At 39.0% G+C, this 60,948-nt stretch overlaps 1 protein-coding gene across 1 annotated transcript; it reads right to left on the bottom strand.

The window, feature by feature from the left end:
* Positions 1-403: 403 nt before the first annotated feature.
* Positions 404-46,374, bottom strand: RAD50 (RAD50 double strand break repair protein). Its single transcript, XM_063292333.1, has 26 exons — positions 46,287-46,374; positions 43,502-43,673; positions 42,260-42,343; positions 39,201-39,352; positions 38,380-38,565; positions 38,029-38,233; positions 37,476-37,604; positions 36,551-36,716; positions 34,252-34,445; positions 31,525-31,731; positions 29,949-30,131; positions 29,485-29,642; positions 26,928-27,103; positions 23,358-23,595; positions 22,441-22,630; positions 21,083-21,209; positions 19,240-19,433; positions 18,955-19,065; positions 17,582-17,674; positions 17,352-17,465; positions 16,212-16,339; positions 14,345-14,569; positions 5,612-5,697; positions 4,849-4,991; positions 1,986-2,119; positions 404-995 (listed from the first exon to the last, which is right to left on the bottom strand). Exons 2-26 carry the CDS (start codon positions 43,628-43,630, stop codon positions 809-811), a joined length of 3,939 nt encoding a protein of 1,312 aa, XP_063148403.1. The 5' UTR covers positions 43,631-43,673; positions 46,287-46,374; the 3' UTR covers positions 404-808.
* Between the last annotated feature and the right edge of the window lie 14,574 nt (positions 46,375-60,948).

Below are 60,948 nucleotides of genomic sequence, written 5' to 3'. Positions count from 1 at the left end.
CTCCTCACAGCCCCCAAAGATTGCCTGTCCCTGCAGTGCAGACTGATACACGTTGAGCTTGTTTGTATTATTTTCAATCCTAAAGGATGTGGAATTGTGGCAACTTCCCTTATCTTCTGAATGGCTACTAGAGGCCTTATTCTGATGAACTTTTTCCTCTAAAACTATGTATTATTAAGTCTTAATGGTCAGCACCTGATCATTCGAGCATTCACGCAATCACAGTCAGGAGGCTGGGATTCCTTTAACTGTTTTAATGAAGCATAATGAATGGTACAGAAGGCAAGCTGCGAATAAAGATTTCCCGTTCAAACCTAACTTAAAAACTACATTCCCTTAGTTAGTCCCCTTTCCCATGAAACCATGTCACCCCCCCCCCCATCTAGATGGTATTCCTGGCATATCTCAACCCTGTGTCCTTGATGTCCTCCATAGCCATAATAAACCACTTCACACTCCAACTTCATACCCCCTCCCACCTGGAGACACAGATTCCATTCCTTGGAGAAGGAAATAATGGTAGATGCTCCGATAAGGGTTTTTGTAAAACCTTTGATCGGGGGGATCTGAAACCAGTAGATTTCCATGCAATTTTATTTTTAATTACCTTCCTCTCCCCCATGTCCCCAACATTTTAATACTGCAACTGTTTGGTACTTCTCAACATATGTCTAGCTACACACAAACATGAACGCATACTTATTCTTTTATTTATTTATTGGGAGGGGGGCTCCTTCAGCAGATTATTTTTTTTATCCAAAGAGTCTTTATTCAGAAGAATCTTACAATATACAGTAATTTAGAAGTACTAATGAACATATGATCCCAAAGTTGTGACACTGCATTTCACAATCTCAGAACACTGGTCAAGGTTCTTCCTAATTCTATAGAATTTCTCCACATATTCAGATCGACTCAACAGTTCCACAAAATCTTCATCATGTGTTATCACAAGTAGTTGAAAGTTACGTTGCTGAGATCTACTTTTGATTATCCTTTAAAGGAAAAACAAATGCTGTATTATGTAAAATAAAAGCTGATATAATCCAGAATGCACATTCAATCAATTCTTCTATTCCATTTTATAATTCGGTGAGAGAGAAGCACTGAGAAAACTGCACCTCAGATTGTTGTGAGGCCATCAGCAGACCAAGGAAAACAGAGAATGTTACTTGGAACAGGTCAGTATCTGGATTGTCCAATTAGAAGTAAGAATGCAGAACAGGACCCATCCAGTTCTGAGGAACAGTATTTACCAAGCACCTTTTAAATGTGCTTCCTGTTAGATAGCTAAAATATTCCTATTTATTAAACGCTTTCTTCGTTCCCTTTTATTCCTTTAGCCTTAAAATTATTTCTACTGCTGTTATATTACTAATTTTTAGGACTGAATTCCAATTCTAAATATTGGAACCTGCTGTTTTAAAGAAACACGTGTTTTAAATTCTACATCATGTTGATGCCTTTGGATCAATACTTTCTACTAAGTAAGCAGTGAGTTGCATGCAACCCATGAGAACTCCGTTTGCTGGGAAGGGGCTTACTCCCATATCATATAAGCCAAGAGTAATTTTCCCCACCTACCACTCCAAGTATGATCATCACCAGAAGCAGTGGAACATTTGCCTTAGCCTCAGCAGTTGTTCACTCACATGCGCCTAACATGGAAGGGATTGTGAAACGTAGCTGGACATAGACGTACTTCTGCTTTTTGCACTGGGGTGGAGGATACCATCATAGCCTCCATTTTGGAACAGAAAAAGTGGCAGATAAATACAGAAAAGATTTGCCTGAAATTTCGAATGCTGCTAGCATTTTGCATGCAGAGAAGTACCTGAATTACTGGCTGCTTACTATGCCTGGAAAGTTTCCACAGGCTTAAACTTATGCCTGAAGAAGCGTAAGACCGTTTATTATGTGTATAATTTTAAGTTCCACATAAGTAAATTCTCTTAGACTTCATAGTAAAATCTGTAGATACTTACTCCACCAAGGCATGTGCAAGAGATTCAATATTTTCTCGGTCAAGATTGGTGGTAGGCTCATCCAATGCAAGAATACCGCAATTGAGACAAAAGGATTCAGCTAGAGCAAGACGAATAATGAGGGAGGCAAGAACCTAAAATTAAATAAATATCACCATTTGAGAAATGGACCAGAATGCAAATGTATGTAAAACCAATGCAATCGCAACACGGTGAGTAATACTCCCCTAATAAGTGAGAAATATGATGCTAAGGGTGCCGTTAAAGATCCCTAGATTTCTTATCATCCAATGGAACGTTGCTAAGAAAAAAAAGAACTGGCATATTTGTAGCCCACATTAATTTGGTACAAGTCATAGCCATGGTTAAGCTTTTTACCTCATAAAGGAAACCTTGATTAACCTTGTCTTTCCGTGGCTGAAAATATCCCTGATAACATGTGTGCCTTTAAAGCAGAGTAGTACTGAGACAACATCTAGTTCAGTGTTTCTCAACCTTGGCCACTTTCAGATGTGTGGACTTCAACTCCCAGAATTCCCCAGCCAGCCTTGCGGAGTCCACACATCTGAAGTCCGCACATCTGAAAGTGGCCAAGATTGAGAAACACTGATCTAGCTTATCTTGCCTGATCACCCTTTAGTTTTTCCATAGGCTGATCACCCCAATCTCTTGGGAGGACAATTTGGATCCACTAGAACATGTGTAATGAATGCCTTTCCCAATAAAGTGCTCAGACTCAAAAACAAAGTTTAAGTTCTGATTTTATTAAGGATAGAGTGCAAACACAAAGAAAGCTGAGAATGAGAAAAGCGCGCCTAAAATCAAACTAAATAGCCCCGTTACAGAGTCCCACCCCCCCTTCAATTGTCTCAAATTCACATTCCCAGGTGCTCCTAACAAGTTCTGCTGATCAACGGGCAAAAAGACCTTGACACAAAAAGATAACCCAAACGCATTCCTGCTTAGCGCAGAGAGATAGAGCGCTCGGTGCAAGGTTTCTCAGCAGCTCCCTCCCAGCTAGGAACGCGCGTCAGCACTCTGGCATGTGAACCGTTACGATGTATCAGGCACATCGAAACAATGAACATGACAATTCGCTACATCGAAAAAATGACATAGTCTGGGTATGCACATATATTTTTAATACATGAAAAGGCCCTTTAGAGAAGACTACCCCCTGAGGTAATCTCACATTAATCACCAGCATTCCCTTTGCTAGCACCTTATGTTTTTAAATGTAAAATATTAAAAGGTCTATAAACTTGAATCAGCTGAGTAGTTTTCTCCTCTGAAGAACAGAAAAAGGGAATGGGGCATTTTGTAATTATTATCCTTACAGCTTTCTTAGTAGATTCTCTTCTGTTTCAAGTATTATTATGAAAATGTTCATATATTTCTGGAGGCTGATTATCAGGTGTGAAAATTTAAATGTGAGCTACATGTTCTACTTCAAATGGTTAAACTTGAGAAATCTGAGTAATATATTTGATTACAGATCAAAGACAATCCAGCAAACATGACTCCTTAGTATGGTTACTTTCTGAATTAAAGACTCAAAGTATAAGAAAAGTTTATAACAAATATAAACCTATTATAAAGTTTTTATTATAATAAGTAACATCTAACTACAGTGGGTATATTATGTCTTATTTTCTGAATCAAAAAGTAATTGAAAACAGCTAGACAAAATGCATCCAGAATAGCAGCATCAAGTGCTTGCTGAATTTTAAACAAACCATAATAAATCTACAACCATATGCCATGAGATACACATATAACATCTTTTTTCACCAGTAAAAAACTGAGTTCTTCTCATCTAACAACCTCCCCTGCTCTTTTCTCAACCCAGCTGGTGCGGTTGACAAGATTTCACTGTACTTTGTAATTGAAAAAATAATTGGTGACAGTCACTGAGCTGTTAATGAGGGCCTGCTCCCTCCTCCAGTAAACACTTCCTCCCCCCAAATTAAACTACAAAATATCTTTGCTTAAGCGCAGCTGACAGACTCCATATATTTTTAGATGTGCAGGGTAGGAATTACAAAGTAACATTTAAAGAGAGATTGATGGGAAAGGGTTTCCTCCCGCAGGGGTAGCTAACCTGTAGCCCACCCAACTCCATTTTTATGAAACTTTGCATCTCTGCATGATTTTTCACTTTTTAAACCTTAAATAAGCCCTATTTAGAAGCATTAAGCCTCACCTATTTTTGGTTAAAAAAAACAAAAAATGCCCAACTCTTACAAGGATTGCTACAAGATGAAGAAGAGTTTCACCAAAAAAATTTCTGCAGCATAAACCACCACTACTGGTAATATTAAGATGGAGATACTAATAATAAGCACTGCATGCAATTGCTTTCCTTCAAAGCAATTTTCAGTCCTGGAAAAAAATGTGAATTGATTCTTCGTTCTTTTTAATTCCACACTGCTTCACTAACTATAGTGCCACTATTTCTGAGTTCACTTTTTCAACAAATACTCTAGACCAGCCTTTCTCAACCTTCTGACCCTGGAGGAACCCTTGAAATATTTTCCAGGCCTCGGGGAACCCTGCACATTCAGGCTCAAATATAGGCCAAAAGTTACAAAAATTAGTATATTCATTTCATGTGTAGGCCTGTATATATGTATTAACATTGTTCTTAAACTAAAAATAAAGAATGAAAATTTACCTCTTTAATGTGAAGTTGCCTGAATTTGAAATAATTCTTTAAATAAACCATGATCTCCCAGGGAACCTCTAGTGTCCTCTCGCAGAACCCTGGGGTTCCATGGAGCCCTGGTTGAGAAACCCTGCTCTAGACCCAGTATCTAGCATAAATGTTTACACATCAATGAATTGGCACCAAAACAATACATACCTTTTGGCCAGCGCTGCATCTGCCCCTCATATCCAGAGCAGTGTCTCCTTTTATCATTACTACTCTATAATTGTAGCTCCTTCTTTTGTCAGAAGCAGAGATATTCTCATCAGCATCAGACCGAATTTCTATATATTCAATATCTATAGGGGGGGAAATGCAATTTCATACTTTCCTTACCGTAAAGCATTCTAAACATTATCTACAGACTAAACTTCACCCTTTTCCCAAATAGGCATAAGTCATTTGCCCATAATATAGTCACATTAGCTTAGAGTTTTGTCAAAACAAGGTCTTTCTGCAGATGTTGTGTTTTTGTGTGCTTATTTTACATTTTTATTTTGCATCTGTTAGCCAAGGAGATGGATTTTCCTTACAACCCACTCTCCAATGTAGTGCCCACAAATTCTCTTTTCACAACTATAAATGCTAAGGGTATTACTTTTTAAAAGTAAAAAGAAAAAAGAAATTTCAGAATGCAGAACCCTGGTAACTCAGCAGTTGCCTTGTATAGAACTCTGTAAAGAGGAAAAGGAAGATGATGATGCAACAAGGCAAGTAACAGTAAAGAATTCATCTAAATGCATCAACGAAGACAACTCAAATGGCAACGCTATGCTACTTATTACGGAAGACTATATTACCCCTCAAGGACCCAATGTATCAATCTATTTTTATCTTAAGGAAAGATGATCTCAGAATTTTATCCTGAATTCTCCTCACCCCCAATAAAACTAGTGCAAATATATATATATTTTTGTACCTTGTCCTCTGTAAGTGCTTCGCCACAGGTCACGAATTATCTTGTTGATTTCTTCCATTTTCATGCTATGAAATGTCATTATTGCTCTAAGAGATGGAAAAGAGAAAACAGACTTTAGAAATTCCAGTTCCTTTGCTTTCACTATACCTTGCAAAGTTGAACTTTGATATTCAAGAATTGATGCCAGAAGTAGGTAAAAAGTTCTAATATAAGCATGATAGAAAGACTACCTTACTTGGAAACTGCACTACTAAAATCTCATATATTGAATCTTGTAAGATATCTTAAGTTATTCTTGAGAGATATCATAATAAATCTCACAAGCCATTTCCAAACAATTAACACCACAATTGAACAGAATCTGAGTTGCTGATTTTAATGGATCCAAGTACACTAAACACAGACTAGGACTATGGTGTAAGCATTCAGTGTTTAAAATGGATCAAAAATAAGGCCATACGTAGAAACCAGTTAGAGGTGCTCTGCATTCGCTTAAAATAATCTTTTAAAAGAACTTGATTTTAAAGTAACCAATAAATTTAATCGAGAATATTTAAAGGATAACATTTATTAATAGTAAAGCTGAGCTTTAAAATGCTTTTCCTTCTTACAGAAGCAGAAACATGCAATTTATAAGGTCATACTTGAAATATAAAAAGGCCATTGACCAAGTATGCCCAATAAAATAATTATGTAACTAATACAGTACAATTCATATGTAACAAGAAACCCAAATCCTTGGTTTGTGTCCATGCAACATGAACTAGGGGTCATTTCTCCCTTGCTGAGAGCAAGCTAAAAAGCCAGGATTTCTCATTTTACCTTCTCAGGTTGTCCTGACTTTAAAGTGGCTATTCTTGAATAAATGGAACTTCACAGACAAATATCAAAGCAAAATAGCTAAGCTATAATTTATTAAGAGGTTCAGCATTAGTTCTCGAAAGAAATTTCTTTTCTTTTTTTTACTATACACATTAATCAACATGGCAAGGAAAAAACCTCTTCTGGTACGTTACAAACTAATATTATTATCACTGAATCTCTGATGCTACTCTTAGAGATGCAAAATTTCCAGAAATTTTGAACATATGGGGGGCAAAAGAATTGTTTCCTTTTTTCAGAAAAAACAACCATCCCAAATTTTATTTTGTTATATATGTAATTTTTATTAAAGAAATTTTAAAAAGAATAAAAACAATACAAATTTTAAAAGAGAAAAGTAAAGAAAGTGAAGAAAAGTAATAGGTAAGTGAAAAAAGTGCAAAGAAACAAAAAGAAAAGAGAGAAAGAAAAAGAAAAACAGTTTCCGGTCTTCTTAACAGCTGTTACAAGTACATTTACATTTTACCCTCTCTAATTTCCTTCTTAATTAAACATAATTTCCTTCTTTCCATAATCTACCCTTTCTAATCATCAAACCCATAAATCACAAGTTCATTTTTTTCTTCTTTCAGAAAAAAGTCCATAAGGGGTTTCCAGTCACTAATAAATGTAGTTATTGTCCTTTCTCTAATCAAAGAAGTCAATTTTGCCATCTCTGCTAAATTCTGTCATCTTCACCAGCCATTCTTCCATTGTGGGTATTTCAGAGTCTTTCCATTTTTGTGCATATAATAATCTTACAGCAGTTATATATTTTTTTCCTCATAACTCTTCTAATTGTCTATCCATTAGTTCCAAAAAGAAGAGTTCTGGTTTCAACTGAATATTAATATATCACTGTATGTATTTGAACCCAAAATTCTCTGGCTTTTTTGCAAGTCCACCAGGCATGATAAAAAGACCATGTTTTTCGCATTTCCAACATAAATTTGAAGTACCTTTATACATTCTAGACAATTTTTCTGGAGTCATGTACCAATGGTACATCATTTTATAAAAGTTCTCTTTTAAATTATAACACAATATAAATGCAGTCCTTTCAGCCACATATTTTTATTTATTCCTCAAATTTGTACTACTGCCCATTGTTCCATCAGTATATTATGTCCAAAGTTATTAGCCCATTTTATCATACACTTTCACTCCTTCTGCTTCAAATTTCAACAAGAGTGTATACATTTTAGCAACTAAATGTTCATCATTTGTCCATACTTCAATTTCAAATTCTGTCTTGCGCTAATGTCCTCTTATCTACTTTAAATCTTTCTCTTAACTGTGCATTGAAAACTAAATCACTGCAGTCAATTAATCTCTTAATTTCGTTTTATATTCTCCACGTTCTTGTTGGAACAACTCTCGACAGGTTAGCCACCTCTCTTTGTCTGCTATTTCTTTTCTATAAATGCTTCTTGTGCTGAGACCCACAAAGGCATTTTTGAGCACAATCTGGATTTACATCTATTCCATATTCTCAATATGGCATTTCTAAGATAGTGATTTTTAAAAGCTATGCTAACCTTAACTTTATTGTACCGTAGAAAGCCATGCCATCCAAACCTCAGGTCGTGCTCTTCTAGTTCTAAAATTCTCTTATTTCTCAGCAGCACCCACTCCTTCATCCCAAACAAGCAGCAGGCTGCAAAATCCAAATTCAAATCAGGCAGTCCCAATCCTCCTCATTCCTTTGCATATTGGAGAATTTTATATTTAACCAGGTTTTTCCATCAATTCTTTTTGCTCTTCCATCCTCATGTTTTTGTTAACATCTTCAAGAAGAAAAAAAACACACCCCAAATTTTGGAAAAAACTGAAATATACCTAATCTTTATTTTAAGCCATTTACCAATTTAAATTCACATTGCTATCTTAAGAGCGTGTAATAGAATACAGATAACTTGGCTTGCTCATACCATTATCATGTTTGATATATTTATTCAATGTAAAAGTATAATTTAGACAGAATTTACTAACTGGATTTACTTTGAAATACTTCTAAAACTTTTTTGGGCAGTCCTTTGTGCTTTTCATGCCCTTTAAGGCCTATGGAAAAGCAGATCCACTGACATAAAGACAAAAAATCAGAAACACAGAAGGCCACATCCAAATCAGGCACTAAATTCCTTCTTTAATGAAAACAGCACTGACCCAGGATAGAAATTTGCATTTGAGGGTTATATTGCACTGCTGGTGCTCACTCTGCATTTATTATTCTAAAAAAAAAAAAAAATCATTTTTAAAAAGTGTTTTCAAAATATTTCCATTTTAGAAGAAAAAGACTGGGGCAGGGCGGTATATTTCCCACCTTGAATTTTTAATATTTTTCCCCTGAGCCTTCACATCTCTAGTTACTTTATGACTGACTATCTACTGTTAATTATGATAATTATCTTTGTACTATTGAGGGAATGATATTAAAGGCAAAACTGAAGTACTTTGGCCACATAATGAGAAGACAGGACACCCTGGAGAAGATGCTGATGCTAGGGAGAGTGGAGGGCAAAAGGAAGAGGGGCCGACCAAGGGCAAGGTGGATGGATGATATTCTAGAGGTGATGGACTCGTCCCTGGGGGAGCTGGGGGTGTTGACGACCGACAGGAAGCTCTGGCGTGGGCTGGTCCATGAAGTCACGAAGAGTCGGAAGCGACTGAATGAATAAACAAACAATATGTATCTCATTTTTCTTAATTGTTTAGACCTTCCCTGTCAAATCATAGATTTATGGTCCCTACATGCATCTGATTATGTGGAGCACAGTTCCCCAAGAGTTATGCTATAAATCAATTTGTAGTTCATTTGAGATGCCATATGCCTTGTTTTGCTGCAACAGACTCACATTGAGAGCATTCAGGGATCTGGATGGCTCCACCCCAATGATATTCAGGAATCTATTAAAGACCTGGCTATATTCCCAGGCCTTGGAGCAGAGAATGTTTGAGCCCTGTTGGATGGGGTTTTGTTTGTTTGTTTTCAAGCCACACAAAGTATTTTCTGTTTTTTGTACTTTTCCAAAACTGTAAGCTGCCCACAGTTGTTAGGAGTCAGGTGGCCTCTAAATTGTGTAAATAAATAAATGAATCCAAGGCTTGAACACAGCATTTTGTGCTGCGCAAGCCAGGAACTATGTTTAAATGATGAACCCTGGCCATTTACTATTTATTTATTATCTATCTATTATCCCACTTTATTATTTTTATAAATAACTCAAGGTGGCAAACATACCTCATATTCCTTCCTTCTCCTACTATGTTTAAATGATGAACCCTGGCCATTTACTATCTATCTATTTATTATCCCACTTTATTATTTTTATAAATAGCTCAAGGTGGCAAACATACCTAATACTCCTTCCTTCTCCTATTTCCCCCACAACCACCACCCTGTGAGGTGAGTTGGGCTGAGAGAGAATGACTGGCCCAAGGTCACCCAGCCAACTTTCATGCCCAAGGCGGGACTAGAACTCAGTCTCCTGGTTTCCAGCCCGGAGCCTTAACCACTAGACCAAACTGGCTACTTTCCTCCACAAATGGAAGAACAAAGTCTGGTACAAACCCCTATGCATATCTTGCCTTAAACAATGGAAGTGCTGGGTAACATACTAATTATGGTCAGTTTTAAAATAGGGTGAAGTTAGCTTGACTGGGGTGCAAAATAGGGAGCTAGAAAAATGATGTTTTAAAACTACGCTACACTAACAAAAGGTTGAAACATTAATAACATAGATCTTATTTCAATATACCTACTAATCCCTCTCAGTAAGAAAAGCTTTTGTAGCATTCCATTATGCTTATAGCTGGATGTTTAATACTTCGGAAAACCTTAGGTTAGAAAGTCACCTCTATGCCATATTTTTGTTATGTTAACAGCAAAGGCAAAAGTGGAAGAGATATAATGGAAAATTTAATTTGGTAGATGGTGTAATACAGCTTAAAGGTGTTCCAGGAACTGTTGGTTTTATTTTTCTCATTAGTTATATTTAGCCATTCTTCCGTTGTAACACAGGATTTTATAGCATCTCTTTGCCTGATAATATCAGACTTTTAAAAGTTGAGTCATGGTTATTTTTACTAGTGAACAAAGTTGCATATTTGGGACGCATCAGATAAAAATACAGAAAGAGAAGCATATTTGCTTATCATGACTAATCTTACCATTTTTAAAAAATATTATAATCAAAAAGCTTTCCTTTTTTAAAAAAAAGAGAGAAGTTATTATTTTACTTTTTTTATTTCATAAGTTACTTCTTTTCATTTAGGCTGACAGAACCCATGAGCAATATTAGATTTTAAAGTAGCTTTAATTTAAAAATAGCCTTCAATTTATTTTATACTACAAACTGATTTTCTATAAACTATAAAACATCTCCACCAGTTCTTCTGACCAATTTCTTTTTCCACTGGAGTCCCATATTGTTCAGAAAACTCTCTAGGCCTTGCAAAGGATAGGAAATAAATTGATTTCTCTAGGGTTACCTCACCAATTGTCAGATTGGAACCCCTTGTTTTAAGGAAATGTCTGGTATGGGATTTCTGATCCACCACTGTTTTAATGCCACAGCAATCAGAAAGCAGTCACAAGGGGAAAAGATCTGAGCAGTTTTCATATATATACTGTCACTGTAGAGGGACTGAAACTTTTCTGCCTTGTGTTCAAAGATGTCATTGAGATGGAACCTTATTCACTGCAATGAAAGACTGCAGAAGCACTTGATTATTGCTCTACCAGTTCTTCTTCCCCTTTGCTTCTCCTGTGCAACAGTTTAACAACTCTTACTGTCATGGAATTCCTTCTAGTATTCAGCCTAAATCTTTCTTTTAATTTCAACCCAATGGTTCTTGCCCTGTTCTGTTTTAACAGAAAATAGATTTGCATATAACAATCTTTGCACTATTTGTAAACTGCTATCCTTTCCTTTCAGTCCACTCTTTTTAAAGTGAAGCCTGTCAAGCTTCCTTAATCTTTCTTACTAAGGCTTGATTTCCAGGCCCCTTTTCATTATGGCAGCTGTCCTCTGAACCCACTTCAGCTTCTCTACATCCATTTTAAAAGAGGGGTATTCAAAACTGGACACAGTTCACCAAAAGTGGTCTAGTCATTCTTTCTCGGCCTAACCCACCTTACAAGGGATTTTTGTGGGGAACATAGTAGGAGGGACCGTTATGTATGCTGCCTTGTGTGGTACAAAATAAAGGCAGAAAATCAATGCACGTAATAATACCAATGCATGTAATAAATATGTAAATAATAAACATGTGCAGAGTAAAATTGTCTCTCATGATCTGGGTGGAATGCTACTGTTAGTGAAACCCATGACTGCACAGTCTTTGAAGCGACTGCCTTGGGCTGCTCATGCTCAGGTGGGATCCACTAGCACTTCTAGATTTTACTCATACATACATACATACTGTACCACACTAGATTTCCTTAATCCTATACCAATGCATCTGATTTTTCCTACTGAGATGGAACATTCTCAGACTGTGTTATCTGTCACAGCTGAACATTATCTTGTCGGATTTGGTTCAATGCTTAAATTGATCAAGATCATTTTGAATTACAACTGTGTCATTAATGTATCAGATAACATCTGATTTAGTATCCATTTAGTATCTTTCCCTTCAATCGTTTATAAGCATACTGAATAGCACTGGAACAAGGACGAAGCCTGGGACACCCCACTGAATTTTTCCTGCAGAACAAAGCCGAACCATTTAAGCACAGACTTTAAATACAGTTGTTCAACCAACTGCAAATTGGAGCCTGTAGTAATCTTCTATTGACAATTTATTTTCTACTTATCTGAGCAGAATTCAAATTCTGGTAACTGGAAGGTATTTTATTTTCTATAATTTATAAATTGTTGACTCCAAGGAAACAGAGCATGCTGTAAAGGCAAAAGCAACCAGCAAATGCTACTATGCAGGAATCCAGCAAAAAACGAAGAGTGCTGATGAGGTGACCCTGTGGCTGTCAAAACCCTGAATTTTTTCACTGGGAATCGGCGGATCTGGAATTAAACTCACACTGAGTTAAGGAAACTTGCGAACGGACAAAAAGGCCAAGTGTCCACTGTACCAATCATAACTGTAAGTGCAGTAGGACTGATGCTGAAGTCCATTAAACAGTCTGCATAAACATACAGCAGTATGACATGTCGATAGGAGTCTGCAACAGTACGAGTTAATAGGTGCCAGAGTGCAGGGTAGATGTATGATTCAGCCTGCGGACTGACTGGAAGGAGATCTGTCCCCTATTTCTCATTCAGAATCTCATCTTCATCAGTAGCGTGAGCCAACACTAACAGAGGTACTAGGTGACCTACTGCTGTTGGAGGTGTAGAATGTGGTAGCAACAGGCCACCATTAAGAAGCACTAGTGGAGAAGACAAAGCACATTGCTCATGCTTCCTCTTTTTATCTTTTTGACTCTCATGTTCAATCAGTCCTTTGCACTTAGGAACACATCCTGCAGTATTGAGAGACTTGATATCAATGTGGTGACAGTCACCACCAGAGGAGACTTTGAATGACAGCATACTGATTTGTGTACTGTCCTCTATACAGTGGAAATATGGAATCAGCAGATACATTATTGGCAAAATATCCTGTACTGAAGTAACCACAGAATTGGCTGTGGCGAGTGCTTCTTCCCACAAAGACGATCCCAGTAAGAGCAGCAAGTTCTACAAATCTGCTTAATAAGGGTCTGATAATGAGGATGAGTCACTACAACATGTTGCTCTTCTGACTGTGAGCTTGCTTCTGAATGGATCTCTTAGGGCCACACAGGCCAACAGAGACCTATCACATCCAAATTCGTGAGTTAGGAAAAGTCACAGAAGGAAGACCTGGAAAAACAGTGGAATGAATCTCAATGATGATACTGCAGCCGTGGTTGGAGTACAGGTAGTCCTCAACTTACAACCAATCATTTAGCAACTGTTTGAAGTTATGACAGCACTGAAAAAAGTGACTTGCAACAGGTCTTCGTACTTAGGACTGTCGTAGCATCCCTGCTGTCACATAATCAAAATTTGGGCGCTTAGCAACCAGCATGTATTTACAACGGTTGCAGCATCCCAGGGTCACGTGAATGCGAATTTCGACCTTGCCAGCCGGCTTCCAACAAGCAAAATCAATGGGGAACCATGTGATTCGCTTAACGACTGCTGCAAAAAATGTAGTAAAATTGAGCATGGTCACATGATGCCTCACATACCTATGAATTTTATGGTCCCTACTGTGGTTGTAAGTCGAGGACTACCTATAGAACTGAGGAGAAAGATGACATGTTGCCTTCTGGTGGGACTTTTGCCAAAAACTTTAGTTTTGCAGGATTGCTAATATTGTGCACAGGCAAAGAACCAATAAATCTGAATCACAGACTCTGATAAATATTTTGTTATTGATTTTATTTGTATGTCTGTTTTATTCCAAATGTGGGTGAGCAGTAGCAGATTAAAAAGCTAATATAAAATATATGCAATGTCTTGTCTTCCAGTAATGAACAGATTATATTTGACTTTAAATATAGATTGCCTGCCCTAACCTAAATCATACGTCAGTGGGCACAGGGTGATTCAATTTTAGCAACCCTGGTTTACGTGTCTATTTATCACCTAGAACATACTTGCAACTTGTGGTTTATCAGGTATTATATAAGAACAGTACAAAAACAAGATCCCAAGGTTTCCAAAATCTAAACAGAGATATTTATTGCTGCCAATATCTTCATATCCACCCCATCCACCCAAATACGCTCTTGTAAGTATATTAATGATTTGTTAAAGAACAGCCAAATGTTATTTGGGTCACTTTATCATTGAAATATTTTTGGAATATGACTTTACTCACTGATCCAGTGCTTTGTAGTAAATGTCAAGATCCTTGTTTGCCAGTTCTGTTGTTCTCATAACTATCATCATTTCTCTATACTTCTGTTCAGCATCTTTAAACTGTTGTTCTTTCAACTCTCTCTTGTATCTCAGGATCTCCTCCTCAAATCCACGCTGCCGACCAAGTGCCAAGCTGTGGTTTCTTTTCAAATCCTCTATTTTTTCTTCTAAAAGGTTTTGGTTTCTAAGTAAAAACAGGATCAACATACAGTTCTATTATTACAGTTTTACATGGCATAGAAAACTATGAGCAAAAAGTACTGCCAACTTGATTATGAAAAAAAGTATAGACGAGGAATTGGGGCACAATGGAAATGGAGAGGACATCTAGCCTTCAACACTGAGAGAGAAGCAAGAATCCCCATTTTAAAGAAAGTATAATGCAACAGAAAACAAACTGTGAGAAGTGTAAAATGGAATAAGAAATGGCAATTTTACAGACTTAGGCATTAACGATGTAAAGGCATTACAATAACCTGTATGAAATACATCTAATTAATATTTACAGCTGCAAAGTGATCTTAGTGTTTTGCCTACCATCAACCAGCAATACTAGTGAGCAGGAGGGTCTTACTTGAGATGGGCTGACCTAACAGGTAGAATTATTCCAGCAGCCTGGGGAACTGCTCACCTTTCCTGAGCTGATAATCTTACTGATGTTTTTAAACATTAAAATCAGGTTTTAGTAATCAGTCTTCTAATGTCTGAACTAAACTTTGAAAAAGAAACCACCAGAAAATATCCGCTGTAAATTGCTGGGTCGTTATCCACAATTGAGTTTGCAGTGTAGAACTATATTATACACCCCAAACTCAGTTGTACAACGGCATGCAAATTACTATCCTTATTATTGTCATCATCATGGATGAGGATAAGAAATGGAAAGGGGGGGAAGGAAGGAAATACAAGCTCCATTCAGCCTTTCTGAAGTACAAAGTACAGCTTGAATGTGGCTGTCCATTGCTTATAACTTTTGTCTTATTTCTTTTTTATCACTTGAGCAGTGCTGTCTCTACATATATTGGCCTCTAAAGGGGAGCACCTGCAGGAGTTCAACCCATAGTCATTGCACTGTTATAGCAACCTTAATACAGTACTTGGCCATTCAGCCTCTGCTTAAACATTTCTTTCTGGGGCAGTGTCTCACAGCTGAACAGCTTTTAACAGCTTATCTATCAGGACATTCTTGGCATCAGTTTCAGATCCCTTACTTGTAACCTGAACCTGCTTACCTGAGCCACACCCTGTAAAGCAATAGAGAATAATTTTGCTACATTATGCTTCAAGGATTATAATAGCTGTCCAACATCGATTTAGCCACTCCATGCATCTGATGAAATGAATTGTAGCTCATGAAAAGATATGCCTTTTAATAAAAATAATTAGTCTAAAAAGGTGTTACCAGACTCTTCCTAATTAACAACTGCCTTTTAACTGTAAACTTACAACTATACGCAAGATGTGGAAATTACAATTGATCTATTCATGGTAATAAATTAATGGAGATGTCAACATTAAAGGCAGCGCACCTTGTAATATCACATCTTGAGAATTAACAACAGAGGAAACACTGAAGTGCTGTTTAGGGTTACTAGAAACTGTCTGAAATCAGTCATGTTGATGGCTCATGCTGTAATTGTTGAGAGGAGGAGAGAATTATCTAATCAAAACAGTAGGAAATTCTTTCACCTACAAGCAATCCCTCTATCATGATGCAGTCACTATGTAAACACTTGTGACCAAATGAGGAAAGAGTAAAAATGCAAATACTTGAGGCCTAATGCCTTTAAGAATTTTTTTCCTTATAAAGAAAGATCAAAATATACCTTTTCAGTTGTGGTACTTGCATCTCCCCCATCTCCTTCAAATACTGCTTTATGTTATCTTCAACTTCTTTTAGATCTTCATGTCTTTTTCTTAAAGTAAGGTTATCTTCTAACCAACGTTCCTGAATCTAAAGTCAAATAAAACTGAATAGTGAATTATTCTACACTACTTTATCTTATCACAATCAGAAGAGCATAAACTATGGCTTTTCTTAACAAGGAGCTATTGTCAGATGTTTTCCAAGTTTGCAACATCACAATTGCTTAAAATGATAAATGAATTTTAATTTCATGACTTTTCATGAAAAAAAACAACGAAATAGCCAACCAACCAATCAGCTGTTAGTGTTAGCCGGATTTGACAGATGACTAGACCCATAAGGTTAGCTTTCTCTCAAAACTAGTGCCAGGCTTTGCTTCCTGCTCTGTCTGAGCACTGTGGGCTTGTCCAGGCAAAGTGGGAGCGAGCTTTGACAGCGCTCCCATTTTGCATGTACAAACCTAGTAAAGGTAAAGGTTTCCTTTGATGTAAAGTCCAGTCGTGTCCGACTCTAGGGGGCGGTGCTCATCTCCGTTTCTAAGCCTTAGAGCCGGCGTTGTCATAGACACTTCTGGGTCATGTGGCCAGCATGACGACATGGAACGCCGTTACCTTCCCGCCAAAGCGGTACCTATTGATCTACTCACATTTGCATGTTTTCGAACTGCTAGGTGAGCAGGAGCTGGGATTAACAGCGGGAGCTCACCCCGCCGCGCAGTTTCGGACCGCCGACCTTCCGATCGACAGCTCAGCGGTTTAACCCGCAGCGCCACCGCGTCCCTTGTACAAACCTAAGCTTTAAAAAAAAGGATGCCCCCTCACAGTTTGAGAATCAAAGACATTTACTATTCAAAAATACTGCTAAGCTTTTACTTTAGTCTTTTAGGTGTGTATATTATACTTCTAAAGTATAAGAGGGTTTTATTACAACCATTACATTATAAAACCTCAAGGTAAATCACTGTCACTCGATCTATTAAGCTGGATAACAACTATCAGCAAATATGATGCAACTCATAAAGTGGAATCTAGGATGTCACAGTAGTTCTTGCCTATTAAAACAAAATATATGTATCACTCAATGGAGGAGACAAAGGTACCTTTTGAGTATCAACATCTTGTCTAATTGTTCCCATTTCTTTATTTATCTTCTCTTTCTTTTTCTCACAATCTGCTAGCTGAACTGTGACTTTCTCCAATTCACATTCCTTTTGCTGCAAAAGAAAAATAAACATTTGAGTCTTAAAAGTTTCATGTAAAAATTTCTGAAGAAAATTTCTGAAAAGAGTTTCTAAAAAACTTTACTATGTATTATCTTTGTGTTAATTACCTGCTTGTATTCTTCTTTCCCTTCTTGAATATAATTCTCAATCTCTTTCATATGGTTACGGATATTTTTAACTTTGTCCTTAAGGTCATTTATCTGTCAGAAATGCATAAGGATGCTTGATTCCAAGAAATACAAATTTATAAATCAATAGTCATATTGTACTCTTCAAAACACTGTAGATTCTAACTGCACCTTACCTTAATTAGACCAGAACTTTTTGAAGAGAAGCATTATGAAATTTATTACATGTTGCCCAGATTCAAGGAAATAATTTTTTTCTTTTTTCTTACAAGTCAATTGTGACTTTTCAATGTTTACTAGGAAGATCCACAGGTGCCTGTATAACTGTGCAGTTATACAGTGTATAACTGTACAACTGGCACCTTATTCTTGATGCCTTTTCTAATAATCCTTAGTATAGAGATATGTTTCCTTCTCCACAGTAGAGCAAATACTTTGAAAGAGGAATTTTGCAATAAGCGGAAGCAGGAAGAAAGCACCTTTCTTCAAATTATTAAGGCAGCTGCATCTTTTCTTCAGTTCTAATAGAGATCTGAAGGATTCCATTTCTCACCACTCGTTACTGTCTAATTATTCCCATAGTCTGCTTCCATTTCCTTAAGAAGTTGAGGGTCTACGGTACTTCCACATGGCAGTCTCACTATGTGGGGCCCCAAATCCCTCACAAACTGGTTTGAAACTAACTACGGAACACGTTCACTTCGGATAGCTTCAAGCTGGTAAGTAGAGAACTAACCAGTTCTCCCGCCAGCTGACCAACAGGAGACACACAAGTAATATCCCACCCTCCCCGTAACAAAATTCCCCTTGCCCCAATGCATGCAAAAGAAAAACAAAATAGTCAGCAACCCCACTCTCTGCCCCCCCTTTTAAATATACACTGTGTGCATTTATCTTGTAAAACAAGATACAAAAAGTTATAAGGGGGGAAGTCTTCCTCTTTTGAAGGTAACATGCATTCTGTTTATATTAAAAAGCCTCTTCTTAGTTGTGATGCTGCAACAACATGGCAGCATTTTTGCAATCATGCATTCTTGGCAATGGCTGTAGCCAAGGCTGTAGTTTTCAGAGTAGAGTCTCTGTGTGTATGAAAAATGGGAAGAATGTAATAGCTCACTTCAGCCCAGAGGCTGAGTTTGGGGCCGAGGGCTTCTACAAGGGAAAATCAAGACAGGCACTTAAAAAATTGTGAAACTGACAAGAAACAGACCTGAGTTGTAGTTTAACTGGAGGACACAATGTTAGGACTGATCTAGAAGTTGCAGTTCTCAAAAACAGTGACATGACAGATTTTAACTAGAAAATAAATTCCCTACAAGAATATATAAACCAACTCAGGGCCAGCAGCCAACCTTCTCTTGTGTTATTTTGTAACTTGTGCTCTTTTTGTTCAACAACTCTTCTTTTTCTTGTTGTAGTTTTTCCAAAGTTGTTTCCAAAGGAAGTAACTGCTCTTTTGCTTCCTGAAAAGAAAAAAAAAGCACATGACTATGTCCTTTTTGTTTTAGAAATCTGCTTTTTGTCTTTACAGATGCATATTACAGTCTTGCAATATTTGACAAAATGTATAAAGCTGAACAAAACCGAAACAAGGGAGAAAACCCATGATAGCCCTGATATTGGTTAGTCATTTTTACCTTGATCTCTCTGTTTAAAGATTGCACCTCAGTTGTTAACTCCACAGTCTGTTCTTCAAGTTGCTGTCGACGCTGCATGCAATGGGAAATCTGAAGTTTCTCAGCTTTGAGTTCATTCACTGTGCACTTTAAACTCTGGACTTGATTTTGTTGGTCTTGTTTAAGTGCCTGCTTCAGTTCGATTTTGCTAGTAACTGCACACAAATGAAAGGGAGGCACTTTTTAGTAAGCTAGGAAAGAATACAACGTACATCTAAATTTGATGAAATCCGATCTAAAGTATTATAAGCCATGATGGCAAAAAGAGCATGTGGGGCACCTGGTCTGCGACTCCTTAAAGCAGCGACTTCTTTTCCAGGATCACACAGTTGCCCTCAGCAGCTGCAGCACAATCCTAAGAAAGGCTGTGGCTGTTTTAAGGAGTTACAGGCAAGTCCTATGTAAGTGTGCCCACATGTTCGAAAGCACCTTTTTGTGTCTGAATCTGAATTAGCAAGTGCAGTGCCTCAAAGTGGGCACAAATATATCTAGCTACTTAAAGTAGGGCTGCCCTCCCAAGAAAAGATGTGGTTGCTATTAGGAGTTGCAGACAGACACAATGCTTGTACTCTGGCGCTCCCCAGGGAATGTTTTGGACATCAAATCCAAAGTGCTGCACAGTCATACTTTAGGCTTTGCTTCTTTTTAGAATAGTACTACAGGTGGTCCTCACTTAATGACCACAATTGAGACCAGCAACTCCATCACTAAGCGACATGGTCATTAAGTGACCACGACAGGCTTACAACCTCATTTCTGCCACTGTTGTTAAGCGAATCACCAGCAGTTGTTCAGCGAGACATCACATGACCGCAACTGCCAGTTTCTCCATTGATTCTGCTTGTCAGAAGCTGGCTGTAAAGCATGCAAATGGTGATCATGTGAACTGGGATGCTGTGACAGTAGTTCACAAGCCCACCGGCTGCACAGCATCCAAATCTCGATCATGTGACCGTGGGGACACTGCAACAGTCATAAGTGTTAGGACCAGTCATAAATTTGGTTTTTCAGTATCGTTGTAACTTTGAATGGTCGCTAAACACGGCAATCATTAAGCGTGGACTACCACATTAAGCGTGGACTATGATACTATCGTTAGCTGTCATATAGGAAACTTCAGGTAAAGACTACACACTGGAAAATTTGATTAACAACTGTCATATTTATTCCGATGAAAGTCTGGATACTGTAGGGGGGGTTTTGGAAAAAGGAATTACTAAAGATACCTTAAGATTAAATTTAGGTTGTAGTTATTACACTTAATTGAGACATGAGGAATTTTAATGACCTAAATAATTTTTGATATACACATTATACTTCATAATTAATTTAACGTCCTGATACAAAAAAGAACTTTAAAGTTATGCTATGAAATTGCTCTTATAAAAGTTTCAAAAATTAGGAAAAAATCCAGTTTTCTGAAATAGAGACTTATAAGAGTTTCCTATATTTGAATTAAGAAAACTCAATAATATTTGTTAATAATATTAATTTTTATCAATGAAAGTAAGGATAACTTTTAATTTTATCTGTGCACTTGTAAGTATTTGTTTCTTTGATTTATATCCTGCCTTTTGTTCAAGAGCTCAAGGTGACACACATATCACTCCCTCCTCCCATTTTTAATTTAATACAACAATTCTTAAAACAAATAGTGGACTGTTTCTTTTGAATACTTCTTTGAGGAAAAATGATTCCATGATTCCATTAAGTTTGAAAATGTGACTTTAAACATTTCGCATAGAAACACACAGTAAGAAACACAGTCTTAGTTATGAAAACACGGTCAACTCTATGTCATCACCTGTATCCCACTGATGTTTTTTTTCCTGTTTCTCTTGGCTCACTTGCAAAAGAGTTCGACCCAAATCCACTCCCTGGAGCTTAGTAGCCTGCTGAGCAATTTTTCTTTCAACATCCTTTAGATCAGTCTGAAAAATAGTAAGAAAATGCTGAGAATCCTGAAGTGCTTAATACAGGTACTCCTTGACATATGACCATTTGTTCAGCGACCGTTCAAAGTTATGACGGCACTGAACAAATGGTGGTTACAACCAGTCCTCGGAGTTCCAGCAATCCCAGCACCCCCACAGTCACTTGATCATGATCTGGGCACTTGGCAACTGGCTCGCACTTACGACTGGTTACAGAGCCCCATGATCCCATGATTGCCATTTGCGACCTTCCCTGCCAGCTTCCCCAGGCAGAGAAGGTCACAAGTTACTGGTCTAAGTCTCCCCCACCTGTGCACCCTTCCCCAGCCCCTCTGCGCTCACACCATACCGACCACTCACGCACTCCCTCACACAAGCCATGCAGCGCCTCCCTCACACCCTCACGCGCCCTCCCCAAGCTGTGCCTCCCCCGTCACTCATGCACCACCGCTGCTCACCCTCCCTGAGCCTCACTGTGCCTCCCTCACATCCTTGCACACCCTCCCTGAGCCTTGCTGCTCCCCTCATACACCCCCTCGCCCCCACACTCTCCCCAAGCCTTGCTGCGCTGCACCTCCCCAAACCGCTCGTGCCTCCACGTACCCCCTTGTACCCTCCCTGAGCCTTGTCACACCTCCCCTGCCACTCATGCCCTTGTGTGAGGGAGGTGCTTCCTCCCCAAGCTTCGCTGCACCTCCCTCACACACCCCCATGCACCCTTGTACACCCCATTGCACCCTCCTCCACCTGGCAGCAACCACTTACTTGCTTGCCAGCCTGCTTGCAGGCCACCTGGGACTTGCAAATTCCTGCTGGCTTCCCCAGACTTGGTTGTGGGAAGCCGGCAGGAAGTTGCCTCGCCTAACGACCATGGGATTCAGTTAATGATGGCAACCAGGACTGCAGGGATTGCTGTTACTAAGTGGCTGCATCACTTAGCAATGGAAATTCCAGTCCCAAATGCCATTGTAAGTCAAGGACTACCTGTAGTATATTTTAGGCTCCATAATGTCTATTGGAGATACGCATGGCACATTTATACAGGTGTTCCTTGCACCCCCAATTCAAGACTTCCTTCCCATTATGTGACTTAATTTGGGAAACAAAAGCTAAACGAAGAGACATTATTTTCTAACAGACTTTGCCACTTCACATGTGAGGTGTGGTAAAGAAAGGTTTTGTGTGCAGTAAGACTTCCTTGTTAACAGTAAGTAAGAAGTTCCCTTACCTGATCCCTTTCCATAAGTGTAATATCTTGCAGACATGCTTTGGCACTTTCTTCCTCTGCTATGATAGTGCCCAAGAGGGTTTCCTGTTCTTCTATATCACCTTTAAGGCTTTGAATCTCTTTGTTAAGAATCTGTAGCTTGTTTTTTAACTCAGGTATATCTTTGTCTTGGAGTTCAGATACCGTTTGTCTTTGTAGAAACACAAAATAAAAAGCATGACATTTTCTTTCCTGTTAACAGTCATAAAGTCAACTTAGTAGAACTGTACTTGGATTCCTTACTGTAAGTAGGCAATCATTCTACATAAAATATCTCTTCACAATTTTTCATACTATATGGAATGTACCATAGGGAGGGACTGGAAATGTGGCCTGTCCTCTCCCTTCTGGAAGAACAAGTTTAAAATCTGGAAATAAGTCTCAGCTCAATAGTATTCCTGGGGAGCCCTGTTGCCACTGTGAATGGAGCTTTGGCTGATGTAGGAGCTGTCCTACACCTCTTGATTATACCCAGGTTGTAACTCTGTGGAATCAGCTTTGAAGATTTGGCAGCAACTTTAGACAAATAGCTATTAAGGGTTTTACTGGCTGCAGTTATTTCAAAATTCAGCGGGAGCTGAAGCTCTACTCTAAGTCCTGTTTCCACCTGCAATTTCTGTTTTCTCCTGAGCCAACTCTGCCCTCCAAATATTTGGGGGACCCTTCACAGCCACACGGCCACTGATGCTCTCGGCTGTTGAGAGAAAGAGAATCAGCTGCTGTTCCTAGAAGGGCAACTCATTACCTAAGCCACTGTATTTTTTTATGGTGGAAGTATAGTGAATGCTACCGCCTGAAAAGACAGCAAACCCCTTTAATGTGCACATATCAAATGACAGTCTTTCCTACAACATAGAACATTGTGATTCCCACCTCACCTAACAGGTTTCAGAGAAATCATATCATCACGTTTCTTTTCTCTTTTCTTAAGTTCAGATTCTGTTGTCTTCAGTTTGTCTGGAGCAAGGCGCAGTTTGGCTTGAAGGTCATTTATGACATCTTGCAGTTCTGCCTCTGTTTGAAAGACCCTCTGACACACCGGGCAACATGACTGGTTTTCGTCTGTTAGTTGTGTGATGAACTGTGAATAAACTGCTGTGGCTCCTGCAAGCATAGCTGTATTGAAGAACAAATGTTTTCGTAAGATGGAGGGGAGACAGAATAATTTTATCAATTATCAAGTTTCAAATTCATTTGGGCAAAGAGATTAACCTTTCTTATTAATGATTTAGAACTTGTACCTGTCCACCAAAAAAACTCCAAAGGAACTTATAATCAAAGCAAATATGAACAGCAAAGCTAAAACAGTAAAAACATAAACCTGATTTAACCCCATATAAAATGTATCAACAAGCACTGGATAAAAATTAGAAAGTTTGAAGTGCTTCAGGGGTGTAAAGAAAAACTTGAGGGGAAATTTAAACTTTATGCTAATTTAGAAAATCACATGATAGAATAGCTACCATTACTATTCACTGTTGCCAAAAATGGTGTAAATCAGGGGTGGGAAATTCACAATCCCCATGTGGTTCCCCACTGATCCTTCCTGCTACTTAAGCCCATTCTACATTGTCTATGAATGCTGTTTGCATTAAGTCAAATATTAAATGTTTAAAGGAAAATTTTCGCCAAAATACAAAATCAACTCTGTTCATAGCAAGAAGTACTGCTTCCATTCAACAAGGCACACTGTGACAGAAAACAGATAGGGGCAGGCAGGCAGGCTTAAATGTACACAATGATGGCATCCTGTTCATTATTACAATTTTAATGCTAATTTTACTGCCAGTGACAATGAACCTAACATGAATGGTATTGATAATCATCCTGAGGAGAATAATTGTGAATATAATCACACAAATCTTAATGATGTTGATAAATACGACAGAAGAAAAAATGCAACATCTGACCCTATGCTTTTGGGGTCATGTTTATCCAAAAGTCAAAGGACCTGGAATTTAAAATTTGTTTCTTTGTTTGTCAAAGTTTGCCACCACCCATCTCTCCCCAGAGGAGGGACTCTGGGCAGTTTACAGTAAAAGTAAGATTTGAAGTACAATAAAACCATAAACAATACATTAAATATAAAGATAAATAGAAGATAAAAATATAAAATAAAATCCAGATGGCAATGAAGTTCTAATTCAGTTCGTGTGTATATGAGGGCCATTTTAGGGCGCCAATGAGATCCTTCCCCCAAAGAGAAGATTACACAGAAAAAAACAATCTGCTTCCAGTACCATATTCTTGGTGAATGCAAGACAATCTTACAAATATAAAGGCAATTAGATATTATCTCCCTTTCCAACAAACATACATCTACACCCTGCTTTTTTTGAACAAATTAAACCTTGACCACGTGAATTGGCCAGTCTTTCCATTGTGTGTATAAAGGAAAAGTTCAAAGGCTGAAAGCCAGCATATTTCTTCAATCCAAGATTTTACATCTGGGGTTGCAATTTCCTTCCAGTTGAACATTACAGGTAGTCCTCAGTTAATGACGGTAATTGGGACTGGAATTTCCATCATTAAGCAATGCAGTCATAAAGCATGATTTTGTATGATTGCATCACTTAGCAATGGCAATCCAGACACTCCCTGTTGCTGTTGTTAAGTGAGGATCGTGGATCGTTAAGAGAGGACTTCCTCACAACTTCCTGTGACTTCCCACAAGCAAAGTCAGTGGGGAAGCTGGCAGGAAGTTGCAAGTCTCAGGTGGCTCACAAGCAGGCTGACAGGCAGGCAAGTGACTGCTGCTGGGTGCAGGAGAGGCCAGTGAGGTGCGGTGCAAGAACAGTGGAGCCGGGGGTGGCTGCTGCAAGGTGGAGGAAATTTACCCAAGTGACTTGCAACCTTCCCTGCTGGCTTCCCCATTAACTTTGCTTGTGGGGTTGCAAACGGCCATCACATGACAACAGGACACTGCAACCAACATAAATGCAAGCTGGTTGCCAAGTGCCCAGATAGTGATCACATGATTGTCGGGGTGTTGGGATGGCTGGAACTTTGAGTACCGGTCATAAGTACCACTCGTTCAGTGCTGTCGCAACTCTGGTTGCTGAGCAAATGGTCATCAACTGAGGACTACCTGTGTAATCTCCTTTGCTGCACCTCTATCCTTACATGCTTAAAGTTCCTTATAGGTACCAGTTCCTCTTCCGTTGTTTATATAACTGAATTGTGGGATTACACTATCCCAAAATTTATAGTATGCCAAATAATTTAGGAATTTCAGAACACTGCCAATGCATATTCAAATTGAGAGCTCAACAAATGTTTGATTGCCTAAAATGATGAACAACAACATATACAATTTAGGTTCTTTTTACAGTGGCTCAAATGCTTTTAAAAACATTCTAATAATCAGATGGTCTATAATATTAATTTCTTTTTCTGCTCAATTTCTCCCCAAAAAGATTTTATCCACCATTTTTAAATTAGTGTTATCCTAAAAGGTCAGTTTCTCATGAGAACCAGTATCAAATTTAAACCTTCATCCCACAATCTTCCAAATTTATCTTCTTGTCTTTAGAGTGAGAAAAAGTAACTGTCAGCTAAAATTAAAACCAAGCATTTGGCATATTTTCAAAAGAGTCAAAAATAACCTTCTAACGGTAGTCACAATGGTTTCTACTTATTTCTCATAAAAGCAGATTTAAGCACACTTATATAGCTAAAATTGAGAAAGTTAAATTCCCCTCCCCTGTATGACAGCCTACGTTTAAAGAATGACAATTTGGGTCATTCTGATACAATTTTTACACTGATAAAAATTAGCTACTGGTTAATCTATTTAAGATACCAGACAGCAAATGCCATAGTGATTCCTCTTAAAATATGTATCGATCTAGAAGAGATACTCATTTTAACTGTATTTATTGTTCCCCATAAACTTGTAGGCATTTTTAACCATCTATCTATACCAATGTTAATCTGTGCAATGCAATTTAAACTATATAAACTATTCACAAAGTTATCTTCCTCAGCATACCTATTCAGACAGTGGACAAATTCCCATTCTTTACAAATTTCCACAGATTCCTGTGATCCAGTAGGAAGCACAATTAGATTTATTCTAATTGACTGACCATTAACCTGATGGTTTACCAGGTTGTTATGCAGTATTTCCTTCCTATGGAAGGAAGTATATACTGGAATCTCCATGCTAAGTTTTGGTCAAGATTTTAGCACCTACATTTAACAAGAATATTGGATGGTAACTTGCACACTTCGTTGGATCTTTACTCAGTTTCAGCGTTACTGTTGTATAAACCTCCTAAAATGAGGAAACATCATGGCTTTGCCCTTTTTTCTATTCTGACTTCCAGCTCTACTATGAATGCAGCTCCTGGTATTATTTTGAAGCTTACCAGTTACTGATATAAACAAGTATACAAGAAAGAATCAGATGTATCCTATGGGAGTGGGAAGAAGTTATATAAACTTGCCTCGTTGCTTGGATGATTTTTCAATTTCATGCTGCAGTTTATTAAGATCACTTTCAAAATCTTGACTTCCACAGACATCAAAAAGCTTTTCTTCATATGTGGACAACTGCTCCTCCTTTTTCCTTAGTTCAGTGATAATATGACTTTTGTTTTGCTCTGCTGAAACAAGTTGTTTGCTGAAACATAAATATAATAATCAGAAGTGAGGATTTTTTAAAAAAAAAATGGTTGAAGTGATTTGATTTTCTGGCTCTTTTCAAAAGGATGCTTTTAAAAAATGTTTGCCAGGTGGGCATCTGCCTACTAAATGATGTTCATCAATTAAAAGCAATTCTATCTATCTCTTTGTTACTTAGATTGCTCTGGCAGGTGTGCACGGCCTTCAGACAAGATTCTCACACTGGTTTAGTTCAGACAATATTAGAATTCACCATCTGTAGGAGTGGTACTGTATTATGAGTTTGTATATTTCTCTATTTCAGCACATCAGTGACTTGCTAAATTTCCAGGATACCACTATCACAATTTTCTTTTTTTTATAAGTTTTATTAAGAATCTTAGAAAGAACATAAAAACTAACATAAACTAATAAAAAGTAAAAGGAGGAAAGAAAGAAGAAAGAAAAAAAGAGAACAAAAAGAAATAGAAAGAGGCTTCCCATTTCTTCTGCAGCAAATATAAATACAACTACAAAATTAATTTTTTCTATCATTACAAAAAAAAAGTTCACTTTTTTCAATTATCTCAACCACAATTTTCCATCTTGTATGAATCAAGAAATATAATTAGTTCTAGCGTCAGCTGTAGTTTGTAAACTAAGTTCCTATCTTGGTTTGGGGTTTTACTTTAATCATAATTTATGATAATTTGGATATTATCATAAACTAACCTAAAGAATCATGCTTTTAAGGAAACAAGCTTTTAATGCTTTCACCTCCAAATGAGTTTATAATCTGAATACTTTGATTTAAGAGAGAATACCCACAAATAATTATTCAAATTATATGTAGATCAAATATCATAAGAAGTACACATTTATAGCTACAAGGGCAAAGAATAAACCTCCCAACCATGTCTACTGGTAAAATTTTACAATAAACCCAATGGTCAAAATCCTTCCGCCTACTCTATCATTCAGTAACCCAAACAGCAAACCTGTCTCGCACAGCTGCCACACTACCCCACTCCAAGTCTGACCCCTCCACTCCCATCTACCCTGGATCTGTCTTGCCTACTTCCTCCATCAAAGCTGTTATGATTTTAAGATCTAAACAACCACATGCTGCAGTATCTTAAGATCTGCCTTCACCCAAACAAATCTACTTAACTCTCAGATCTACCAAAGACCAGTTACATATTTCCCCCTCCCCCACCTCTCTGTTGGACTTTGTGGCAAGACACATCTATCTAGAGAGGCAGACACTCTTGAAATGAACTTCTGGGTCCACTGTTCAAAAATACCCTTCAATATGTCCAATGTTAAAATATTTTGCTTCATTCTTTAATTGTAAGTCAAATTTGAGTGTTCTTCTCCTTTAATTGTAATCTTTAGCTCCTCCTAGTTTCCTGTAGTGTCCAATTTTTAAGGTCTTATCTTACTATTTTTTTAAATTCAAAACAAAAGCATTTTCCCATGGGAAGGATTCTTTATAATTAATTCCAAAATCATATTTCAAATTTACCTGGACCATTAGCCTGTTTGTTACTTTCTAAAGTCAAAGTTTTAATCACCGCTCTTTATTCCAGATTTTTTTTTTAGTCTTTAAACTTGTATTTAAAACTTCTTTCACTAAGGATTGAAGGAACCTGAACTGGTGCTGTAAAACTTGTCAATCCAAAGGTTCCTAACAGCTGAAAAGCAGTTAACAAGCAATTTCTGAAAGTGATTAGAAAAGGAAGCATGCAAACCCAGTATCCTTTTAAAGGCTCTTACCACGGTTTGAGTAAGATGGCTACTCCTATCTCACAGAGCTCTAAACCACCAGAGACTGCTGTCTTGCGATCTCCTTCCAAGGAACAACTGTCTGGAGCACGTGAGGACAATCTCAAGTCCTCTCCTTGTCTGGAGAGGAATTACGAAGAGCCAGTCTACTCACCAGCTCCTCATTATGCCACGGTCATCAGCTCCATCTTCAGTTTGCCATTTCTGCCCCAGAAGCCTCCATTACTGTTTAACTTTCAACAGGCAACTTACAATAATCTGTTTCAGCAGGCGTTTTAAAAATAGGCTTCTGAATGCTATTGTGCTTTTCACACAGGTTCAAATGTTTTGTTCTTACTTTTTCATTCTTTTAAATGGATATATTCAGATGCTTTTTTTTAATACTTGTTTGCAGCTTTGGGTCCTTGTTTGAAAGGATCGACAAAAATATTGAAAGTAATCCCCCTTTTAAGGCAATCCACTGTACACCACTGTTAATTTACAATGGAATTCAAAGTACAATTTTTTAAACATGTTATAGACTGCATTCTGTACTAATGCATCAAAAAGTGAGTCATACATAATTAATGTTAATCCTCACACTGTATTACTGCATCAAACAGAATTAATACTTACTTGAGCTTGGCAAGTTTGTCTCTTGTCTGATTAATTTCTTTAAGTCTAGAGTAAAGCCAATCTTCAAGCTGATTTTTGCTTGGAAAAAATCCCAACAAGGAGATTAATTCTTCACTGTGTCTAAATTTAATTTTTCTGATTTGGTCTTCTTTGTCAGCCTTAAAAGGAGAAACAGTGAGAAAGATCGCCTATAAGCAAGAAAGTAATTTCTCATTCGGTAAATACTGCACTAGCTCAGACTTAATAGTAAACTACATAAATAAAGTTTTAAAGGCCCTGAGTATTTGTTTCTCATTACTTTAAAATAAACATTGTTTGCTACTTCATAGAAGTATGAATTATCTGTGTAGTGCCAAATGATGCGTCTAGCATTACATTTGAACTAACTGTTATTTTAATGCAACTTTGACATTATCTGTGATATATTTCCAGCACATTTAGGAGTGTCAGAGAAAATACACTACTTTATCTTTCTTTAGCATATCCATTTGGGTTATAATTGTAGTATTCAGGTTCAGTTGTTCCATCTCTTTATCCAGTTTCCAAAGAGTACTGTCCAAATTTGCCTTCTCTCCTTGCAGTTCTTTAATTTCCATTTCTAGGGTTTCAACGTTGCAATTTTTCTCAGCTTCAACTAATTCATGTTTCTAAACAGAAATAAAAGGAAGCAGATTTTTACCTCCACTTAGGGACACATATTCTAATGAACAGACTAGAATAGTCACTGAATTAATGCTAATCCTAGCGATACAGAATATTCTTTGTAGCTGCTGAAGAAAATGTCTCTCAGTCATTAGTTCCTTTTCTCATTGAAAGAGTAAAATAAATTGGTTGGACTATTTCAGACTCCTGGGAATAGCACCTGCCTATGGAAAAAGAATCTGCATAGAGAAAGCAGTCATTTCAGAGAAAGGGCTACATTAACTGTGCCCTTCTCAAACTGATGTTTGTTTCACATACAGAGAACCTGCATGTGCAGTTTGAGGTGATATTCCTACTCTTGGCTATTCCAAAATAGCCTCTTCTGTTCTGAATCTGACATTTAACAAGGTGATAAATAAGTGGCTATTTTGGTAGCATCTTCTTCACATTTCACTATCATGGGGAGTCTCAATATGTAGGCTATTTTGAACTGGGCTGCACTTCCTCAAAAAGAGTGATGCAGATTGAGGATGCCCACAGAAGGAGCAGCATGCACCATTCTGTGATTGTAACTGGTTACATCCCTCCAGCAGCATTTTCAGAGAGCATTCATAGCATATTTTGACTAAGCCTAAATATGGAGAGTTTGTGCTATTAATAATTGGATTCTACTAATTCCTATTTGCTCCTACATTCCTATTTGCTCCCTAGGTGTGGGGATGACTACATGCAAAATGCAAGATAGTCCTATGGAGGCACTGAAAAAATGTACACAAGAATACAACTGACAACATGGACTGCAGCCTTACCCCTCCATTTATGAATGTCTCTCCAGTAATGATGGACAGATCTGCAAGGAAACTTTAACCAAATTTATATGCAGTTTCAGTTTCCCTGCAAGCTTCTTTGTCAGCAAAGGCATGTTAGAGGCAAAGCAATGGATTCGTTCAGGTTCCTAACTCCTCGTTATATGCAGATTGTTGGCTGCAGTTAACAGGGTAATTTGACCCATGTAATTTTTTTGTGTGTGTAAGCCCTGGGGGTGCTTGCTTAGTTAGCCAGCAAGCACAGGAAGAATGGAAAGGGAAGTTGAAGAAATAAGAAACCTGAAGAAATCAGCAAGCCAGCTAGAAAGCAAAAACGCAAAGCAACTTTGAGAGAGAAATGTTTGGAGAAAGAGAAAAGATGGGATTTTTTGAGGAGGGAGAATGTTTTGCTCTCATGTGTTGACGACGTGGCATGCGTGGGGGAGCTGTGCTTTTAATATCTTCCTACTTGGAAAAAATAAATTAGGGGGAATTAGTTTTAGAAATATTTATTTAGAGAGTATTTAGAACAAAAACTATGGATGCAAACATCTGTGTTTATCCTTTATATAATTTGTTAACCAAGCCTTACTGCTTTTGTAAGTTCTTGATCCAGTTCTAGGAGTCGATTTGAGGAGCCTTCAAGCTGATGTAATTCCTGTTTTAGATTCTTCACTTCAAGCTGCTTCTTATTTTGAATGTCTGACTTTAGGACAATGGTTCTTTCAAGTCCAATTTTTTTATCTCTTATTTCATCAAGTTGTTTCTGCTTCATTGTTTCCTTCTCGCCAAATTCTCTCTGAAAAAAGGATAAAATCACAGTTTATTCAAACAAAGGCTATACTCTAAAACGTAGCTGTAAGGTAGTCCCACTACAAGTGGGATCTTCTGTAATTAAATGGGTCAGGATGGCATCAAATCAAGTAATAACATTTCGGCAATAATGCTTTGTAATTATACAACATGTACAAATGCTTATATAATTCCTGTTTCCCATGTCCTGTGAAGAATTCTGTCACTACTGACTTAATACACAATAATTTAGGGCTAAATTAAAAAAAACAAAAAACTATCCCTCATCTAAATAGACTAAAAGTAGGAAAAGTTCCACAATTAATGCTTTTTAATGAAGTATTTTACTATACTGGGCCTAACTAAAATTGTGGTAACTTATTTATATACATATATGGCCCCAACCAATCTAGTTACTATGGAGACATAAGACAGAGATGTTTTTCCTCTAGATTTGAAACCTGGAGCATTAACACTTGGTTCAAATTCTGCACTAACCCATCATTTGTTACAATCATGATCTGCTGAATAAGCCACAATGACTGCATTAATATAACATGCTAAGCCAAATCAAACAGACCACCTTATGGCTTAGCAAATTATCAAACCCAACCTAAGTTTGTTTTCTAAGAGCAACCAACAATGCCACACAGAACAAATCATAGATCAGATCAAATGACAGGTGATCATATTACTTGATTCCTAAACTGTGAATTCAGATGGCGAGGGGGGATGGGGTGTGAGCATGTAATAACAGTTAGAAATATAAAAAGTAAAGTGTACACAGCCTCAAGCTCCTTAATGAAATGTGGGATATAAATCTAACAAATATTTAGAAATACACAAAGTTCACCATTGTCCTGACCTATAACATTTTAAATCACAAGAAAGGAATTTTCTTTTGATGCTTCCTCTGCACATGGAACACTTTGTACATACAAAAAAAAATAATAATCAAGATAGGCTAAGCTACAATTGTTTTTGTGATTGTCTAGATTTATGATTATCAGACTTAGGGGAAGATCTCAAACACGTTATTCCTTCACTGTCTCTGCGAATGTATGAAAATAAATCATATATACAAGCAGTCCTCAACATACAACCATTCATTCAGTGACCATTTGAAGTTATGACGGCGCTGAATGAATTGTGGTTACAACTGGTCCTTGGAGTTCCAGCTGTCCCAGAACCCCTGTGATCACACGATCATGATCTGGGCCTTGGCAATCAGCTTGCACTTATGATCAGATGCAGCATCTGTGATTATGTGATTGCCATTTGCAACCTTTCCTCCCTGCTGGCTTTCCCCAGAAAGTCAATGGGAAAACCTACAGGGAAGGTCACAAGCCACTGGGCTAAGTCTCTCCCATCCGCACCCCACCCCCACCAGCCCCTCTGTGCTCATGCTGCATCAGCCACTCACGCACCCCCACCCCCTCCCTCAGCCTTGCTATTCCTCACACCCTTGCCACATCTCCCTTGCACCCTTTCTCATCCCCATGTACCCTACCCAACCCTTGCCACACCTCCCTTGTACCCTCGTGCACCCGTGCACCTTCCCTGACACTAGCTGCACCTCCCTCACACCCTTGTGCACCCTCCCCGCGCCTTCCTCACACCCTTGCGCTCTCCCCTACCCAGCCACTTACCTGCCTACCAGCCTGCTTGCAAGCCACCTGGGTCTTTCAACTTCCTGGCAGCTTCCCCGCTGACCTGGTTGTGGGAAGCCGGCAGGAAGTCGCCTCACCTAACGACCATGGGATTCAGTTAACAACAGCAACTGAGACCACAGGGATTGCTGTTGCTAAGCGATGCAGTTGTGCTTTATAACCACATTGCTTAGCAATGGAAATTCCGGTCCCAAATGCCGTCATAAATTGAGGATTACCTGTATAAGTATGATTTCTAAAATATTTTGTGTCTCATTTACTAGGGCCCTGAAAAGTAGCATTTATTACTACCAATTGGATTCTACGACAGGAGCATACCTGTTTAAAATAATGTTTTATGTCAAAAAGCCAGTAAAACCCCACCAATAAGGGCTGAGCTAGAATCCCTCTCAGATGTGCTGTCTGTCTGAAACAAGCTCTTTGCTTTTGGAGCACAGCATGTCACAGATTAAGCCCAGGTTACTCACCATCTAATTTTGCTGCACTGGCAGACTAATGTATCAGGAAAGGGATTTTTTTATTGGTATCCTGTGACATATTCATACTTGCAGAAGTTGTAACTAGTCTGTATGTAATACATTTCTCTTTATTTTTACTCAAAAATGGTGCCAGGGATATTTTACCTCCACAGAAATATACTAGACGTAAGCAAAAATTGTAACCAAAAAGAGAATGGTATACACTATCACTGACTGATGTTCTAAAATTTTTCCACATGCCACTGTTTCAATGTATCTAATTTAAAAATGAATATGCTTATATTTACATCCTAATCTTTCTACAAACTTTGAATAAAGAATTATTTTCCTATTTTAGACCCACTGAACCTTTAGGGATGTACAAACACAAATATTTACCATTAAATTATTAGCAGCTTCCATATCGTTGTCCTGTCTTTCTTTTACCAGCCTCTGAAAACTATTAATTTGTCTTTCATTTAAGGGTGCTCTTTCAAATCCTTCCAGTTCCAACTGAGTTGCCAAAGACTGAATTAACGAATCTCGGGTTCTAATATGCTGTTGGTAACAATCCGCTTGTAACTGAAGACGACCTTCACAGACAGAAACGGGGGGTTTAAACATATACATGCATTCGAGACTTTAAAGGACTGTCGATCGGATTCAAGAAACCTTAAAAGTCATCTACACTTAAATAGGAAAAAAAGGCTAGTTGCCTAATCAGTTGATTAAATTAATCCTGTGGTGGAAAGCACCAACAACTGGAGAGGCCTAAACAGTAGTTCCAAAGCTAGCACATTACAGTGAATTACTGGTCTCTTGTACCTAAATGAAAGAGAAACAGGGTAAGAGAGATCTTATTTGAAATGTTGACAGAACACAGTTCAAGCATGTGTATATGCAAGCAGAAGATCCCAAATAAAGAAAACATGGCTTTATAACTGATAAGGAAACAGAATAACCAACTATTCTTAACATATTGACCCTGTGTTTATAGTAAGAAGGGATAAGGAGGCACCGCAGCTTATTTCCTCCAGTCCTATCTCCTCTCAAGGTGTGAACTCTGCCATCAATTAATCATTACAAGGCACAGATTGCCACCATAATAAACATTCCATTCTTAAAGATGTTACAGGAGGGATAAAGCAAAGGATATCTATGAATATAAAGGGGCATACGCATATTATACTTATAACACACACGGACACATAAATAAATATTATACTTATATAAGTAAGCATAAGTAGACAAACATATTATTACAGAATTGACTCAACCTGAGTTGTTATTATTAATTGAGTTCTTATTATTAATAAACTCACCACAATCCCCAGGTAACCATGGCTGATTCTGAACCCTCCTGTTGCAATTCCCACATAGCCTTATATCTCTACTAAAAGCTTATTATGTGAATTAGAGACATTCAAGGAAAGGGCTAGGATCTCAGTTACATGGTCACAGTGAACATAATACAATATTTGACTCTACCTATTTTCTAATTCAGGTATGTACAACTTTAGCTGAGCTGAGAAACACCAGCTGCTGAAGAGCATGTTGGAGGCTATGCTGCAGAAGAGAGCTAGGCTACTTAAAAAGATTTTAAAAGGGGAGAGAATAGAGAGCTTTTTGAAACCTTTGTTTTAAGATTACAAAATTGAGATTAGAATTGTAAACTCACTTACATGGGACAAAATTGCTGTTTAATTTAATAGGATTTATTTTGGAGTAGGTATGTATAGGACATGTATAGGATAAGTAAAGGAGTTTAAAACAATTTACATTCCTTTGCATGGACTGGCATTCTAATACTGCCATAATTTGATAACTTACAGATTTATTTGCAAACTTGCTTTCAAAGATCTCATTAGAACTTGAAGATAAACTATCAGGCCGTGTCTAATCTATCTTCAACTTCTAATCTTCCATGTTACACTTTACCTCAGAAAAAATGTTGAATCAGCCAGACATTTTTCATAAATTGTAAGGGCTACTTTGAAAATATTAAGCATCCTAAAGAATGTGACTTACAATTAGCTGCAAGGATTTGGAATATGGATCTGGGATATGGACTATCCCAAATACACACATAATATGTTAAGTGTGAGTGACAGTTCTTATAAACTGATTTACGGGGTTTTTTTTTCCAAATTGTGGGCATCCCCCTTTACCAAATTATGATTTAAATTTAGTAAGTCAAATAAATTGGTGTGAGGAGGCAGATCTATTGGATGACCTGAACCAAAATTATCACTCATTTAAATCTAGTGTGTTGACATAATCATAAAGAAAAAAAATACTTGTGATGACTTCTGGGGGAGGTATGATTAACTGAAGACAGCTCTGCGAAAGCAGAGCCAACAACCACAGCAGAGACCAAGGAACCTGTCCTGTGGTCTCCTTGTGAGGAGAAGCTGTCTGGAGCACATGTGAGTGACCTCCCATCCTCTCCTTATCTGGAGAGGTTCCAAGGAACCAGTCTACTCACCAGTTCCTTTTCTTTTTGGTTATTATATTCTTATATCTCTCTTCTCTCTTTTTTCTTGCACTTTTTACTCCTTCTATTTTTTCTTTAAGTTTAGTTTGTATTAGATTTTACTACTATAATCAAACTTCTTAATACAAATTATATATAAAAGAAAAAAAATACTTGTATACATTTTATACATGTATTAAAAAGTTAACAAAAATGCCATAATACCTTGCTCAATCAATAATTGTGATTTTTCTCCATTAAATCTTTGGAATTCTTTATTTTCTCCTTCCAGTTCTCGCTGACACTCTGTTAACCATTTCTCCTTTCCTCTCACAGTTTTCTGATGGCTTTGATACATTTCTCTAAGCTGCTCATCACTTCCTCGAAAAACCTAACATTGCAATGTAGGAAAAAAAAACCTTTTAGAAATACCTTATCTTTTCTCAAAGTGGGAGTCCTGCAGAGGCCAAAGATGTGACTTAAAGAGGTAGATGATTATGACTGCCTTTACTAAACTAAAAACCGAATCCACCACCATCCTGCATTGTTGCCATGAAGACTGGGAAATACTGTAATGGGCTGGGAAAATGTTAACTCTTTTCCTAACCAAACTCTCATCCCAGCCCTGAACATTGCTCTTACTCCTACCTCCCCAGGGAGTTAACAGCTGCAAATATAAGATGCTAATTATCCTTTTCCCCAGAGCATCATTTCCTGATCTTCAAAACAGTTATATGAGGAGTAACACCTAGAATAAAAGGCCAGCACAAAATAAAAAACTCAGAAGTGTCTCTTTCAAACTATTTTGGCCTTTACGCAGCTACAAGCCAAGTGTGCACAGAAGTTCCTGTTTGCCTATTAGACTGTGTTTTGTTCCAATGTAAGAGGGCAAAGACCTCACTAATATGGCTGACTAGACAGCTGGCATGCTTTTTCTCAATGTATCTCAGATGACTTTCAACCTGAAAACTGAAACAGGAGAAAAATGAATGTGGATCTTCTCATTAAAAAAAACTGCAAGAATAATAATAAAGAGGGCTGACTGATTGTAAACACAACAGCTGCTGGGAAGCAAAATCTAACCTTTACCACTGGGTCAGCATAACGTTTACATGCAGTTTATATTCTACTTCAAGGAACAGAAGCAAACCTTCTCCATTTTTTGTTGCAGGTCTTGATTATCCTTTTCCATCTGCTTTCTCCGACTTTCCAGAGCTTTGCTTTCATTATCAAGTCTCATTACTTTAACAAAATTCTGTTCTATTTCCATCAATGAGTTCTGAGAAAGGAATAAATATTTAAAATAAGAAAGCTATATAACTATTATGAGGGATTGTAAGACAACCTTGTAAATAATTTAGAAGAATTAGCCATTTGGGCTCTAAGGAAGGAGGCAAGCAGAGCTCTCTCCCATCTTCAGCAATCGCATTTTTAAGTTGGGCATGGAGCTCAGGCAGTCCAGCTGCCATCTATCTACCTGGACATAAAGACCCAACATTCAAATATCCAATTTTTGTTTTAAAAAAAAGTTCGACTTCATGCTGTCTTAATGCTTTTTAATGTTTCAATAATTAAACACACATTTAAACCATGGCGACAATCTGGAGCCAGCAAATGAGCTGTAGTAAAAGGATTCAGGGCCACGAACAGCCAGCTCTGAGGACACATCCCATTACATCAACATATTACGGATAGTAAATCACCTTTAGAGGCTCCAGTTGGTTTTCAATATATCTGACATTTTCTTTTGAGGCAGCTAACTGAGTTTCCCTGTTAGTTAGCTGATTCTGGATCTCTTGTGCTTTTTCTTTGTTCTGCTTCAAGTACTTCAACTCCACCTGACATTCTTTAACCTGCTGACCTTGCTTCAGACGCACCTGACGAAGTGTTTCCAAAGCCTTAATATACCTTTTTGAAAGAAAACCGTACATGATTTTAACTTAAAATTGTACCTGTAACTTTTGTGGACAATCTTTTATTAATTAATATTATTAAAGGCTATTTGATTCATTTTAATCTTTTACCTCATTCAAGGAACCACAAGAAAAGATTACCTTGTTGCTGAAAAGATCTCATCAAATTTCTGTTTTAGAGCCTTTCCTTCACTCAGAGGCCAGTTGGATTCTTCTTGATGGCAGAAAATGACATTATTAATTACAGACTTAGAAACGCCAAGGGCAGCAATCATCTCTCGCTCAATTTCTGCGCACTTGGAGCTCAGACTGTCTTTCTTTCCTTCTCTGTATGAACACAGGCACAAAAACACAGCAGATGAATAATAAATATTATACACACAACTTTCTTTTTTTTGGTTCCTTTGAGCCAGTTTTAACTGCTGGCAACTGCCTGGACAAGTCCCTCAAGTTTTCTTGGCAAGAGTTTTGGAAATGGCTTACCACTGCCTTCTTCCCAGGGCTGAGAGAGAACGGTTGTCCCGAAGTCACCCTGTTGGCTTCATGCCTAAGGCTGGACTAGAACTCACGGTCTCTTGGCTTTCCTTGTGTTAAATCTATTCCATATATTTCATTACTGTTTGACCTTTTAAATTATCCTTAGGTTTACTGTTTTCCAATATATCATATAAAGACAATATGGCTCATTTCAATATCACAGAAGAAAAATATATGCTGTTAGTAGTGTTATTTACTAGTTAAATTAATGAAATAGAAAAGAACTGGAAACATTAATAAAAGCACAAATAAAATAAACGTATTTAGAAAAGGTTGCAAGAGCAACTTATACAAGATTGCAATTCCTTTGATGGTATGGAAAAATAGGTACATCTATTCTTTGTTATCAGACATAAATTACACATCTGCACTGATATAACCCTAAAATCATATCCAATAGGGAAAAAATGTGATTGTTCACTCACTTTATTCTTGTAATGATTCCTTCAAGAGTTTTAAATTCTGTCTTCTTTCCTTTCTGTGTGCATAACATGGACCGCTGGACAGCAACAAGCTCTCCATTAACATCATGAAACTGAAGTCTTATTTGAGCTCTGACATCTGTTTCATTGGCAACCTTCGCCAATGGAAAATAAATTTAAGAATTGGTTCAGCTTGTTTTACTATAACTATCATCATTTGTTTTCTGTTGCATGCAAAGAAAAACGAAAGGTTCTTCTGATTTCTTACAACGAAGGCAGCAGATCTGAAAACAAGAATGGATGACTTGTTGACCTGCTTCTCCCCTGGTAGTCAAGCATTCATTTTAATGCTTTTCTGTACAACTACATCCAGGTTGAACTCTATTAATGAATGTCAACGTATTAGAGAAATTTAATACTGTTCCAAAGTTCTCTAAAGAATTTACAATAAAAGAATTTTAACTCTTCTTTTGTTATTTTTTTTATGTCCTCGCTTAACGGCCATCCGTTTAGCGACTGTCCGGACTTACAACAGTACTGAAAAAAACGACTTACAACCGTTCCTCACATATACGACTGTTGCACAGTCCCTGCAGTTACGTGATTGCGATTTGGGCGCTTGACAACCATCATGCATTTATGATGATGGCAGTGTCCCATAGTCATGTGATCACCATTTTCAACCTTCCCAGGCAGCTTCCGATAAGCAAAATCAATAGGGAACTATGTGATTTGCTTAATGACTATGTGGTTTGCTTAATGACTGCTATAAAAATGGTCATAAAATCAGGTCCAGATTCGCTTACCAACCACATCACCTAGCGACCTAAATTCCGGTCCCAATTGTGGTCGTTAAGCGACAACTACCTGTATACAGAACTTTATGTGTTGATGTATGCATGCTGGTCAAAGCTGCAATAAAGTTTACCTACCTACCAACCAATAAAATGGGATAAAATTCTATAAGGAAATAAAATTCAAACGGAATAACTTAACAAATCCTCCATTTTTTAATTAAGTTTAAAATTACCTAAAATAAAATCTCTGCCAAAGTACTGCTTTACAGTACTCTTATCCTTCTTAAACACCAGTGAATCTGGGAGGAACCTGCCTGAACGCTTCCAAATAATATCTTGTTTCCCAGGACTTAAAGACCATTTCAGCCCCCTTTGCTTGTCTAAGGTTCTTGGATATTTCTGTCAAGTACATCTCCTTTACTCTCTACAATATGTTATGTGACTGCATAAATTTCTGTTGCTGTATTTATTTCAGTTCAGGCAATTTCAGAATTGTCTTTAGTGGCAGTCACACATTAAACACAATAGAGTAATTCAAAACATGTATTTTGGAGGCAAAACTCTGAACACTGAGGATTATTTATATAAAGGACTCCTGGCCACTATCATCAGGGAAGATTCGGGAACAAGGCTAAATCAAAGAAGTGTCTTAAGTGGAAGTACTGCTTTTTCCAGGATTCAAAAACAGTTTTTCTGGGATGGTGGTGGTTGATCTTATACAGCACAGAGTAGGCAATTCCCCCAAAGGCAATGTCTTATCTGGGCTTAGCTTTTTCTTTTTTATCTGAGTAGTGATTCCGACATTACTGTTATCAGGCAACAATTCAGTGGTTGCCATCACCTTCCGTTTGAAAAGAACAGATGTAACTGAACGATAACCCCTTGCAGTTTCATGCTCATGTTAAAGACTATAAAATCCTCTAGCAAAGGAAAACTCCCCTGGGCTATAAAAGGAGTTTCCCTGTATTATCTCCTGAAATCTAACGAATTTTAATAAGTTAAGAAAGCATTCATAAGTTGATTAACCTAGAAGAACACTTATGATTAATGCACTGAAAACCATTAAAAGGTCCAGGAAAATCAACAGTTTCTTCCTCTAAATGACATCTTTCACCAAGTTTATTATAACAAAAGTGGAAGGAGATTTAAAAGCTGTCTTCTGGATAATGGATGCTGCTGATGTACTGAACATACTCCATTTCTACTCCAGTTGAGGGATTCTTTGGAACAGATTTGGGAGATATAAGGGGCAGGACAAGAAGCTGAAACAGATACTTCTTCGCATGAGAAGAAATTCATTGCTAGCTGAATGCAGCTAAATCTTGAAGATGAAAAAATGCATCTTAAGTGGAAAAAACGTCCCAAGAAAGGCCAATGACAAAACATTTCCCTATTATTTATTTGTTGTTTGTTCGTTCATTCAATTTGTATGGCTGCCCATCTCACCATAGCAGCTCTGGGGGGCTCACAGCATTTAAAATCAAAATACAAACAACATAAAACATCAATATCTATAATAGCAACTGAGGTGAAATTAATTTGCCATAATCAACAACTTCATGGGCTCCAACTGACAGTCTGAACCGCCTGCCTGGGAACACATTTGGGTCTTCAAGACTTCAAGCTGGCAGGGCTGGGGACACTGTAATTTGGGGGGAGAGAGTTCCAACGGGCAGGTGCTGTGACAAAAAGGGCCCACTTTCTGGGCCCTTAACTGATGGGACTCTCAGCATGCTCTGTGGCCAGGCTGAATGTGACGGGGAAAGACAGTTAGGGAGAGGCAGTCCCACAAATAACCCAGCCAAGAAATTACTGCCAAGAAAACTGCATGGATGTGTCCATGAAACAATCAGAAGTTGACTCAAAAAAGACTACCTTGCAAATGAAACAGAATCTGCAAGGTCTAAGATTGAAAATAAGCACCAGTGATCCTTTTGGTTGAAACATCATTATTAGACTGCCCTGTGCAAGAATATCCTTACTAAAATATATTTCATTCACAAGATTTCATAATAATAATAATAATAATTTTATACTTTTTTCCAATTGATATTTAAAATCCAGTCTTTTTCTGACCATATATTTTAATCCATTTCTTACATTTATCTTTCAATATGCTCTTCTACTAGAGACACTGCATCTCAAGGCACAAGAAAAAAATAACAATTACCACTTTTCTTGAAATAGGAAAATACACGTTCCTAATCAATCTTACCTACACACTGAAATTTACTAGCCAAACAAACTAGCAATTGCAGTACTTACTTTTGGATCATGGACAAATGAATTTCCTTTGCTGCCAGGTGGGAAGTCCCCAGTACAAATATACTTGAGGCATTCTATGATGGTCTAATGAAATGGAAACAAACATCAGAAACATATAGCCATTAAATGAAAATATCGAGATGAGGAGATAAAAAGACAATGTAGAGTCCCTCATGTATTATTTTCTCCAACCTTCCCACATGTTTAAGAAATCATGCAAATGATTTACTCATATAAATAATGATGTTATCAGAAGAACTACAAATGTGGAACTTTGCTATTCACTCCTATTAGCAGGAATTCACACTGACATTTATTTGCACAGAATTGCAAGATGCTATGCATCTGACAGAAGCTGACTGCTCATGTATGTTGTTAAACAGAAGGGAGATAAGAAAATGTTTGAATTTAGTTCTTTGAAAGCATCCTCCTGAACTGAAAGAAGTGTCTCAGTATTTTCCAGTCATATTCTCTAACGTAAAACACACTGTCAATGTACAAATACCCAAATATATAAAGCACACACATACTATGGAACTGTTAGAAATCCATTCAAAACTTCTGCTAAAGTTGGAGCAGGCAGATCTTTGAATGAATGCACAAATTACTGAAGAATTGCATGTGTACTGTGCAGTCACATTTTCAAAACTTATTCAGTGTTGTAATTAGTCACTTGCTCACACACACTGTGTGTATGTGATGAGGCTGTAGTCTGCTGCAAAGACAAGTGAAAAGTTAGCTGGCACCACCTTAAAAAGAAAGCAGCTGCAAAGCTAAGATAATGGAGAGAAAGAGAGATGCTCAAGAGACAAGACAGTGGAAAGTTGGACAGAGAGAAAGAAAAGAGGTTACCAGTGGGGTGGGGAGAAAAAGGAAAGGATAGGATCTTGGTAGTCCTTGTGCAAATTAAACAATCATTCTGTAAATGAGCACAGAGATGTTAATGTATCTCTTTAAAGAAAACACATATCCTATACAATCTGTTCTTTCAATGTACGTTGTTAAAAAGTTTTATTTATTTGTAAGGAGCTAGTTTTCAGGGTAAATACGTAACAGAATACAGCAACATTCCCCCATAAGAGATAATCTTAAAACTTTATTATTTATTATTCTTGGGATACTGGTAGCAAGATCTTAAAATATATGTATTTATTCCCAGAATTAAGCCACTTCTGAACACTGGGATGGGTGGTATGAAAGTGTAGTTTAATTAAAAAGAAATTAAGCTCACTTGAATCTTACCGTTTTTCCAGCACCATTTGGACCCACCAAAATAGTTAGAGGATTAAAGAAAGTGATAACTTGCTTATCTTTATCTTCAACACCAAAGCTCCTCACGCCAAGAATGCTCATTTTATCAATCCTAGACATGTTTGAAAAATATTCTTCTTTCCGTTAGCATTAAATTGTATTCCTGCAGAGTAACAGTTAAACAGAATAAAAAGTGTCACGTTTCATCAATTTTCCTTCTAGACATGGCAAAGAATTTGCCATGTGTAATATATGTAATTTGCATAAGTGATTTGCACATAAACAAATTTCTAGCTATAGAACTAAAAGAGCAAAATAGTAAACTATTTTGTCTTATCTTTCATTTGATTTCATCCTCAATTCAGAAGGCACCATCTATTCCAGACTTCCTTGAACCATAAACTAGATGACACTTCAAGCTCTCATCTCAACATTACTATGGAATGTAAAGAAAGGCAGAACTGAATTAAATTGTGTGTATTTGCCAAGTATTTTAAGGGTTTTGAAAAAAGCAGCTGCAAAACAAGTATATTAAATTGGCATCAGTGTAAATGAGTAATAATTTGTTATTGCTAAATCACATATTAAAAGAATTATATATGAAAGATGAAAAATAATTTTTCAGAAGTACAGTTTATTGAAGTTCAAAAAATGGCAAAAAGTTGAAGTGTTATTTATTTGAACCAGTATTATGACAGTAGCCACAGAAGCATCTATCCTTATTTCTTAATATAATTTTGTTCTTCATTTTAATTCTCAATTCTACAACTTTAGGTATCTTGTTCTACCCAAAGCTCTCTCATTAAAGCATCTGAAAAAGCATTTAACTCTGCTAAAATTCCCTGTTTTATATGTTCAAACATTCTTCAATCAACTTCCTGTTAGTTAGGATGAACTCCAAGGGAGCAGCGTCTACCTCAAGTTTTTGAAAGAGAAAATTATCTCCAACAGAAATCAAAAATTTATCTAACATCTTGGGTTTGGCAGAATTATTCTTCCAACACTGTTGAAATCTCCCATCTTAACCACTTCAAAGTTTTTTAAAGCTACAAATGATTTATGGTAACACAATTGTTAAAACCTGGGCAAGCTTAACAGAAGGGATATGAATCTGGTACAGGCCACCAAACCAGGCAGAAATAATAGACGATAATTTATTAAAGCAGATACCTGAAGCTTCAAAAAACCATTAATTTTTTATTTGTGTTGGGTTGTATTTCAAAAAGATGTGGTATGCGCTATGACAACTACTACTTGGACTACTACTAGTATCCCTTACTAACAGGTAAGTAATATTGAAGGTATTAAAGCTGTGAGAACTTTGGGTGCAGGTAAGAGTTCTTGATAAAAAGCTTGATTAGAAATAATCACAAACCATGGATTTTCAAAAGGCCAATTTGAATCAACTAAGAAAAATAGTAAGGAAGTTGCCATGAAAACAGAATTGTAAAGGCAAAGGTGTTGTAGCCAGCTGGGACTGCCTGAAAAAGAAATTAAGGATCATGTAGGTGAATAGACAGTTTGTAAAAAAGCTGAGACTAAAGAAGGATAATTAATTACTAAACAAACACCATTCTTATTTGTTCTTAGACCTCTACATTAAAATTTACTTCAAAAAGATCTTCAGAAGTGGGAAGGAATAGGATGGCACTCACAAATGCATGATCTTGTTCACACACACACACACAAAAAGGTGAATTCCCACGTTGTTAAAGATAATATCACAGAGGGGGTATTTGTTTAACTGAGGAGTCCCTGTATTTTCCAAATCTTTATTTAGTGTTCCGCAATTCCAAAAGTTTAAGAAACTTTGCTGTAACCATTTTGCCAACAGTGGTGCAACAAAAACATGTCACTAAGAATGAACTCTGTCTGTAATATTCCACCCAATGGGTACAATGACATTTTGGACTGACAGACAAGCATGACATTTCTTCCTATTTGCATTAAAATAATTAACAAGCATTACATGAGACTATGGAAAGAAGGCAATTACGATGCAGCCTTAGAGAGAGAGGGTAAAATATAAATGTACTTGTAACTGCTGTTAAGAAAATTGGAAGCTGCTTCTTTATTACGTTTTCTTTTTTCTTTCTTTGCATCTTTTTTCACTACTTTTATTTTTTCAAAATTTGTACTGTTTTCCTCTTTAAAAATTCTTTAATAAAAATTGCACGCATACACACATATAAACAAGCATTCCATGCATTGACTTTTTTATTTTTAAACATATCATAGAAGCAGCGTTAGAAGAAGCCTCAATGCAAGGATCCAAATTACAAGAGGAGCAGGAGGAAGCGCCCCTGCTTCAAAAGAAGTGCTCCGGAACGGTTTACCATCGGAGCCTCTCTAGTAATTGGTTCCACTGAGAAGATCTGCATGCATCACTGTTTCGGTTTGTGTTTGGAAATTCTTTTAAAAACGAAAGCGCCCGAAGGGGAAAACACAGGCCGGTGGAAAGGGCGGAAAGGAAAGGAAGTCCGTTCTGGCAGGAAACCCCAATACCCTCCACAGCAGGTTCCCGTTCTTAGCTCAGCTCTTCCTTTACGGCAAGATCCCGCCCCCGTTCCGCTGCATCCCCAGTATGATTCAGAAACCGCGGTCCGCCACCCCGGGGAAGGAAAGACTCCTCTGCAGAAGCCATGTCTTCGAGGAAGGGACGAGCCCTCCCGAGAACCCGGCGCCAGAAGCGGATGCACGCGGGGACTCCCTCTTTCTGAGAGCGGGAACTTCCCAGAGCCGCAGTGAGACAGCGCGAGAAGAGGGGGGGCCCTACCTTTCTTGGGGGCGGGGAAGGGGCGCTGATCTGCGGAGGGAGGAGGACACTCTCGGATTTGGGGGAGAGACGCGGAGGAACCCAGAACAGCGTCGGATGCTGGAAGCGGGGGGAAAATGTCCTACAGGCTCGCGCAGCGGAACCGCGGCAGAGAACCTATCGCCTTGACACGCCTCGCCTCGCCTCGCCCACAAGCAGCGCGGCGGGGGGCGGGGCGTGTGTGACGGAGAAAGGGTGGTCGAACGCGTGCAGCTTCGTTTCGAGCACAGGCCGCAAATCCTACACTATCTACTGCCGAACGAACGCCCGCTCAAGGGGCTGTGTGACGTCAGCATCCAGCGAGCAGTGAGATAGCCAAAGGTAGAGCGTCCTCGGCCAACCCGAAGGAGAGGCCATGCAGCCGGGAGGAGATAGTAAAGCAACCCAGTCCTCAGCCCGCCGGGAAATCGTGGCCGAGAACCGTTTCGCAGCCATTCGACTGAGTGGCATTTCTTTATGGGCTTATCTCTAGATGCCTCGTCCCTGCACGTGGTAGCCTGCAGCTCAGGAACGAGGAAATCGCTCCAGGCTTATACTTAGTGAATTGTAGCAATTGCGGTTATGGAGGTGCAGTAGGATATTCGACAGCACCTGCTTGGCCTTGCAAGCCTCAGAACCTAAACAGGCTGAGACCTGGTTAGTCCATGGAAATTCCACCAGGAAATTGTAGCTCTGTAGGCTGGCCTGGGAAGTCAAAAAGCATCCTGGACAACAAACAGTTGATACACCAATGGACTGTCGGATCCCTGAATTCCAAATATGTCTCTCCAAGAGCAAACTTTGACACGAGGGATTATTTTGTTTTCTTTTTTTTTTTCGTTTTTAAACAAAAGTTAATTGCAGAGCATAAGGCTTCTACAAAAAACCTTGGATTTGGATGAGGAAAGTGAGGAGATACGTTTTTCTGAGTCACTGGAATTCCAAGCCATTTTCTGCTGCACCACAAACCACTTTGCCTCAGGCATTCCCTCCCCGGTCTGAAATATGAGAGGTGGCCGATCATCTCATGCAGGTGGCTGAAACTCTGGCATCCAGAGGTATGCAGTCTGATGCTCCTGCTCCTATAACATCCATCCAAATCAGGGATTGGATACTATCAGAGGCTTGGACTTGACCTCATCTGCAAGGCATCTTCTATGTCAATCACAGGAATAAAGGTCCACATTGGCAATGGCAGGACAAATTTTAATAGCAACATTTTTATTTTGTAAAAAATTCTACAATTATTCCCTAAACATGACTTCATAGTTCTATTTTATTGCTCAGTCATAGCTGTATGTTTGCCCAGAAACATATTCCAGCTATAGCTGTATTAATAATCAGCCATGGCATACTTCTGTGCCCCTCCAAGAGTTGAAAGTGAGGGGCACTGTTTTGTGGTGGCTCCACTCCTACCTGAACGGGCATTTCCAGTTGGTAATAATGAGGGATAAGTGGCCAAGCCCCTGGCCAGTCTTGTATGGGGTGCCACAAGGCTCCATAGGGTGCCACAGGACCCCCTTTTTCACCATCCGCATGAAACCATTGAGTTGACTTAATTCATTAATTAGGGACCTTTCTCCAGATGCACTTAGGAGACAGACATGCCCTGGCAACTTTTTTCCCCTCTACCATGTCTCCTTGGTGTTACCTTCATTCCGTTCCTAACCCCTATCTGAGATACCCTTAGAAGTCCTTAGCTGCTGAAGTGCTGCTTTCCCCTTAAGCTGACAGGAACCTGCTCCAATTTCAAGGCAGGGAAAATCTGATGCACTTTGTTAGCAGTGCTGCAGTTAGGTGACTATAGGTGGTGGGCACCTCCTGGCACCTATTGGCCACCATGCTGGTATAGGGTATGTGCCCTCCACTCCAGTCCCTACTCACTTTCCTCAGTCTATGTCTTTGGGGGAGCTGGAGGGTCCAGCTTTGTAAAGCTGGGTTCCCTTGTGGTACCTAAGATCTCCCTGAGTCCTTGAATCAGCTGTCTGGCAGGCTTCAGGTTTGACAAGGCCAGGCTCTCCCTCTGTACTACCTCCTGGAGCCTGCAGATCACCAGTCCGGTAAGCTCCAGATGGTGGACTGAAAATAGAATCCTGCTTTATACAGCAACATGCACACAGAGAGAGCACACACACACACTAGCACATAGATCATGAATCTAGCACTCTTTGAGAACTCTGCATCTCTAGGCTTCTGCAGATATGGCATATTCAAGGAAGAGCCCACATTTCCCAGCTTTGCTTAAACCGGCAAAGGCAGAGAGAGCAGGGGTATAATACTATTTCAGAATTCACATCCTTTGCCTATGCAAGCCTGCTGGTTGAGCTTGCCAGATTGGGAGCTAGATGCCATCTGTCAAAGCCGTCACTCACAGCAGTGTTGTGATCAGGGGATGGTTTCTTACTGCCTCATGTTGTCTGGAAAGTTGTAAGACAGTAAAGTCAGGTAGTTTAACCTTGCTTAAAACATCTTGTACACTGAGATCAGGACAGCACTGTTCTCTTGTAAGCCAGAAGCTACAGAGGCAGGATAGTGATTGTAGGAAGAGCAGGAATGTTTATTTCAGTATTGTTTTATGCTAGTTCAAGGATGGGAGGATAGCACATTAACTGAGCATGGGGAAAAGGCTCTAGGGGTTTGTTTGTGGGTAAAGTTTAAGTTTTTGAAAAAGGGCTTTAGTGTAGGCCATCTTCAGTTTATGTAATCATAAAATATTGATACATTTTAAATTACATAATAGACTAGGAGATAAGTACCATTATTGTTATTATTTTGCAGTAAATCTTACTTTGGAGGGGACTCTTTTAAAAAAATACATTCTGGTTATCTATAGGGTGACAATAAATGAACTACAGGTTTTCTTTAAAGTCATTTTCCAGGATGCAGATGCAGAAATCAACACACAGCCTGAACCTCTGCTCATTTGGTTTGCTTTTTACATTTAGATCTTGTTTGTATACGTAATAGTGTAGCCAACATGGTTGAGAATTACACTGAGTAGCTTTTGAGCAACAGCAGTGAAAATCATTGACCTTTCAATAACATTGTGACTCAATTCAGTGACAAATGAAGTTTCTTTGTAAAGTTGGGGATATGAATGTTTCCAAATAGTAAATTATTTATTCTGATTTCTAGTTGTCTTGCAAGGGTAGGAAATTCCACTCACTTTCATAAATGAAGTAGCTTTTTTTTATTTTGCTACATTCTACCCTATTGACTCAACTATCTTAGTTGAAAGTGAAAACAATTGAACAACATAAATTGCTTAGGTGTCCAATGTTAAAAAAGAAAAGCTGAAATTTCATTCATTCATTCATAAGCAATCTTATTGATCAAGTGTGTATGCTCACAAATCTTCTAGACTCACTCCAGCTTACAGCATACAAAAATAAAATAAAAACTTCCACAATGTAGTAAAAAGTTAAAAGCACAATACTCCACGGTAACCAACAATAATAGCAGTACCTAGTAAGAGAAGAATATGCATCAACAGAGAGTAAGGAAGATGACCTTGACAGAGATATGCAGAAGCTGTGGCTTAGGGAAAAGGCTGAAGCACTTTTTAAGTCCAGGACAGACAGGTAACATTCGGAAGTGACTCAGACAAACACCACAGTTCACTGGAGTATGAGGAGGAGGTACAGCACAATCAGACTTGCAAGATTCTGTTATTAGAATCTCAATAAAAGTAGCTTTAGCCTTCCTGTGGAGTTGGTTTCCTTGTCTGGCCTATCAGGGTTGACAACATCTAAGTACAGGTATAGGCGTACAAGTCCAGGTGACAGGAGCTTCGATCACACCACTGTGGCCGTTTTGATTTTTTTTTTAACCATGCTCTGCAGGAAGCCCTGTCCAAGTAATGGTAACTGATAATAATTCCCAAAGGCCTTCTGGAAAAGTTTAGTCCTTAAAAGACTTCTGGAATGCTGCCGCTGATGGGGCCAACCTAATTCCTAGAGGAAGGGTCTTCTATAAAATAGGCGCCGCAATAGTAAAGCAGCACCTTCTGATATTAGCCTCCTCTCACCTAATAAAAATGGGATATCATAGCAGCAATGGGAGAACATCCTTAAATGGGCTGTACTGCTTGCAGTAGGGGTCCTGCAAGTAGGTGCCTAGCCAAATAGATCTTTACAAGTGAAAGCCAGTACTCTGAATTGTACCCAGAAACCTACTGGTACCAATGCTGAGCCCACAAGATAGGTATGTTTATAGTGATTCTCAAATGTTGGCATTCCTCCTTATGGGCAGAAGAATACATATTCATGGGTGCATTACTAAACCATGGTTCAGCATAGAGATAGGGAAATGATGGTCCTCCAAATGTTCCTATACTATAATTCCCAATGTCCCTCAAGGACATCCTACTGTAATCCATGATGTTGGATGCCTCAGTGCATAGAACAATTTCTAGTTAGAATCAATTGTTGGATAGCTCTTACAAAATCTCTTTTCTCTCTTGACATTTGCCAAACTGCAGATGATTGTAACCATACTAAAAGATAACATCTCAGCCACAAAATATTTGCAGAGACACACCTGAATGCAACTCCAGTATTAATTGGTGAAGGTGTCATATGCAAAGTACTTTCATGTTGACATATCAGATCTTGACAATAAGAAGACAGGTACCCACCCTGAGGTCCCAGGACCATGTGTGTTTCCCAAGCTTTGATATGGCTCCCAGTACCCCTTCAAAAGTTACCACTGAATTTTAATGGTCAATGTTATTTAATATTAGTGGGGGATGGGGGTGCTCAAAGAGTCTATTTAATTTTAATTTGGCTCTGAATACTTTTTCTTTCTGCCTGCACAAACTTTTCAGAGTACAATCTCCCCACATGCCATTCAAAACCATGATATACCCAGGCTATAAATTATCCCAGAGGTTCTCAGGTCCAGCACTTTACTTGGCCTATTACTGGATTTTTGTCATAAATTTGTAATTTAGAAGAGGTTCCCTAAGGGCATCATTTATTAGTCCTCCCAAATGACTGAGCACAATAGCTGTGTTCCATATGTTAGCCTAGCACATTGTGGGAATACAGTCCAGTGTGTCATATTAACCTAAAACAAGTGAGTTAACTGAGGAAACTGTGATTTCTTGAAACAGAGGTAGCTCAGGCTGTCTGCACATTTTTCCTGAAGTTCTCCACGCTCAGGAAGATCCATACCGAAGTATAGATCATTAATGTTGCAGATGTTAACCCCCAGACAAAAGTATGTAAGGAAACTAACCATAAGTAAATGTGCCTGTAAATATAGTCAACAACAGCTGATTCCAAGGACCATTCCTTTCCCACCAGATCCTATTAGTTGTTATCTGCAGAGTTTTACCATCTCTTTGAACAAATTCTCTTCTGATGAACATTATTTCTGCCAGATGTTCACTACTGCTGCTTAAGGAGCTGAATTTCTGGCCTGCTTTCCATTTTGCTTTTTTGCTTTTGGTCTTTCTGGCTTTTGCTTGCTATTTACAGATGGCCATGGCTTGCTTCAGACTGTAAATAATTTCTGACCTCACTGGCCTAATAAGGGGATGCCCATGGACTCTAGAAACCTGATTGCTTTGGAATCACATCCCTACCAGCTTGTTTTTATGTATGTTTTGTTTGGAAGGAAATCCTGCCTTGAATATGCTGTCCTCCAGATGTCTTAAATTACTACAGCCACAGTTCTTTGCCATTTGCTATGCTGTTGGGAACTGAAATCCAAATATGCCTTTAAATTCAAAGTGCTGTACAGCCCACACTTTGTTAATGCCCAAGGAAGTGGTAGCACCCAAATGATGTCTAGGTTGGGAAACTAAAACAGGTTAAGCCTGCCTAGTATCTAGATGGGGGACCTTCACGGAATCCAGGGCTATGAGTTAGACTGGAATTTATTCAATTATGTTAAAAAGTCCCTTTGTGGAAGAAGGCGATGGCAAACTACTTCCTTATTTTGGCCAACCCCCCCCCCCACGGACATGTTCATTTAGTCACCAGTAGTAAAGCTCAACTCAAAGCAGGTTTTACTTTTTACTTTACAGGGTCTACACAGGAACATGTCCTTTAAGAAGGTCACTGCAACTATGGTAGTTATTCAAAATGCCAATGTAGTTATTCAATGTTGCTCAGCAGGGCACAGGAGTTCAATTTTCAGAGAATGTTCTTGCTAATGGATAGGCAGATGGAAAGCCAGGCAAAGTCCTGAACCCATTTACATAATTTCCTTCCAATGCTTCATTGGGTTGCAAAGAATAAAAAGAGTTGCATACAGAACAGTGAAAGGAAGATGAATGGGAGAAACACCATGCATAAGTAAAGTAAGTACATGCTAAGCACATTGGTGGAATTATTGCTATTTTGGGAGCACAGGCATAATTGATAATTGTAACATAGACATACAGTACCAGATCCATCGCGATGACCATGACAAATGCCCTCCTCAGTTGTTCTGAATTCTATTCTTGGGCAGAAGATAGCAACATGCATTCTACCATCCCATTGCTCTCAACTTTTCTGGGTTCAAGAGGAAAACCTGCAGGGACACTATTACTATACTGTATAGGAGTAGAACCTTATGCAATCCAAGTCCCCAGGCTTATGGGGTACTATAGCTGTTCAGCTGAATGCAGTTACAATTTTTTTTCCAGACTATTTCCACAAATAGCAAGAAGGATGGAGCTGGAAGAAACACAGTGCTTGTCCCCATTTTCTGTCCATGCATACAGTTCCTGAACAGCTTAAAGAGGACTAAGAACAAACTTGAATTCAAAATGCCAATTCTGATAGGCTTCTCTGTGTATTTGGAAATGGCATAGCTTTTCTCTGCTTAGTCTTACACCTCTTTTTTTAAAAATCCATTTACAGTAATTGTGTCCGATTCTCAGAGACTGCCTGGACAAGTCCCTGCAGTTTTCCTGGCAAGGTTTTTCAGAAGTGGTTTGCCATTGCCTCCTTCCTGGGGCTGAAAGAAAGTGACTGGTCCAAGATCACCTAGCTGGATTTGTGCCTAAGGCAGGGCTAGAACTCATGGTCTCCCGGTTTCTAGCCTGATGCCTTATCCCTACACCACACATACCTCTTTTGATAAACCAGAAATAAAAGATTTAATCTAAGGACTAGAGTGTCTCTTTGGGGATATCGGCTACAGTAGTGTTAACCAGCAGGAAATTTCACCACCATTGCTTTTTAGGTTATTTGACACTAGAAATATTTCAATGGCTAGATTAAAAACAACAGCAAAAGCAATCAATCAAACAAAATACATCAGCCAGCAAAATTGTTCAGGTTTTCCTTGCTATATTGGTTTTACTCTCTCAACAATTAGGAGATTGCAGGAAGATCAGTTAACTATAATATCAGTTAAATAATATCAGATAACAGCAGAGGGCAGTAATTTAGAAATGCCAACTACATGTTGGAACCAGCAGATGGCAGTCCAGCATTAAAAATCGAAACTGCCAACCACTGCAAACCAGGAAAGATCACTACATCTCCCTACCATTTCCCCATTTGCTCCGTCTCTCCCCACCCTATTCACCCAAGTCTCCTCTCAAAAGCACAATACAAGAATAGCCAATGGGCAGCCTGAGGATTACATATTTAGTGCAATTTTGCCTGATGTGGGGAGTTTTACTAATGAAAAAGGCTGATCACCCAACTTAGCAGCCTCAAAATAAAAGGCCTGGAAAGTAAAGCAATCTTTAAAGTGGAGCTAGACTCCTGGTCACTTCCATATCCATGGTTTTCTGGACACAGCCCAGAAGTAGTTTGCCACTGCCTTGTTCTAGATGTCCACTGACCTCCCAATGTAGCCTACAGTTCTGGAATTCTTTGGAGTTCTCCCATCGAAGTACTAACTGATTCTGCTTAGCTTCTCATCTCAGACAAGGTCACCCATGTGCTACCAGCTGAGATATTATCGATCAGTAGCAGGAACAATTTCAGCAAAGGATCGTTACCTTGTCATGGTGCTGGAGCTTGAGCACCTCAATGATGCCATGAGCTAAACCGTGAAGGGCCACCCAAGACGGGAAGGTCATGACAGAGAGGTCAGACTAAATGCGATCCCTGGGGAAGGTCATGGCAACCCACCCCAGTATTCTTGCCGTGAAAACTCAATGGATCTTGTGGGAATGATATTAAAGGCAAAACTGAAGTACTTTGGCACATCATGAGAACTCAGGATACCCTGGAGAAGATGCTGATGCTAGGGAGAGTGGAAGGCAAAAGGAAGAGGGGCCGACCAAGGGCAAGATGGATGGATGATATTCTAGAGGTGACGGACTCGACCTTGGGGGAGCTGGGGGTGTTGACGACCGACAGGAAGCTCTGGCGTGGGCTGGTCCATGAAGTCACGAAGAGTCGGAAGCGACTAAACGAATAAACAACAACAAGCAGGAACAAAGGGAGCCAAACTGGTGTAGTAGTTAAGAGAGACCGTGGATTCCAGTTCCACCTTCAACATGAAGCCAGCTGGGTGATCTTGGGCCAGTCACTCTCTCTCAGCCCTAGGAAAAAGAAGGCAATGGCAAACCACTTCTGAAATCTTGACAAGAAAACTGCAGGGAGTAGTCCAGGCAGTCGAAGGGACCAAAAAAAAAAAAAAGAAGCAGGAACAAGACAATTTTCACAATAGAAGCAGCTTAGGAATCAGAGTAGCACTTCTTAATTTGTTCAAAGAACTGGAAGGAGGGATGAGCAATGAGGTATTATGATGACCTAAAATTATTCAGTGAGCTTAAGAACAGAAAATAAAATTGGCAAGACTCCAAAAAAAATCTGTCAAACCAAGGCGTATGAGCAATAAAATAGAAAATAAACAAGTGATATATATTGGAGTGAAAATCCTAATCTGTATTTGCCCCCTCTACCCATTCCCCCTCAATGTGGATGGCATACGCTCCTGCCACTCAACCTGGGAAGCTGCTCCATGATGAAATGGGCTGCATCCATACAACTTGCCAAAATACACTTACTACTAAAAGGAGTCACAAAACTGTCCTTTTTTGCTGCATTGGATTCCCATATTGCCTGTTTGGAGGTAACTTCATATATCCTCTGAGGGGGTCTGAACTGACTGAAAAGAAACAGGGCTATTTCTTTGGATAGCCCAGTGAAAATACTGATTACTGTGCGGTATCTGTGAAAAGGGCAAATCACCTAAATTCAGAAATGTTTGTCAACTTCATAGGGCTGAAGCAGCTTTGGAGCCTCTGTTTCAGAAATTGCTGGGTCAGGTTGATCTTTGTAGCTATTATTTTCAGCAATGACCAGGAAAAATAGCACCATGCTTATGTAAGGGTGGTATTTCCTGCCCTTGTTTGTAATCTCGGGGGCTTTCCCAGTTCATCTTCATCTCAGAAGCCTAGCAGAATGAAATTAAGACAACCGAGCCCAGGGTGATCACTGCAGCACCATAATGTTAACAGTAGTAGTAATAGTAGTAAAAAAGTGATTGATTCTGATTCAGTGACTCCACTTGTGAAACTAAATGGAGATATGATTTAGGAAGCAAAATTAACTGTATCAGCTGAGAAGATTCATGTCCCATAGCTGCCTCTAGATGGCACTTGGCTTCGATTCAACTCATTTTGAGAACTGGCCATGTTGAAGTTTTTTGAAAGAATACCACAGCAAAGCCTGTGTCTGATCTTTTTCTTTTATTGCATTTATGTATATCACAATACGTTTATTTTTTCATTCCATTTTATTTAGTTGATCTTATAGCCAACTCAGTAGAAAAATGAACAAACAAGGGATAGTAGGTGTTTTTCAGAAAGGACTTGTCCCAAGCTGATGGATTTTCCCTTTGACTTTGGAACTTCCAACTACTTTCTTCCACACCCAGTGGATCCATGCCCAACAGTGACTCACCACAAACATTATTAGGCAGTGCTGTTAGACCTACAGCCACAGCAAGAGGGAGCTCTGGAGCACTGACTTCATCCTTATTGCCCAACCTTTTTATGACACTACTCATATCACTTCATGTCATTCCCAGCCCATAGGTAAGCCCACTTGAAGTAGTCTAGCTGTGCCACCTTTAAAGTAGTGTTGTCCTGCTTATCCCAACCTAATGGTTGATGCTGACGCAATGTAGCCCTTTCATTTATTTAATTTTCTATCCTGACTTTATTATTTTTATAACTAACCCAAGGCAGTGAACATACCTAATACTCCTTCCTCCTATTTTCCCCACAACCCTGTGAAGTGAGTTAGGCTGAGAGAGTGACTGGCCCAAGGTCACCCAGCCAGCTTTCATGCTTAAGGTGGGACTAGAACTCACAGGCTCCTGGTTTCTAGCCTGCTGCCTTAACCACTAGACCAAACTGGCTCATCTATGCCATGGTTAGATGAAGGGGCACTTCCATCGCTTCTACTGGGACATTCATCTATGCCATGGTTAGGGACTGGGAGCTGCCCAGCTCCTACTGGCCACTTTGGTCCCTCTCTCCAGTCATTGGGCAGTGCCCCTTATGGCCTTTTTGGCTTGAGTTACAGAGGAAATTGGACACCTGGCTTCCACAGAGGGACCTGTGCCCATAAAGCCTGGACATTGCTTTCCAAAGCCTCTATGAGGTCCTATTCAGGAGACAGAGATAGAGTTAGCCACACATTCTCACAAGCATATGATTTAGTGCTTTTGAAAGAGCTCTAGATCTGGGGTGCACAGAAGATTGATTTAAACTGGGAAAGAGAATCAGGTCCACCTGCTGTGCATTGCTGGTTCTGTCACCAATGAATGCATTACATATTTCCTGCTGTTTCTACCAACAAGGAGCTTTCCATAATCATACTTTTTACTCTCCTTATGGCTTTGTTGTATATGCATTGGGAGGAGGTGGTTGCCTACTCCTACACTATTTTTGCCTACTCCATAGACTAGTGATGATGTTGTCAGAAGCAGCTACTTCCTATCAGTTTGGCTTATGGCTGCAAGCAAAATTTGATACTTTGATATTTCTAAATACTCTCAATCAGCACTGCCATTTCATTGCAACATTGGATACATGACAGATTTTCTTCTGCTGCCACTGGCAAAAGGCTTTCTACATCTGTCTTTTTTTATTTCACTATTTTTATTAGTTCTGAGGATTCATGTTCAAGTGCTCCAATGGTTGCCCTAGCTAGCCAACCACCCCAGGACCATTACACTGCAGTTCCTGTTGCTATTTTGTACAATGCAGCAGTTTCTAATGATGTCCGGGATGAAAGGGGGTACCTAATTCATTCTTTGCAGCACAAAGCTGCCATAATGGTGAGTGTTATTATTTAGGTGTAGGCCTATCACAGCTGCAGCTTCTTCCTGGCCATCCAGTGGCTACTTCCAGGCACCAGTGGCCACAGGGTCAGAACTGGAACTGGACTGCTTGGTCTTACACTGCCATTCCCCTGCAACAGCAGTCAAGGACAAAGCTTACTGGTTACTGACTGCTCCCTCCCAGTCCTCCCCATTCTGCCCCCAATTAGTCCCTGCCACTTCTTAGTCAGGCAGCTCAATTAGAAGAGCCAATCCCATGTTCTAACATAGGCCTGGAGGCTCGGTTGCAAGTACTTGAGGAGCTCTCACTAGGGTCACCCCATGCCCACCCCTTAGGGCCTGCCACCTCTTAGTTAGTTGAGGAACTTGGTAAGTGGTTAAAGTTGCCATTCCAGGCACCTGCCTCCCTGCCCAACCACCATCAGGGGAGTGACTGGGGATGTTTTCCCCACCAGCTGGTAAAGCTTCTGGGGAAGGAAAACGAAGCCCAGGGAATCCACCGATCCCTTTCCTTGACTGCTCTCCATTAAATCAGGCCAGCACCACGCGGAGGCCACAGTACTGTGGCAGAAGAGGGCCTGACAGAGATGGCAGTTTCTCCGGCCCTTAGGACCGGTGGATAGCACCGCAAGGCCGCCATCTCGAAGAGCCGCTCAAAAACAGCGCAGCGTTTCTCCCTCTCACTTTCAACTCCCTCCCGAAGGAATCCCAAGTTCTTTTAATAATTCTTTTCTCAGGAAATTCCCCCTCTTCCTGAGTTGTTTTTTTCTGCGCGCATTTTTTTGTGTGACTCTACTGTCCTCCACTGACCTGCCAATCTTATTAGCAATTCCCGGAATATCCTCGATTTCACTGAGACAACGCTCCCTTTGCAAGAAAGCGAAACTTAAACGCCGGGAGTTTGCGTTTCAGGAGAAGGACGATGAGCGCCGCCCCGTCGCTCCTCCCCCTCCTTCCTGCCTTGCGATTCTCTGGCGTTGCGTTTGTCTGAAATACGAACTCGTGGGGCGTGATTGCTCGTTTGAGTTTCTATAAATCAGCAGAGTTACTACAATTTGGAGGGGGGCCGAAAATAGGCCAGGCCTGTACGTTTAATAAGCCCGTCTGAATCCAGAGGCGAGCCGCTCTTGAGATCAAGAGAGCAGGGGAAGAAGCCGGGGAGCCAGACTTCTGGCAACCTGACACGGTTGTGGCCGCCCTGATTACTCTGAGCCGGAGGCGAGGTTCTGTTTACAGGACCTTGGGCGTGTTTACTGAGGTGGGGAAGGAAGAAGGAGGGAGGGATGAGCTTCTGATATGTGGGGGTAGACCGAATGGGGGGGGAGAGAGAGGACGATAAAGCACTGAATTGATTTATGCTGTTTACGTTTTCTTAACCCCTTGAACCAGATGCCCAAGGCGCTTCCAAAAAGGGCTTTTTAAAATGAAATTGCCCTACCTCATTCACATACTTTAAGCACTGCTTCTGTCCAAGATGAGACCGTTTTCATTTATCGTTCTTCTGTCCTTCCCTCCAGTTTTTCAGGCAATTTCCTAATCATTAAGAAGAGAATGATGGACTAGCCCATGGTGCCATTTCTCCTTGGTTAGATCTCCAACCAAGAGACCATTTCTCCTTGGTTGGATCTCACTGGGTTGCCAAGATCATAGAGAGAAATTCAACCCAAGCCAGTGTTTTTAGCTGCCAGAAAACATCACTACACAGCAGTGGTTCTCAACCTCATGATTTCTTCCACATATTGTGCTTTCTACCCCCTCATCCCAGAGCAGACAATTCCCATTTACTATCTTCTAAAATGCTCTTTTTGTGTTCTAATTGCTGCTGTGGTATGAGCAGAATTGTCTTTTGCCATTCGCATCCTATGCAAATATGGCAGATTTGCCCTTAGGAAATGGTCACTGTACTGTAGCCAGCCATCCCAATACTGTGGTTTGGCAGTGCCATATTTTGCCCATATGTAGGGTACAAGCTTATTCTGGTGGCTCTCAAAATTTAGCCTAAGTGCTCAACTTTCTCCATAGCCCATTCCTTTGGCCAAACCTTCTTTACCAGGGACAGAGTCATTGTGTGCTCTTGCACCCAGGCTGAGACTTATGATCTGCTTCATACTTCATTGTATTAAAGTTATCCTATTGTGATAGATAACCCCCCATTCTCTTCTTTTCTGCCAGTGTGTAGCTGTATTATTCCTCCTTGAAGTCAAAGTATCATAGAAAAAAATCCCTAGGAAAAGGGATAATTTGATAATTTTCTCAGCAATATTCCAGTTGGTCTCCTCTTTGCATTTTTTTTCACAATTCTTGACTTTTTTATAGTTGATGGCAGTCTTCTCCAGCCAGATGTTTTTCAGCTGTGTTGGGACTGCAGCTCCCCAAATTCTTATCCAGCATGTCGTTGGGGAATTGCAATCCTAAATACCTTGCAGGCCATCTGGCTGGGGACAGCTACTTTAACACACACACACATACACACACACTCATTTTTGGTTCACAGTCATAAATCCCCTGATGCTTGTAAGGAACCATACGTCTGACGTTTAATTAAAAAAAAAGAACAATCCACTAGAGGAAGAAATATATACATTGTTACAGGGACTTTAAAGGTAACAACTGGAAAACAAAGTATTTAAGAACAGAACTTGATGGGCATTATTGTTACATGCTGATAGCTTTCCAATCAGAACAATTCTTTTGCAACCTTATATGGCAGTCAGTCTCATTAACGTGCAAATATTAATGGCTTAATATAAATCACTCCAGGCCATCCTGTTTCTGGTTATTAATCTGTTTGAAACTCTGTAAAAGCACAATTCAGCAACTGAAAGCAGGTTGTTTTCGTGAACTTAGTGGCACTGCAGGTGATGTCCAGAACAGATGTGAATGGCAGAGTAATCATTCAGCAAAACTTTCTATTTGTTGACGCATTATTGAATACTCCTTATGTCTTCAGGACAATCAAGTCTTAAGTAGAAAATTACTGTATAAATACAAATCCCTAGTATTGACAGAAGTAAGGGATCTGGTGTTTGAAAGCAAACCTCCAGACAGGAGGATAAGCTGGATACCCCCTTCCCTAACTTTTTCTCCCAAACTTATTTTACTAGCAGAGAAAAAGCTCTTGGATGAAAGCCATGCAAACCTACAATGAAATATATGATTTGGCCTTCAGATTTTATTAAATGTGTAATCTTTTGATCCTTGCTAGGAACGTCTCTGTTTTCTGACTCACTAGCATTTGAGATACTAGCTCACTTTCCTAAAATAGGCTTTTTTAGGTTCTGAAGAGCAATTGTTTTAACCGTGTATTTTGCATAACCACAACAGTCTTTGTTTGCTTTATGCAGGAAATGTGTGCAGGCCCTGCCCTACATGCTAACTGTTGTGCACACATAAA

The sequence above is a fragment of the Candoia aspera genome, chromosome 2 (genome assembly GCF_035149785.1).
Source record: "Candoia aspera isolate rCanAsp1 chromosome 2, rCanAsp1.hap2, whole genome shotgun sequence".
NCBI classification, from domain to species: domain Eukaryota; kingdom Metazoa; phylum Chordata; class Lepidosauria; order Squamata; family Boidae; genus Candoia; species Candoia aspera.
This window is presented reverse-complemented; position numbering and strand designations above follow the sequence as displayed.

What these genes read in the sequence shown, in the direction of transcription:
- RAD50 (XM_063292333.1), bottom strand. Translation starts at nt 43,630, where the DNA reads ATGTCTAGGATTGATAAAATGAGCATTCTTGGCGTGAGGAGCTTTGGT. An exon ending in ATCAAGAACTTACAAAAGCA is followed by an intron (nt 30,132 to 31,524) that starts GTAAGGCTTGGT and finishes ATTTCTGTTTAG; the next exon opens with AAACATGAATTAGTTGAAGC. An exon ending in AAAATCATCCAAGCAACGAG is followed by an intron (nt 23,596 to 26,927) that starts GCAAGTTTATAT and finishes TCTTCAATACAG; the next exon opens with CTATGCTTGCAGGAGCCACA.